Below are 70,821 nucleotides of genomic sequence, written 5' to 3' on the forward strand. Positions count from 1 at the left end.
CCCGCCCTGGCCTTTGGACGCAGCAGATGGGATCCTCTCTGCGGTCCATGCAGCCCAAATTGGATCTCAAGACAGGCTGGGAATGTGGGATAAGCAGCCCTCACAAAGGTTTCATCCTAACCCCGGGGCCAGGGGCTCGGAGGACTTGCCCCTTGCAAGCTTTCCGCTTCCAACTTGTCTCAACCTTTCTGCATTCAAACACGGGCCTGGTGAGCCAAAGCATCCTGCAGCGCAGGGTATGGAGATAAGTGAGTGGTCTCAGGGTTAGCCCCTTCCAGATAGCTTTGCAATAAGCCTGGGGCGTGAGGAAGCGGTCCCCTTGGGAGGTCTGATCCAAAACCCATCGATGCCAACAGGTCTTGCAGTGGTCTCTGGCTCGAACTGCTGGTTGGGGGTTAACCCTGTGTTCCTGTCCCCATCTGCTAGTTCGCCCCTTCGGGAGCTTTCCTTAGCTAGCAGAGCGAAGGAGTGGACAAAGATGCGGGGTGACGGCTCTTTGTTGCAGCTCACGATGCTGCCGCTGAAACCCATCTGTGCTGCAGGGCTGGGCATGCCTCAAAGCAACGCGTTTCTTGGCACAAACACAACAGGCCAGACCTGGGGTGAGCTCAGACCCCAGGACAGGCGCGGCTAGGAGGGGAGCACCAGATAGGATGGTGCTGGGAGGGGGTCTCTGTGTGGATCTGCAGACCAGGCCGTGATGCGGCTGCTACAAGGAAGGTGCCGGGTCTTAATAATGATCTTGGAAATGCTACAGAAGCCGACACGGCAGCCTGCGAGCGTGCACAGAGCAGGGCAGGGGCTGAGAAAGCTTCTCATTAAAATCCTACCAGCCCTTTTATGAGCTGCTAGGAATTTGGGCGAAGCCGTCGGCTCTGTGTCTGTAACGGGGAGGGCTGGGGGATGGGATCGGTGACTGGACACTGCAGCACCTTTCTAAACAAGCATCCTGAACCCAAACAGTGCTCCAACACAGGCACAAATCTACCCGCGTGCGTCTGCCTGCAGGATCGGGATCCGATATAGCATTCCCCTGAGGGTGTTATCCACGTCCCAGGAGAACCGCGCGGGGTGCAGAAGCCGTGGGGGATGCTGGCTGCAGCACTGGACGGACCCGTGCAAGTCCTGTGACCGTGGGCACGGCCCTTCTCTTCTTGGTTTCCCTCTCTTGGCTTTGGCTATAGAGACTGTGCTCTTCATGGGGAGGGGTCTCACTCTATGAGTGCAGCGCCTAGCGCGGTGAGGCCAGATCTTTGCAGTTTAAGGGCACGAATCGGCCCCAGTAGGTAAGGGGTTAAAACCTGCTCAGACTGCCACATCGATCCAGATATTTTAAGCCCCTTTGACAGGAACCCAGGTCCTCTGGGTAGCTGCCCTGTGCCTAGATACCTCAGTGATGGGCACATTAGAAACAGGAGAGCCTGGAGAGATGCTATTTATCCCGGTACCTCCGAGTGAGTTTTGGCTGAACTGTCACCCCTGCTTTCAAGACCAGGAGCCTCTGCTTCACCCCATGCTGTAATGGTGCAGGGGCTAACCCTGGCTTACGCTGGTATACACTAGGGCAGGAGCAGACCCTGAATGCCCTCTTCAAGGTGCAACAGCAAGACAGGGCAGAACAGGCCTCTTGCTACGGGAAGGTGCCCGAGGCTGCCATGAGCCAGGGTCTGTCCTTGAGGTGGGAGGTTTTGTGGCCTCGGGGTGGCAGGCAGCCCAGGCGAACCTGGTCCCAGACAGTGCTTGGAGCCATGACCTGCTACAAGGCAGAGCTTGGCCTGGCCGCATCTGAGCCCGGGGACGAAGGTGCATGGTGAGGGTGCAGAGGTCTAAGGCCAAACTTCAGGGCTGGCAGGAGGGGAGCTGAGCTGTCTCTTCTGCAAACAGGAGTTAGGGATGTGGGGCAGGAAGCAAGCCTCCAGTCCCCTGCATTTGTAAGCAACTACCCACCCAAAGGCTGCCCCAGCCACCACCGCACCCCTCTCCACACCACTGTGGTGGGGACCGAAATGCCACATGCCTGCTGCAGCACGCCAGCATGGTTGCAGGGGCGTGATGCTGATGCAATGGCAGGGATCTTACTAGTTAGTATAGGCTCGTCGGCTCCTAGTAGTGCTTCCCCCTGAAGCCCCTACTAGAGCCTCTGGATGGTCATGCTCACGTTATCTGTATTGGTCACTCCTGTTCAGGCAGACAAGACTCCCCCCAGCATTTCAAGACACAGCCTGTATAACGTCCAGACAGAACCCCTTCTTGGGACTTTGCAAAGCTGGCCTCACAGCACAAACCTCCTTCCCAGTCTGGCTCTTCCCTTGCCCTAGGCCGCCATAGCTTCAAACCCGAAGAGAAGCCCTGACTCCTTTCTGTCTTGGTTGGAGCAAATAAAATTCACCTACTGCTGCAATGCTGCACCCTTACGCAGACAAGCAGGGTACCCCCGAAAGGGCAGATAAGTATCCCGGTACCGTTAACGTGCTGGGGGTGATTCTCGTCTTCAGGGAAGGGAGTGACTGACAACGCAGACAATGCTGTACGAGTCTTGCTGTTTCCCTCTGGATGTTTCTTAGAAACCATTCAATGATCGTTAATTCTTTTCCTTTGTGCGGGGGCTTTGCTGTGCCTTCCAAGGCTGCAGGAGCTGAGAAGCACGAATTCACTATATCATACCCAGCAGGCTTCGGATGAATGATTGCCCCTAGCATACAGAGCTTTCGGGGGACATTTTCAAAGGTGCTGAGGCCTATCTCTTCTTGTGCTTAGCACCCTGATTTGAGAGAGCTCAGCACTGCATGGCACACTCTCTTCCCACAGCAAAAACCTAGAAAAAAGGTTTTCACCAGCATTTTTCTTCCCCAGTCCATACAGGAGTCGGGAGTCTTTGACTATTCTGTGGTCCCAAAGCATCATCATGGCACCAGGCCCCACTTCCCAGCCAAGCCCCAACTGTGATGATTGCTCTTCACTAGCTGGTGAGGGCATGCTATGCTCTAAGCAAGCGGTGTTGCTGTGTGCTGCTAAATGCCTGCGACGTTCCACCCCAGAAGGAACTGCAATTCAGTGGCAGACAAAACAATTCCTATAGTTTCACAAAGCGTTTTGCAGGGTGTTTGAAGCCGCCCCAAAGACACTAGGTGTTGGCTACAGCTAAGGCTAGGGACTTTGCTAGGTAGAATTTCAATTCTAGCTGTATGGGATGGTTTGGACAGGGCTGATCCTGCCTCAGGCAGGGGGGTTGGGCTAGGTGACCTCTGGAGGTCCCTTTCAGTCCCACGTCTCTATGTCCCTTTGTGAGTACTGTATGCAGACATTCAGCTCATCATTTATGCACCTGCATCATGCATATAAACTACTACATTAACCCACCCATGCACAACCGTATATTATTTTTTCAGTGCTCTCCTTAGCACCTTGGGACAGCCACAAAAGCAACTTCACTTGAGCAGCTCTAGAGCAGAAGGAAGAGATATGCAAATCTAATTCATCATCCAAAGCCCTTTTCATAATAATTAACATCGATTTCCTTGTCTTTGCATTCAGCGCAGATCTCCATCTTTCAGACCAAGAATAATTATTTCACAAGCCCTACTGCACTTTCCAGCACTGAAGACATCTTGTCAGGTAACTCAAGCCCTGTTAATGATGCTGCATCCGCATAGCAGCATCAAGAGCTGGGCAAACGTTTGGGGGAGCATGAATAAGTAAAGGAAAGAACAAAGGTCTCAAGATGGAGCCTTGAGCAAGAGACATCAAAACGCGAACGCAAGAGAGCAGCAGGTCTGGCATTTTGCAATTCAAGAGTTTGCCGGGATCAATTAGAGAGAAACAGGAATGGTTTTATCTGGGCTAGGGCTGACCTGGATTCAATGCATGAAAAGAAACCCCATTGTACCGGACAGGGATAAACTTGAGAGAGCTGAAGGAATGGGCTGAGGACTCCCCGTCACTGACTTCCAGGCAAGGATCTGGCTCATCATCATTTGGCTAGTGATGGAAAGGGGGTTTCTCTCCCCCACACCGCCGTCTCTGAACAGGTTCATGCCAGAGAGCCAGCGCCACGTTCCCATTTTGGCACCGACAGCACTTGCGAAGAAAGGAAAGGGAAATGTCGCATGGAGGAAGGAAGACCAGAGAGACACAAACAGATTAGAGACTGAACTCAAGTAGGCCCCCAGCTTCAGCATCACCTTAGAGCAGTGGTTTTCTTCATTTCCCTTTTGAAATCTCCAGTGGAGGTGTGGATCCCTTTGAACTGTAAGTGTGGGGGTTCACATCCTTTTGCTTGGTCATAGTCATTGTTTGCAGACCCCTTCGACATAGCCTGTGGACCCCCAGGGTTGAAAACCACTGCCCTAGAGCAAAGCAGACAGTGATAGTGGTTGGGGTTTTTATAGCAAATGGAGAATTCTCCCCAGACCTGACCAAGTCATGAAATTTGGTGAATAGTTCCAGCTGAAGGGGAATGGGAAAGAAACTGAAAAAAATACATCAAAATGGGTCATTCAGACCATTTTTAGCTTCAACTGTTTCACTTTTCTTTTCAAAGCAGTCTTTTCAAAGCAGATAACAATTTTTCATGTAAAAATAGGGCTCCATTTAAGAAAAAGCACCGGGGGGGCGGGATTTTAAAAGGGCAAAAGAACCCCAAAATGAAAAGAAAAATATCCAGATTCTTTTTGGTCCTGTGTTGTGTTTTGGGGGGGGGTTTTGCCTACCCCAAAAGGAAACATTTTTTTACCTTTGAAAACTTTCTCTTTTGGTTCAACCCCAGCAAAGAGACAGGGAAGGGTTAGCAGGTCAGAGGGGGAAACGGGCTCTGAGCGGCTTGTGCAGTTTGATCTTGGGCTGCAGGATGGCATGAGGGTTTGTGAAGCGCCCGGGGTGTGCAGAGCCAAGCGAACAGCTGTACAAGACCACTGAGGTGTTCCAGCTGTTTGCTGTGGGTTTCATTTCAAAGGGCATCCCCTCTCCCATCAGCTGGCTGGTACCGCCCATGATCGACTCCAACTGATCAGAGAAATGGTGCCTCGGGAAGGAAAACCCCCTGCTAAGGGACTCGTCCTTATTAATTAGGCAACCCACTGCGAAGGAAGCGGCTAGCAAAGATGATCCCGGTCCTTATTGCCTATGCAACACCCATGTGCTTGCATACACAGTGCAACCTGGATCCAGGAGGAGAGGGGCAAAGGGAGTGGGTCCAACCCCTGCTTCAAAGCACGGAGCTTGTGTGCGTGTGCACGCATCACCCACACATCCAAGCCAGCTGCACACAGGCAGAGAGGGGCCTTTACACACACCGCTTGGCCAGACCTCCTGGCCCGGCTGGGCCTGTTTTAACCGTGTACCCCAACCCCACGTGGGGATACAAGCACAGGGTCAGGTGTCCACGGGCTCAGCCCTCTCCACCGATGCTGGCGCAAGTACGAGGGTGCAACGCGAGTTAGAGATGGGTCAGCGAGAGGGGAAGGTGCATGGCACACGCTGGCAAGAGCGCAGTGCAGGAGAGATGCTTTTGGAGATTGCAGCTGGCACTGACACCTCTGCCGCGCTCCAAGCGCTTCGCACCCCCAAAGCGGGGATGGGACTTGCCCGGGGTCAGGCTGAGAGTCACGGGGAAGGCGAGTCAGCTCTCCCGACGCCATCCTCTCTCCACTGCTGCCAAATGCCTCGCCCGAAACCAGCGCACTTACACCTGGGATGAATGTGGTGTGGGCAGCGGGGAAGCTCGGGGAGCCCGCTGGCCTTCCCCGCGGCTCTTCTCTCTGTACGGCGCCTGTGCTACATCCCCGAGGCAGCAGCGTTCAGCCCTGCTTTCTAGTTTCAGATGTTTCATTTGCGAGATGACTCATCCTCCTGCTGCGGCCGGCCCAGCGCGCGCCAAAGCAGGCACGCAACCTCCGAGAAGGAGGCTGAGGCAAACGGGGCGCGGGGGACGGCTCGGCCTCTCTTTGTGCGAACGGCCCTGCCGCATGCAACCGAACAATTCCTGTCATCCGGGCCTGAGACGCGGGAGAGCGCTGCCAGCCTCCAATCAATGCCTCATTGTGCGAGAGAGAGAAGAAAGAGCTGAAATCAGCCAGCGGTGCTGGAAATAAATTAATAATTAAGCAACAATAAAGAGGGGGGAAATGAATCCCGAGGCAGTTTCCCATCTCCCAGGCTGAAGGCCGTATTTCAGCGACGTGTGTCCTCCAGGCACTGCAGCCGCTCCTGAGTTACGCCGCAGGCTTTGTTCTCCTGCAGTTAATGCTCCCCGGACCGCGGCTCGGGACCAGCTGGTTGTCTGTCATAGCAGACAGCCCCTGCTTTTCAGATGGCTCGGGGCTAGACCAGCCGCGGGGGGAGGCGAAGATGGAGGCGCGGGGGGAAAACGGCGCGAGAGCCCGGGTGGCCGCGTGGGATGAGCGAGGATTGAAGGATATCGAAAAAGCGGGGGTGGGGGATTGCAACGCCAGTATTTTCCTAGTGAATAGTAATAGGCTGGGAGGAGGGCGCGGCGCCCAGTGCAAGTCAGGAACCTCGCTCTCTTGGTCCCCTTTGAGACTACATAGCTCCTTTGACACTGCCCTCACGAAGCCTAGAGTCAGGCAGTTTCAGTCCTAGCTGTCGCAGACTCACGTTGGCCCGTTAAACACACGACTCTACTGCTCCCTGCCTCAGTTTCCCCACCGGTTTAATAGGAGGCATGATGCTAACCTGGAGGCCCCCGAGATATCCGTCCCCATGCAGAACACAAGGGAGCTACAGTTGAAAAGCTCCAGCCAGCCAAGGTAATGGTGACAGATAGACAACTTTATTCTCATTTTAACTCCCCTGTTGGAAAGGCGTCGTTCTTGCTTGGTAGATGCAGCGCGAGGTATGAAAACAGGAAGATCCACTGACATTTGGAAACAAAACAATAAGCCTATTTTCATCGAGTCCAATTTACAAGCAACGTATTCTTGTCAGTCGCGGGGCAAAGGATGGGAAGAGAACGACGATGTGCGATGGCTGAGCAGCGCTTCCCGTTCTTTTAATGCTCGCACCCTACGTCTGGGCCTGGGATGTCACTCCTGGTCCTGGCTTGACCCCCACATTTCATTTTTGGGTTCACTTCTTGTTAAGTGCATGAGCCCGTCTGGGGTTGTGACCCCCTCGTTTGAGGACGACTGACTTGAAGTGCTCTGAAAATGTGAGGGGTGGAGGTGGACGTAGCGAGGAAGGCTCCACAACTGCATCCTTCGCTCTTCCTCTAGCGACAGATTGCATACGTTCCCCCTGCAAGTCTCTAGACCAGTCGTTCTCACCCCTTGTCGGCCCAAAGCACTCCTCGCTAGACTCAAGGCACCGCTCGTTATACTCGAGACCCCTCCGTAACTGTGCATCCCCCCATTTCAAAACTTGCATATGTTTAGGGCTTGCAGCCAGGAAGGGAGAGCCTGCAGCCCCCCGTGGCTCCCCAGCCCCTGGTTGAGAGTCCCTCCTCTATAAGGCCAAATTCTGCTCTCAGTTACGTCAGTGCAAGTTCACGGGTGCCTGGGTCTGATCTCCCACTGGCGTGAATCAGGAATACTTCCACTGGACATGAGCAAAGCCATCTGACCCAAGGTTGGCCGATGCCGGGGGGGCTGCGCCACTGTAACCCCTGCCATGGTTATCTCTGTGCCAGGGTTGCAGTGACAGGGAGGGAAGGGATGGATCCCATCTCCAGTGGCAGGAACAGGGGACTGGAGGTAGGTGGATGCAAACTGGAATGACTCATGCTGGCAAACCCCTCCTCGCCCTGTGAAAAGCCCCAGGAGATGTATAATCACCCCTGAGGGCTAGTGTTCATCATCTTCTACCTCTTCTCTGACAAACGCAGCGTGCCCAGGGGTGCCAAGCAGGGTCACGAGCCTATGGACTCGACCACAACCGGATTGCCCCTGCCAAGGCCAGGCTGCGTGTTGCCTCTGCGATCGAGCAGGAACCGCAGCCAAATCCTCACTTCCCTTTTCAGTACGAGTCATCAGGCAGTAAATAAAGCAGCTCCCATCCTTCCCAAACCCAGAGCATCAGAAATCAGGCTTGGCACTCACCGTCGTGGACCTGCTGGCTTCTGAGCCGAAAAGTAGCCACGTAAGTCTCTAGTGCTGCCATGAGTGATAAGTAGGGCATGTTTGTCCCACTACTGGGGGTTTTGCTTGGGGAGGGAAGGGGGGTTGGCATAAAACAAATATGCAGCCCAATGGCAAGCTCTGGATGGGTAGGTCAGACAGGCTGGAGTCGAGGTCAGTTAGTCGATCGATGGATCAAGGGCGGTCATTTCTGATTTGTTCGTCGTCCCTCTTCGGAAGGGGCCAGGAACAGCAGCCGACTGCGCCTGATGATGAGGCAGCTTCAAATAAACTACCTCTTCTGCAGCTGCCATAAATCACCCATGACAGAGGAACTGCAAACACCCCGGTGGCCTGATTGCTAAGGGCTGAGCACCTGCTAATGAAGCCAGGAGAAACGATGAAGGATCCGCAGCAGCTCCACGGCTCTGGCAGGAAACGGAGGCGCTGTGATGTGCGAGACCCTCGGACCTCGACTGTGTCCTGGGCTCAGGGGAGCAGCTCTGCTCTGTGGGGCTTTGCCCCACTGCTCGAGCACCCGGCTCCTCTCTCCTCCACAGGAAGGTGCAGCCCCCCCAGCATGGTGCGGGTGGGCAAATCCTGCTCCCGCTTCCCTGAGCCTCCTGGCTGAAAACAAAGACAAATTGCCAGCTTTGCTAGAGGGCTCAGCCTGGGCTTCCTGCCTGTGCAAGGGAGTACGAGGCCCTCAGTGCTTCTCTTCGAGCTGCTGGGGGCCAGCGGGTAGGGATCATGGGAACTGTTCACCTAACAAATGGCCTTACGCGAGCTCCATCCCATGCACATCTTTGCGGCAGGGAACTGAATTCAGGTCTTCCAAGCTTTAGGCTTCGGCCCTGTAGCGGGTTGTCAGGTCATATAACGCTGTCTTCATTTCCCTGGGCAAACTTCCACATAGGACACAACATAAACCAGCAACCAAACGATTAAAGAGTGAACTTGCACCCTGCAGTTTTTTCCAGACCCTAAGAGAGAAAACCCTGGCTCAGCGCTGCTGCCTTTATCCTTGCAGCCTCCTCTCTTCCTCCGCTCTCTTCCCTGGGAGCTTTTAACGTCCTCTGGGTCTGCTGACTATCCTCTTTTCTTGGCCCATTCCTCCTATGCAGGCTTAAAACCCCTTTCTTACTGCACAGCCTCTGAGACATGCACAGGTCTTAACTGCGGGGATTGCTTCACTCTTCCCTGCTTGTTCTCTCCCTGAAGGAGGTAGTTGGAGCACAGGCAGCTTTAGCTCTGCCCCCCCCCTTCACCTTGCAATTACCTATCCTAGCAGCAGTCAGGTGGGAGGTTGGTTCTTTCTACTGGTCCAGGCCAGGCAGAAAAGCAAGGTTTCTGAGGCACAAGGAAGACGACACACTGGGTCCTCGGCTGTATGCATAGCTCCAAGACAGCTCATGGAAACAGACCCCCTTCCCCTACCCTTCAACAAGCAAAGAGTTTGCAAATACCACTGCCTCCCAATGCAACCTCCAAACCAGGCAATGGAGGAATCTCAGCCCCTTTCCACAAAGCCACTGTGCTGCCTACAGTGAAGCAGGGCAACCCCCACCCCACCCACCTTTCCTCCTCCCCCCGCAAGCCATCTTCGACTCTCTGCTGGGCTGGGTTGGGTCTAATTGTCTGCACAAATAAAGTCTGGTGCCAGGGAATGAAACAATCCAATTACACATCCCCTCTCCGGGATATTTCCACCCTGAGCCCAGCGTGGGACAGCTTCCACATTGACGGAGCTAGTAGATATGAAATTTTAATTGAGTCTGGAGTTAATATAGCACCTGACAGCTTTATACCTACCCAGGACAGTCAAAAGGGAAACAAGAAGAATTAAAACCTACAACTAAAGACATTTGAAAACTTTTAATTTGTCCCTGTGTTGTGGCCGTGCTGGTGTATTTTCCCCTTGTTTTCCGGGGTTTCAAAGGTTCCTGATGCCGAGTTGTTACTCTGCATGATGACAACGTGTCATTAGCACACTAGAATTGCCAGCTGGACCGGGCGATTAAAACAAGGCCATTGAGGATGTGTCAAGAAGGCAATATCCCATCTCCCCCCACCCAGAACCGCTGCCTGCCTTCTACCCCAAGGAAGGGAAGGTCCCAGGAGTAGGGCACACAACACAGCGACTTTGAAGGGATTTACCCTGGATTTTACTCCCAGATCAACCAACTATGTTGCAGTCCCTGCGCTGGCTGTTGGTGCAGGCACTGTCACCATCTCCGGGCGTGAGCCAGCAAAGTTTTGCATGGGGCGCCCAGCTACGGCAGGGTGAAATGGGCTCGGGAGCTTCATGGATGCCCAGGGGGACCCTAGAGCTATTTCCTGAGGGGTGAACTGACTTACACCAGCGTATAGCTGCGTCTCATAGGTCTAACTCCACCCATCACGTGTCTCCTGTGTCTACCCAAAGCAGATCCTCTGCTGATCCAGACCACGGGCTGTAAAGCCAGAACAGGCAACAAGAAAAGCCTCCACCCCCCAGGCAAGATAAATTGCAGTCCACATGCTCCTCCGAGCCGCGTCAGGGAGGCCCCGTCCTTCGCACTGCAGAAGGAAAGCCCGAAAGCACCACGTGAGGTCAAGCGAGCGGTGAGGTCTGCCCAAGTCTGCAGAGAGCCTCAACCCACGGCTCAGAGGGCTGGGAAGGCCACAGTCGCTCCTCCTGGGGCAGCTGCTGATGCCAGCCCTGGAGAAGATCCTGTTTGGGTTCCCCTGTGGCCAGCCCACCCCCACACCACTTTGCGGGGAGCATCCAGCCAAGGTCCCTCATGCAGACTTCATGCATGGTGTGTGCAAAGTGAGTCCTCCCTTCTCAGAGATGACCCCAGCCTCCTTGAGAGGGATGGTTCAGGTAAGGGGCTGTGCCAAGGCTCTCGGCTTGCTTGAATGCAGCCCGGGCACCACGGGCCAGAGGGCAGGGGGCTAGACGGTGCCTCCTTCCCTCCGCCACCAGAAGCCAAGCTTGCGAGGGTCTCCGCAGGCAGCCGAGCAGGAGCCGAGCACGCTAATGGCACCTGCGAGGCCTGTGCTGCCGCTTCTCCCCTCCGCTCGCAGATTTATAGCCCTGCCACCCGGCGCGTGTGGCGCTAAACCACGCTCCCGGGAGCCCCATTCATCACAGAGAATTAATTTGGCATTCGCCAGGGCCGGGGTTGACACAGCAACGCAGCTGCACCTCGGCGCCTGTTATTGGGTCATTATTTTTAAGTGCTGCAACCTGACCTCTTCCAGCTGCGAGGCACCACCGTCATTGGGGGGGGGCTGGCACTGGCCGCAGGCTCCTTCCCAGGTCTACCGCTGGACCAGCACACAAGCAGAGCAAGCGGCTCGCCTCCCGGTGCCCGTCTGCTCAGACTGCTTCTCACTCGATCCTGCCCAGCATTGGTTGCCAATTCTGGATGGGGCTGCCATGGTGCTCCTCCACGGTGGCCCGCTGAGCACAGAGCCCGGTGGGTGGCACAGGGCTTCCAGCTCAGCACCTTCCCAGCATGGAGACGAGCCCGGCAAAGCAATGCCCCCGGCTCTGTCCTGCACGGACAATGTCACGTCTTGGCCTCCAGCTGCCGTCACAGGACCGTAGAAAAGTCGAGTCCGGGAGACATGCCACGTGCGGGTCCAAGAGGGGTTTCTGCTGCCTGGGTACCCCACGGACTGGCAGAAGCCATTTGCTCACAGCCTCCAACCCCCGGCAGCAACATCAGCTGCGGGGGGGTGGATCTCTTCGCCCCGCAGGATGACAAAACTCTGCAGAGGCCTCTCTCCATCCTGCTGTACCTGTATCCCCAGCTCCGAGAACTGTCTGCACTCAGCTGATGAGAGCTGACATGTATACAGCCTGCGGTGGTATAGCCACAGGCAAGAGCAAGCTCTGCCTGGGGGGGCACAAGCAAAACAGCCTCCCAGAGAAGATCCCTGGCACGATTCTTTCTGAGCACGCCTGGCCCATCATCTCCCTGTGTTTCAATCTGCAGGGAGATTTTGTCTGGGTGTCAGGCATCTGGACATCCCCCCCACTAGGCAGGCTACAAGGATTAGAGGATGCTTGTGGGGTGAAGGAGGACTTTGGGACAGACACATGGGGAGGCAGCGGGTGCAAATCCACCCCAAGGGGAAGATGGGAAACAGTTCAAGTGCCCGTCTGCAGAGAGAGGTCCAGATCTCTGCTGCTGTCCATCCATCTTGGGGCGCAGCATGCGTCGTTTTGACCTCTCCTTTCTGGGGGCAAGTCTCAAGGCCACAAGAAGTGCTGATGCTTGTAGCCATGCAGCAAGGAGAAGGGAAGGAGGGAAGAAGCCCACCCGGATAGGACAGGGCATCCCATAACAGTGCACCTGCCTCCAAAGCATGTAGCACTGGCTGCTCTTGGAGACAGCACCCTGATCCATCTGTTCGCTTCTTGGCATCTTGTGGGCTAAGACTCAGTGTAGGAAACAGCTGAAATCCCAGACTTGAGATGCTGGGATGGAGGATGCTTTCCTGTACCTTCTGGGGACATCTGATTCCCAAGACCTCCGGCCTTCGGCTTGCATGGATGCCTACCAAGGGATTTGGGAGCATCTGAAGTGCCAGGTGAGAGCCTGGGGTGGAGGATGCTCACTGGTTGTAGCTCCGGACGTGATGTTTAGAGCAATTTGAGTCCTGGCTGCTCAGTCGAGATGGTTTTGGGAGCAATCGAGTTCTGCTCCATCAGCATGATTTGGAACTGATTTGACCTGCAACACAAGATATATTAATAAAAAAAACCCAAAATCTGATCCAACCTGGATAGTCTGAGAGGGCTGGTCCTGGGAGCAATGCCACCCTGGAAGGATGTGCTGCTAGGAAGAGGAGACTTGTGTGCCCTCTTCCATTTGGCACAGGTCAGCTGCCACGACTAACCTGTCTTCTTCTTTGACTAATCTCTCCAGTTTCTTTCACTGTCATGTTTTCTTATTGTTAAGCCTGCTTCTATATATAGCCCTTCCCTGCTGTACCTAATGCCAAGCTAAACAGCCCATGGACGGATGGATTCGTATGAGCTGAAGGGAAAAGAAAAGGGAGTTTGACACATGGTTTTTTTTTTAACAAGTGCCATAATTTTTCTCCTTCTCTGCAGGGGAAGCTGTATTTGCTGGAAAAAGGAAGTGTACCAAAATCCAGATCCTTTCCCAGCCGTGTGTGGGCTAAAGACTCTGCGCAAACTTTCCAAGTGGCATTTTATTTTTAAACTTCACTCCCCACTACAAGGAGCTGACTGCCCCCCCCCCACCCGATCGAATGCAACCGTGTTGCTGTGCTCCACGGTGCCAAATAAGACTATTGTTAAGAAACACAAAATGTTCTATTCACAGGCAAATTGAATAGCATGTGAAGAGCTGGAGACAAAAGCGGTGGCAGGATGTTTCATATACACATTGATGCACTAATGACGACGTGTTACCGATGGCGCAGAAGCCGCCACGCTACGATTTCGTTAAGGCTTTATGTAAGGGGAAGGGGGCTGGGTTTGCAGCTCGTGGCCAGGGTTTCAGCTCTCATTAGGGGACTGGGGTACAGTTGTGGCCCCAAAGATCCCAAATACCCGGTGCCTCTCAAAGGTTGAAAGCTGCCATCAGGTGAGCAGATTTCCTGGCTTTGCAATTGCAATTAGTCCCAGAGGCCAGAGATTCAAAAGCAAAGTGCAAGTGGATTAGACGCCGGTTCTCAACCTCCCACTCCACTTGAGGAAGGCCTTAAATAGCCCCTGTCCAACTGTTCCACCCTGAAAGTTTTTCCATCCACTTGACTTGTCCTGTCCCCCGAAGAAGCGGGTGAGACCAAGCCCCGGCTGGGCTGGCTCATGGACACCTTTCCAGGGCCCTGTGCTCTGTGCCCCCCAAGGAGCGACCCTGGGTGCTTCAAGCAGCAATTTGGATCCTGTTTTTCAACTCTCGGCAGCTTTGATCTCTGCTTCCGCTAAGCTGGAGGCTGACAGAGGTTGCATTGAGAAGCCAGGCACCAGGCAGACAAAATCTGCTTGCGCATCATAAAAGGCAGCAGTAATAATAGCACTTGTGTCTATTTAGACCCAGACAACCCCCAGTTAATTTCCACTAATGGTCTCGCTCGCTCTCTCCAACAGGCCTTAGGTCACTCTTTAAAAGAGTCAGCGCTATCAGGTATTTCTCAAAAGCCAGTAAGACGTAAAGCACATCAAATACCATTTGGGGAAAAAAAAATACCATACTGCAGCTTTGCCTGGTGTATAATATACTGTGCTGAATTGTCACAGCTGGGTACAAAGGAGGCTGTCTAATTGAGGGGCATTTTGGCAGGGTGTGATGTGACATATCCTGCAGCATGGGGGAGAGGCCGTTTGGAGCTCCTGAACGCAGCTGGATTGCAGACACTCGGGCCGGATGGAAACGGCAATTCAAAGGAAACTCCCCAGACCACAGCCCTCTAGACACCTCTCTCCTCTCCTAACCACAGCCCAGATTAGTAAATGTCCTGATGAGTAACCCAGGATATGCCTTGACAGAGAGAGCCAGGGCTCAGCTATATCAGCGGGGTGCAATGCATCACATAGGCTGGGGCCACCACTTGGAGAAGGCTGGCTCTGGGGTGGAAAGGCCTGGGGAAGACCCCTTGCCCCCGGCCATGCCCCCGAGCCAGCCACCCAGTGCCCAGGGACTGCCTTGTGGATGAGACAAATTCCCACCCCGCCATTCAGGCGAGCTGTATGGTCCTTTTGCACCAGTGAAGCAGAAACTGGGGCCCTTCACTTCAATGGGAGCTCACCTGGGACCTCAGCTGCAGCCCGTCATATGAACTCAGCAGTCAGTAACCTCTCCGTGCCTCAGTTTCTCCACCTGCTGAACGAGCAGAGTGTGTAACAAGCTCGTGTCCCAGCACGGGCAGGACTAAATGCATAGGAGTGTCCTTAGCCAACAGGTGCTTTAGAAACATGACTACTACTGCGATGATAAATGAGCAAAAGCAGAGGACATTATTGGAGAAAAAACAACCTCCATTCTGTTTCTTTCTTTATCAACATTTAGAGATTCCTCATTGAGCCTGCCTGGAACGCTTCCACGGTGTTTTAATTATTGCTGTATGTTATTTTTACAGGCACTGGAATTCAACCCAACCAATTCCTGAGAGGAAGGGGGTCGTCCCGGGGTGAAATATAGTGACTTTGTCAGCAGGGCCACTTCTAGCTTAATCAAAATGCCACTTTTAATGACCATGGACATAAATTCCTCCCAGCTTACTCAGGCAAAGGTTGATCCAGTGCAGCTCTTTGAAGGTACAAGCAACAGGACTTTGATCTCAGTGGGTGCATTTACACGTGCTCATTTACTGCACAGTCACCGAAATTACTGCTCAGCACAGGCACGTGTCTACGTGTGCACACCTGTACTGCGCGGTCAATACGGCGACTTACGCCAACTTGAGTGTAAATTTGATACTTGCATCATCCAGGTATCAAATTTATGCCCATTTAGTTACTGCACAGCAACACAGGTGTAGACACTTTACTGCACAGTAGCACTGTGTGTGTGGACTGATTGGGGTAAGCTTTAGTCCCAAGTGAATCCACACACAGCATTAATGCACTTCAATGTCTGTATGTATAGATACCAGCCTATTCCTGCTTACTGTGCAGTAAATTACTGAGCAGTAAAGTTAAGCCAGCACAAATGCACATGTAGACACAGCCAATGGCTCCAAGACAGAGAGTTAGGAATTAACTAGCAGTGACTAAAGCACCTTGTCTCTGCTGGGGTCAACTTCCCCTCCCTCCCCCAGGAAGGAGCCACCTCAGGGTGAGATGTACATTGGCCCCAAAAGAAGTATCCACCTTTCATACCTACAGCTGCTGAGGACCAGACAGAAACTTCTGTTGATCTGGTTCCTTAGTGAGCACAAAATTTGCTCCTTCCCTGTCTGATGGCAGGGTATTTAAATCTTAGGCTCATCATTACCCCTGCTCATTGCCCCAGCCAGAGCTGGCTTGGTCCGGAGCCAAAGTGGATCAGGGCTGTCATACTCTTTGGGCATGACAGGTATTATGTGAGCCTGGAAAGAGGAGAGGCTACACAGGGCTCGACAGAGCAGCAGCGAGGAAGGGAAGTGAAACCCCGCGCTGAGCTCCTGAAGAGGCATTGCCTGCTATGTGTATTTCAATCCCATATAAATATTATAATCTATATAAATGCTATATCCACTCCATATAGGAAATGCCTGATCCAGGGGGAAAATAATAGTGGAGGCAAAGGGAATGACTTATAATAACTGGCTGACCAGGTTTTTGTTCTCCATAACCCCGTCCTTGAAATGAATGGCTCTGCCGGAGGAGAGCAGATGGCACACAGGCAGGCCGGTGAAAACCCCTCTCATGTGAAATCCCTCAATCCGGTATGCTTCCAGCAGCCGAAGCAGTGTTGTACACAATGAGGCAGCAACTTTACCGCTGGACCACTTCACTGAGCAAATTGAAACCTCTCGCCCTGGCTGAATTAAAGTGTGGGGAGGGAAGGGAGGGAGAAGGCGATCTCTCTGCTTCCTTGCTTTATATAAAGAAGAGTTCATTAAAAAGCCATGGCCTGAGCTGCAGCAGGTATAAATCTGTGCAGCTCCAGTTATGTCAGTGATCATTTCTGCCAGCTGAGGCTCATCTCTTAGGAGGCACTGCACTGACTATCCTTAATTCTCACTGGGCGCGTCCACACGTTCATCAGTGCACTGCAGTTACTGCGCATTAAGTGTAGTACTTGCATAACCGAGTCCTAAATCGATGTGCAGTAAATGGCACCACTGTGCATGGGTTTTTAGTGATGCTTACTGCGCAGTAGCCTAATAACACTGCGCGGTAGCGTATTAGCACGGGTTTTGCCGTCCAAGGAGTATTATTAGTCTACTGCGCAGAAAGCATCTCCACTGAAGAGGGGCCCAATTCGACTCCGCTCCCTGCCTCTGTGAAGTGAAGATGATGGTACTTGTGCTCCCCGGCAAAGCACTGTGAGATCAACATGTCCCTGGACCGGCGTCCTGCTGGCCCCGGGAACTGTGATAGAGCGAAGCAGGAGGAACATGGCTTGGGGTTGAAGGCCCAGGACTACAAGTCAGAGACCCTGGCACTCTTGGCAACGCCATTCTCTTGCTCTGTCCCTCCGTTTCCTGGATTTTGAAAGGCGTCTCGGAGCCATTAGCGCGGGAGGGTTTTAAGCTGTGCATCTGGCTGGAACGGTTTAAGAACAGAACCGATGGAGGGCAGGGGATGGAGCAAATGACTTTCTGAGCTCCCTCCTGTCCCTGTTCCTTGGGCTTCTCCGCCCACTCAGGTGTTATGGGGCCAAATTCATGGTTGAGCCTGATGAGTCCTTGGAGATGCTGTCTCACTTGGCCCACCTGTTCCAGCCTCAGGGCATCACTGGACAAGTCCCTTCCCTTCTTGGGCTCTCAGCACCTTGGCAATGGGCGTCACCCTGACTACAGGTACACAAGCCCCCGTTATCTTGGAGGCGGTCACTCCATGCCACAGCAGAGCAAACAAACAATAACCCCTGTACTTAGGCGCGTTATTGCAAAACAACGGCATCAAAGATTTTCAATTTGTTTTATGTGTCCATTGGGCTTCTGCTTAACATGCAGGCTCCAGTAAAAGACGAAGCAGAACTGAGAATAAGTGCCTGCGGGAAGCAGCAGGAATTATTATTACTTGTATAAATAAGCATTTGGATTAAAGCAGTGCCCAACGGCCGCAGTCAGCATGGGGATGGCGTTGTGATAGGAGCTGCACACACGGGAAGAAGCAGTCTGGAAAGATGGTGATCTACTTCAGGGCAAACAAAAGAGGCCAAAGGTGTCTGTCTTCCACAGATCTGGTGGCTTCCTGGTCAGAGGGCCAGGGTAATGAGCCGGTCTGGGGGAGATTCAGCCCTGTCTGGGGGAGATTTAGCCGTAGTTCCTGGCTGGAAGCAGTCAGGGATCAGCATGAGTCATCCTTCAGGGCTACAGGAAGGCTGGAGCAGACAGCAGCACGCTGTCTGGAGAAGCAGCAGCTGTGCTGGCCTCTGGCCTATTGAAGGAGCTCCTTGCTTAGGCCTGACCTAGCTCCTGCTTCTGGTTCCCCAATCCTGACTGCAGCTCTGAAATCCCCAGCCTGCCTCCTGACTCCACATCGTGATCTCAACTTCTGACTTCATTCCCCCAACCCGAACTCCAGCCCCAAGCTGCTGGGGCCTGCCCTCCTCCCCCAGGTGCCCTACTCTGACGGCCCGTGCCTCCAGCCCTCACAGGCACATCTCTGACTGGAGTAAATCTGCATCCAAGCTGCAGCTGGTTGGGTGCATCTTTTCACCCTGTTACAAAGGAGAATCTCCACTGGTATGGCTCGGTGCTCATGGAAAGGTGTGTATGTGTGCGTGTGTTGTGGTTACAGGGTCGAGTGCACCAGCAGCGTGACCACGTAGGCGAGCTCCCCAGGGTAATTGTCTCTGATATGTCCTCCATAGGAGGTCTGTATTGAGCAGATTCTTTTTGGTATTGGGTGGTGGAACCGGAGCGTGCTCCATCCACTCCATGCATTGACCTGGTATTGCAGTGCTTCCAGGACCGGTGCAAAAAAACAGAAAAAAAAAAAAAAAAAACTCTCTGCCACCGGAGTACCCTCTTATGTGCCAGGTTTCTCCTTCTGGGGTGGAATGGCACGATTCTCCCACTCTTAGACTGGGCGTGGGTCTATAACACCCTATGCATCAACCGTGTGCCCCCAGTAAGGGCAGCCAGCAGAGCACCTGCGGAGAAAAGAGGGCCTGGATATCCTTCACAAGCTGAAGTACCATTTACTCTTAATGAAGCATTGTCTAATCTTAACAACCAATGCTCTCCTTGCACAGCTGGATCGCTTAGAGACGGATGGGGACCCGGCAGCTTCTGAATTCCCAAATACCCCAACCTCTGGAATCTGGTTTCTCAAATTGTGCCTCTCCTTGAGGCACCCCTTCAAGCTCCCTCGGGGTGACTGAGTCACCCCTGGGGAAAATACAATGGGCAGATCCATCAGGAGCACCCAAGGGAATGGCTCCTACCTTGTCCTTGCTTTGGAAGGGCATAGATAGGGTCCACTTCCCATTTTGGGGTGGATTTTCTAGAAATACAGCAACAGAGTGAATGCGACGCATGCAGAGAATAAACATCATAGAAACTGGGTCAAGATACAATATTCATAAATGATTACAGGCATTTCCAAATCCAGAACAGTGGGGTTCAGAAGGAGGCTAGGATTTCAGAGAGCGTGAGATTATCAGCACCCAACTCATTATGTTCCACAGAAAATCCCAGCGTAAAGTCCTCCTCTGCTGCGGGGATTGGGAGCTCTCCAGGCCATGCTCTCCATGGCTCTGAAATGAGGGCCTGAATCACAGTAAACCCATGATTCAGCTCCTCATTAAAGCATCACATGAGGCAGCATGCCCTGAAGAGAACAAGCTAAGGACTTGTCTAGGATCAGACTCCTTTGCTTACTTAAGGTAATGAGATGAAATGCTTGACTGGTTCCTTGGCCTTGGTCAAATCACTTAGCCTCCTTATTTATAAAATAGACAGGAGTTCCCAGCCTCAAGCTGCTATGTGCAGGCTTAGGTGATTTTAGGGTAAGCTCATGAATACACAGGAGTCAAGGACCCAGAGCTGGAGAATAGCAGAGCAAAGGCTGCCTGTGCAATCTTAATGCATTCCTCTTGTGTGCGCGTTACGGTGCAGTCTCCAATGACCTGACTTCTTATCATCATATGTTAACATGCAATGCAATTTCCCTCAAATAGTTTGCATTTCACAATGATGCAATGCAATACGTGGGCACTGCTCAACATAGTTTCATAGTTTGTAGGGTTGGAAGGGACCTGAGTAGATCATTGAGTCCAACCCCTTGCCATGGCGGGAAAGAGTACTGGGGTCAAACGACCCCAGCAAGATGTGCATCTAACCTCCTCTTAAAGCCCCCCAGGGTAGGAGCCAGCACCACTTCTCTTGGAAGTTGGTTCCAGACCCTAGCCGCCCTGACCGTGAAGTCGCACCTCCTGATATCTAACCTAAACCTGCCCTCTGCCAGCTTGTGACCGTTATTCCTGGTCACTCCTGGCAGTGCTCGGGGGAACAGGGACTCCCCCAATGCCTGCTGGTCCCCCCTGACTAGTTTATAACAGGCCTTGTCTTCATCAGTGACTTGGACAAGGGGGTAAAAAGCACCTGTTCAAATTTGCTGATGACACTAAGATGTGGGGGGATGTGGGCATGCTAGAAGGGAGGAATAGGCTGCAGTCAGACCTAGACAGGTCACAGGGGTGGGCAGATGAGAACAGGATGGGATTCAACACCGACAAGTGCAAGGAGCTGCACCTGGGGAGGAACAACCGGCACCATACTTGCAGGCTGGGGAACTCCGTTCTCATCAGTGCAGAGGTGGAAAAGGATCTTGGAGTCATCATTGATGCCAAGATGAACATGGGCAGCAGTGTGGGGACGCGGTCAGGAAGGCCAACCGCACCTTGTCGTGCATCCACAGATGCATCTCGAGCAGGTCCAGGGAGGTGATCCTCCCCCTCTGTGCGGCACTGGTCAGGCCGCAGCTGGAGGACTGCGTCCAGGTCTGGGCACCGCACTTCAAGAGGGATGTGGACAGCATGGAGAGGGTCCAGAGGAGGCCACTCGCATGGTCGGGGGCAGCAGGGCAGGCCCTATGAGGAGAGGCGATGGGACCTGAACCTGTTCAGCCTCCACAAGAGAAGGCCGAGGGGGATCTAGTGGCCTGTTACAAACTAGTCCAAGGGGACCAGCAGGCATTGGGGGAGTCCCTGTTCCCCTGAGCACAACCAGGAGTGACCAGGAATAACGGTCACAAGCTGGCAGAGGGGAGATTCAGATATCAGGAGGCACAACTTCACGGTCAGGGCGGCTAGGATCTGGGACCAACTTCCAAGAGAAGTGGTGCAGGCTCCTACCCAGGGGGGCTTTAAGAGACAATTACCCTGCTGGGGTCGTTTGACCCCAGTACTCTTTCCTGCCATGGCAGGGGGTTGGACTCGATGATCTGCCCAGGTCCCTTCCGACCCTAGAAACTATGAAACAGTACAGGCTTTGATTGCTGCCCCCAGCACACCTGGGCTGAATAGATTTCATAGACATTGGGGCTGGAAGGGACCTCAGAAGGTCCCTTCATTAAGCTTCATTAAGCTCCTTCTAGGCATTTCTATGATGCTCTCCCCACACTGCCTGAGTGCTTTTTAAACATCATTGGATTAATATTCACATGGCACTGCACAGGAACAGCAAGGATGAGGCAGGACTTCAATCAAGCTCTTGCATAGAACAAAAACGTGATTAAGATGCAGGGTACTGAGGCACCAAACTCCTACTGACTTCAGTGGGAGAGTTAGGATGTGGGTGCAGGCCAAAGTGATTTCAGTTTACCTCCATTTCTGAGTTTCAGTAAGAGGCACCTGAGGAGGGCAAGGATTTGGGAGGGATGGTACTTGGCACTGTCTGCAAATCTGGTACTGTGACTGCACTCTCGTCTTTGCTGCTTCATTGGGAAAGACTTCCGTTACTACTTGCAGTTTGGTCTCTGCTGCCATTAGACGGTACTTGGCCATGCAAACCACATAGGGGAAACGTGGCCAGGTCTGAGCTTCAGCATGCTGCATGAAAACCGTCTACTTTTCTGCAGGACCTGCCTCCTTCAGACGAGGTACGGTGAGCAGAGCTCGGGGAAGGACTCCGGGCGGGGTAGGGAAGGAAGAGGCCGCGGGTAGATCCTCTACCTCGAGGCCTGTTGTTGGCTTTGCACGCCACCCAGGTGATGCCGTAGGAGGCAAGCTGAAAAGCGATGCCGTCGGGCTGGCCCTGCGCGGAGCAGGGGTCGGGCTAGCCTCCCCCCTCGTTGCCTGTGGCGCTAAAGAAGCCATCAGCTTACCCTGCGTCCCCGCCAGGGGCCTTGGCCGCCATAACTCCAGCCTCCGGGGCACGCGAAGCGCGAGCGGCCCCCTGAAGGGAACCGGAGCTAACCCCGCAGAGCAGCGCGGCGGGCAGGGACCCCGGGCCGGAGCGCGGCCGCCCCCGCCCAGCGTCCGGCCTCCAGCAGCGCTGCGCAGTCGGCCCCGACGCCACGGCGTGCTGACGTCTTGGCGCCGTCCCGCGCCCGGGTGAGGGCCCGCGGCTGCACGGCGGGCGAGGCGAGGGCAGGAGGAGCGCGCCCCCTGCCGGCGGGGGGCGGGGCCGGGGGCGCGGGGGGCGGGGCCGCGGCGCTATAAGAGGCGCGGCGGCGCGGGGGCTGCCAGGAGCGGCGGCGGCGGCGGCGCCCATGGAGCTGTCCGCGGTGGCGGGTGCTGAGCGCCCCAACGGCACGGAGCAAGCCCCCTTGCCCTTGCCCTTCCCCAGCCCGGGCTCCAACGGCACCCAGGGGCTCCCGGGCAAGAACGCCACCTCCATCATCATGGCCATCGCCATCACCGCCCTCTACTCCGTGGTGTGCGTGGTGGGGCTGCTGGGCAACGTCCTGGTCATGTATGGCATCGTCAGGTACGCGCCGCGCCGCGCCGCGCCGCGCCGCGGGTCCCGCTCACGGCTCGGTCTTCGGCGCGGCCAGGGACCGAGAGCCCGCTGTCGCTGTCCGGCCCGACCCGCGCCCGCGTGCCCGGGGACGTGCCAGGGCGAGCAGCGCCCACGCGCGGGGGTGGAGAGCGCCAGGGTGGGCGAGAGTGAGGGAGCGGGGACTGCAGACGGGGCGTGAGCGGGACAGGGCTGCGAGAAGCGGGCTGGGGACAGGGCAGGCATTCGGGCGTTTGTGTGTGCGTGTGTGAAGTGTAGCGGATGGGAGAGAGACTGTGCGCGCTCGTGCCCACGGGAACAGTGCATGCACAGAGGAACGGGGTGTGTGTTGGTGTGAACAGTGCGCCGGGGCAGCAGGTGAGAGTGGGGGTGGGATAGCACTGGTGCAAGAGGGGAGCCAGCCTATGCCAACAGACGCGTGTGTGTGTGTGTGTGTGATCGTGAGAGAGAGATAGCAAGGCACAGAGCAGGAGGGAGGGAAAGAGCCTGTGTGTGTGCGCGCAGACTTGTGCATGCTGAAGAAGGGGAAGGAAAAAGCACCCCTAAAACCACGGACTCCAAATGCTGCACGTGCCTCCAAATCCCTGCTGTGGCTCCTAGAGCAGAGCAGGCAGTGTGCAAGCAGCGCAGTCCTAGCGAGCGCAGCGTGCAGCGCTGGGAGAGGCGAGAAGTGGGATCCGGGGGAAATGCAGCACGCTGAAAATGTCTGGCAGCAAAGCCACGGCCCATCCCCCTCAGTGCCAGCAAACGTCAAGGGGGTGAAGCCCGGCGCTGCCCACGTGCAGGCTGAGAGCACTTTGCTCACGTGTGGCATTTCTGTGCATCGCACAGCTGGGCTGCGGCTGGGCAGAGGGAAGGGGTCGCATCTCTCAGCAGGCATCGCTTCCCCCATCGAAGCCAACGGGCTAATCTAACTTACGCCCGTTGAGAAACCGAACCCCTGTGGAGAATGGTTTCCAAGCCACAAAGAGCTGACCGTGCAGCCCCGTCTCGGATGAGCTCCAGTGGAGACCCCCAAACACCCTTGCACAACCCAGAATAGAGATCCTCGTTCTTTTTGACACAGGCAGAAAAGATCCTGGGCTCCAACTCTCTTCTCCTGCAACACCTTTCAGAATCCTCGTTAGATAACAGCCGTTCTGACAGAGTCTCCCAGAGAGACACAAATGCCCTGGCATTATGTGACGGTTATTTAATAAAACACCCTGTAGATAAGCAAGTGAAGATTTTCCCTTAGCAGAGGACAGGGACACAGATAACAGCAGATCTCCCCCCGAGGACTGGCCTGAGGTGCAAGCTAACATTAGCCAGATAGAGAGCCATGATTTCTTGACAACGGAGAGGAACGGATGCAAGTTTCCCAGCTAGAAGCCTGATCCAAAGCCTATTGAAGTTAATGGGAATATTTCCACTGACTTCAGTGCCAAGCCCAGTGGAGTTGGGAGCAAACTAGGTGCTGGAAATGGAGAGCTAGATCCACAGCTGGCGTGAATTGGTGCAACTTTTTTTGACTGCAGTGCAATCGCTGCTGGCTGAGAATCCAGCCCTGAGTCTGCAGCGTCTCTCCCGTGACCACACTCTCCCTGGTCTCATTCATCCACCCAGGCACCCAGGGCTCTTTGCCTGATGTAGTCTTCTCTCCCCCCTCTGCTGTCCTCCTGGACACTCCTAGCTGACCGCAAGGAAAGGCCAGTGGTTGCTTCCTTACAGTCTGCATTGGCTTAAGAGCAGGTGAAGCTGTAGTTACCAGAGGCACTGGGCCAGTATCTCCCCCCTATTGCAAACCTCCCATCAGCTCACCGGACCTGCCCGTAACTTTGAAATCAACCATATGAAATCACAGTGCTAAGGGCCAGGGGATGATGCCCCGGCTCGCACCATGAGCAGGTCGATTGGCCTGACCAAGAACACGCAGGGAACAAATGCGCCAGCACGGCCCAGGCCCGCGGCTATAAAACCCTCGGTAAATTTTACTGCAGCTATTATTACCATTTGTGAGAGTATCCCTGTAAGGGCCAGGGGTCTTAATCCTGGAGCAGCATCCTCATGTGCAAGGTGCTGTACGAGGGGTTGCAAGAGGGCTTTTTCTGCCTTTGTGGGGCTTTATCGCCTCCTTTCAAGGCCAGGTTCGAACACCGAAAGCTGGGTGATGTAAGTTGTGTGCGCTACACCACCACTGCTCTGATATTTTAATACTCTTTGGCTCTTAAATGGGGTTTTTTATTTGTGCACCTCAAAGTGTTTCACCTGCGCACCTTAAGATTGATCCCCATTTTACAGGTAAGAAAACTGAGGCACAGACTAATGAAGCAGTTTGCTCAAGGTCACCCAGGGATTCAGTAGAAGAGCCCAGATCTCAGCTCTCCAGGCACAAAGCTGCCTTGGGAGCTATGATTTTTGGAGCAGGGATTTGAGCCTCCCTATCCCATGGCCCCGGGGGAGAGAGAGCCTTGACACCTGGCTACAGCACCTGTCTCTCTGGCCCAAGGAGGATTTCATTTACCATATTTATGTATATACTTCTCTCCCCTCCCCCACAACTGTGTTTTGGGAAGGAAGAAAGGGTTTTTTTCCCTTTTAACCAAACTGCTCAGAATCAGTTTCCCCATCGGAGACAGGCACCCCAATTTTCAATCTGATTTCCCGGGAAAGAATGAGTGTAGTAATGTGAAGAAATAAGGTACTTGGACAACTAAATACAGCTCCAACAAGGCAGGAGAACCAGCAGGTCAGAGTGCTCCCCCAGGCTGTGGGCTCAAGCCCCTGCTGTGATGCATGTGGGCTGCCAGGTAAAAACCACTAGGCCAGAAGTTATTCTGGGGTCTCTCTTATAGACCCAGAAACCAGACCTGGGCACTTGAATCCTGGCTGAGGACCCTCTGTAGAGGGAAGCATCTCTGGCTGGCACTGCCGCTTTTTGCACAGTGTTACAGCTGGTGAAACCTCTGCTTTTCTGCGAGGTTAAAAATCCAAAAGACAAAATTATAGCATTCCCCAAACAAGGTCTTAGCAGGGCAGTAGAGTCAGACTGAGAAGTCTGCCAGGTGCCCAGTACTAGCCCCATGAGCAAAAAAAAGATGCAGCTGGGCACGTACGGGGCTTTCCTACAGCAGGACGGGTTCAAGTTCATTGTCCGTTTGTAAAATGGAGTAATAATATCAACAGCACAGAGCATAACGAGGCTTCCTGAAGGTTTGTGCAATGCTTTGAGGCATTCACAAGAAGCTCGTTGCCTAAGTGTTATTATTAATGACATTATACTGTATGCAAAAGCCAACAGTGATGCAGAACAAGCAGCAGTAGGAACCAGAGGGTTTTTTAATAAGGCAAGCTGCTGTAAAAATCAGAGCCTCGTTCCACGTCGCTTTGATTTCATGATTTCCAACACAGCTGCAGACCTCAGCAGAGATGGGGCCAGAGCCATGCTTTCGAAAAGAAAGCGTCACACCCCCCAATCCCTCCCCACCGGTCTGAAGTGCTTGTCCTGCTGATGAATGGAAATGAGGGAAAGCTGTGAAGATCCAGGAGGCTAATGAACAGCATTGTTGCAGCCTCAGTGGCGACTATGAAACCTCTGCTTTTCTGCAAGGTTAAAAATCCCAGCGGCGAAATGATACCATTCCCCAAACAAGGTCCTGGCAGGGCAGCGGCACCACACTCTGCCTACAAAGCTGCAGCTGGCGAGCAGAGGCATTGAACGCAACAGGGCAGCATTTGCTCAAAATCCCGAGTTTTAGCTATTTTCAGCTTGCTCGATATTCTGCCAGCAGCCTCAGTACCAGTACGTAGCAACCATCACATAAGGTCACTCTGGCCTGGATCAAACTGCATAAGAAATAGATGGTATGATTCACACGGGGGAACTAAACCTACCCATTAAACATGGACTGCAAATGTGCTACATAAGATGTGCTTATCAGTCTCCTGACTGACTCTGCTCCGGTCGAACTCGATGCACCTCGGCTAGCAGGTCCGTTAGCTTATCTTTCAGTGGACAAATTCCTCCTGCTGCATCAGGTATAAAACAAAGCAGGAGTTTTTAGAGACTGATCCTGAACAACTGAAGCCAATGGCAAAACTTGGACAGACTTCAGTGAGAGCAGGATGGCTCTGATCTGGCTTGAGCTAAAGCTGTGTGCCAAGCTAACGTCTATTAGGTCCGGAGGATCGGTCTAGCTCCTGGTGCTTTCTGTGAAGCGCCATGAGTTAGACCCAGGAGCTGCACTTCTGTTTGCATCTGAAAACACGCCCACTGCTTTTGGCCAAGGGGGTCCTTTACCTGTTGATTTGAGGGGACTGGGGTTGGGGAACGTACAGCATTGGGAAGCCCTTGCTTGTGAAAGGAAGGGAAAATAGCACATGGTTAAGCTTGCTCACAGCCAAACTAATATGCAATTCAAATGCGTCTTAGGAAGTGAAATAAGACTGGGAGGCACGTCTGCATCTATGAGATCTTTAACCTGCTTTTGTCTGGTGTTTTTAACCTTTGCAACTGTGGCTCGGGTGCTTGCACATGCATGTGTGTGAAGGAAGAAACGGTGAGACTGGCAGGTCCAACGGGGCCCAATCCAAAGTCAATGGGAATTATCCTTTGACTTTGGGGCAGGTCAAGGGAAGCAAATAGAAGCATGAAAGCTAAGCTAGAGAAATCCACCCGAGTGTCAGCCTGACAGATGTGTGTTATTAGCTCTGTAAATACCCACCGCTGGTTGAGAACAGCTTGGTCAGGAAGGGCATGGTAGAAGCAGACTGTAGCATATGGGGAACATCCTTTCCAATTCTACTCGTTAGCTAGCCTGTAACCTTCAGTCCCTCCACCTTAAGTGCATTGTGGACAAAGTCCTGCACCAAGGTATCTGGCATCTCATTTACCAGGCCAACATCTGCTGCCAGGATGAGCTCAATCCACAAGAAAGGAAAAGGCACCCTCTCTCCTGCACCTTCATCCAGACATGCTGGAAGTGTTTTACAGAACTGAATTCGCTTTAGTTTGCTTCTGCAAACCTATTTACTGAGAGTTTCAGATATGCTTACTCCCAAACAGTTTCTTTCTTCCTCCCTCTGGGCAGTACTTATTGCTGAAACCAGCTGCCAAATCAAAGGCACCTGTGAGCCAAATTCTCGGATCATCTGCCTCGGCGTACCTCCAGCTTACCCCACGTGGGAATCCAGCCCAAAAGTTAAAAGTGTGGACTTGGTCCCTTCAGACCCTGGGCCACATCCTGCTTCAGCTGCAGTGGGGTAACAGAGAGAGAACTGCTTGGGTGAATGGGGTCGCTCCAGATGCACTTATGGTGCCCGTTGTATCAATGAGGTCTGTGCAATGGAGACGCAGCAAGTCTCCACGCAGGGCCAGGTGGGAGGCTGCAGGAGGAGGAGGGTAGGGAAGGGTCTTTCCCAGGGCGCACGACCTGGGAGAACTAGCACACCCAACACCCAAGGAAGCAGGGAGGAGCACCGTGGAGCCAGGATCCAGCCCCTCAGACTGGTGGCTGCAAGGAGGAGGCAGGGCAGGGGAGCTTGTGCCGCGGAGGAGAGCATAGCAGAGGTCTGGGGGGGCTTGTGTCTCCCCTGCCATCCACCTCATCCACCCCCCAGATTTTTTGAAGCCACGGGCTGGGATAGCGCTAGGCTCTGGTGCTTGGATGCATAGACTGGAGGAGGGCAGGGCAAGGGCATTTCCTATCCGCAAAGCCTGGCGGGCGATGGAGAGCGCCAGTCATGCGTGGCTGACGGTGGCAGGTTCCCAGGTTGGGCACTGGAGGGGGCGTCAGCAGGGCCAGAGCAGCCCCAACCCAGCCCAGTGTCATTGACAGAGCTTCAAGGGCAGAAAGGCACCTAGGCAGGCCTGGGGGTGCGATGCACTGGGGTCCATCGCTGCCAGGACCGAGCAGGCTGAAAAGAGCAGCACTGACTGCAGGAGCCCAGGAGCTGCCACACAGAGGAGGAGCCCGACAGGAACCAGGATAATGCAGGTGCAGAGAGAAAGAGAGGCCAGAGCTGTGCAACTTGAGCCCGGGGGCAGGTGGGGGCTTGAAGCCTCATCAAGAAATTCTCCTGCATGCACCATTCACGACGTGGCTTTGCTGCTTGCACTTATCACTGCCTTGATGCTACGCTGGCAAAATAGCCCTTGACACGCTTTGCAACTTCGTGATCTCACCTGAGCGCACCCGGAGCATAAGTGACACTGTCCGCTACCGTTACTCACCGCGTGGGCTCCTGGCGGAGATGCACGCTGCCTTGGTAGGTGCCCGATGCCCAATTTACAGAGGCAGGATTCACAGTGGGCTTGTTAGTGCTTTTCTTTCAACCCTGTGACTTCAAGGTGTTTGCTGCTGCTTGGATTAATGGATTTTAGCAGCTGGAGGCCTTAGCAACACGGTGCAGAGACCTATTCTGTTGTTAAGACCTGCTTTGGCCTTTTTGAAAGTCTTTGGAGGTGGCTGCAGCATCTCCCAAAGGGGGATGGTGCTTTAGGCAGCCAGAAGCTGCCATCCTGGCTTAGGGTTAGATCATATGGACATGGATCCAGACCGTCTGCCTCAGCTTCCCAGTGCACGGGAGAGACGCTTTAAACAGGAGACAGCGCCTTGCCCCTGTGCAGGGAGGCCCTGCTCGCTACCTCTGGGGTTGTGCCCATCGATTGTCTCTTTAGGGCTCTGGATCACTTCAGGAGCAGTCTCTGTGGTGAACTGAGTGCATTCAGGCACTGCTCACCTGGGCTGTACACAGGGCAAAGGCTCCTCGCTCCCTTACATAAGCATGCAAGTCTAGCCAGGACTGGTCCCTTAGCCCCACTCAGCCCATAATGCAGAGATTCCCAACCGGGGTGCCTCGTTATCCTCTCAAGGGTGCCGTGGTCTGCCACACGATATTAGCGTGGTTTACACTTGCAAACCTGATCCGCAGGATAAACCCAGAGATTTCAAAGTACAACGTTAAAACTGCCCAATTATTTTCCCAAAAAAGTCAAAAAAAGAGTGAAAACTAAGAGCTGGCATTTTCCAAGGGTGCCTTGAATCTCTCCAGGATGGCCTCAAGTCTAAACAGGTTGAGAACCATTGCTGTATTGGGCCCTTTATAGAGGAGGCTCCTAACAGCTTCCATAGAGATTTGTCTGAAGAAATCCTTGTCCAGATCCATCATGTTCACTTGCTAGCTATTTAAATACCCAGCGTCTTCCAGGGACGCTTTCCAGAGGAGTCCCTTCTGGATGTCACATACCTGCACACGCACACACATGTGCAGATATGCATACAAGGCGCCAGTACACATGCACACACCCGGGCACACTGACATGGATAGGCACGTGGTCAGCCATGCAGTAGTTTATTTGATCCGTGACTGTTGCATAAGAAAATCAGATTTGCACTCGCACAGCCAGGAAAGCTGGTGGGTGACGTTCTCAGAATACAACGAAAAACCCAGAATCCTGAGAGAAGCAACAGGGAAATGACAGTGAAAATACCAAGATTTGCCTAACTGAAGGCCTGGAAGTGCTGCTCCGGTTATAAACACATCGCCGGGCCCATGACGCACTGCACAATGCTCCCAGATGCCGGATTAACATAACAGCCCGTAATGGCTGTGAAGAGTCTTTTCCAGTCCATCAGTCAATTATCCATGTCGTAAGATGAAGTTACATGATATAATCTGATGGCTCAAGCAGACTGTGCTCCGTTAGCTCGCAAAGCATCTGCCCTTTAAAATGCTCCTAAGTATCGAGGTAAGGATTTTTGCAGGTGATGTCTTTTATTGGACCCAGCTGCATGGATGGGATAAAAGTTAGACAAGCTTTTCAATCTACAGAAACACAGAGAAGGGCATTGGCCTGGCTCCTGCGGAGTCAGTGTTAAAAACAAATGAAGCTCTTTGTCCTTACCCCGGGTTTAGCACAAGGGTTTAGCGAGGAGCCACTTTCACCCTGCAGATTGGCCAGACTTCAGCCAGGCTCCAAAGCACTGTAGGATTTCTGCAAACCAGCCTGCCTGCTGGAAGGGATTTCTCCCAGCCATGTGTCTGCATGCATGCCCTCTTAATGAGATGGCTAGTAATGCATGATACCGAGATGAGACCAGTGTTTGTTCCAAGGCTCACTGGATAAGCAAGTTTTTCCTCAATACCCACCACCACTGTCAGCTCCTACAGGTCTCAGCCAAGAGCCAGATCCTCTGTTGGTATTTACTGATGTAGCTCCGATGACTCAGTGAGGCCACGGGGATTGAAAAGCTTTATTGAGGAAATGCTAAAATTACAGTTTTTGGAAGTTGGAAGACAATACAGCACCCTGCACAGTGTAGCTACAGACACATAGCTGGGGTATGTTGATGCAATCTAGGACATGTAATTAGTCATGCAGCCTATTTTAGCCCAGGGTAAAGTAGTTAGAAAATTCAAGATCTAATCCTGACTGTCCAAAACACACAAGCAAGCAACACGCATGATCACTCAAGTACTTATCATGGGGACTGATTAGCTGTTGCTTCATCCTTTGCTTCACCATGGGTGCCTGTGGGACGTGAGAGCAAAGGGCTAACGTTGGAGTCAGGGCAGGACACTGGTGGGCCCAGGTAGGAGTGACCAAAGGAGGGGCGAGGCAGCAGATAACCACCCCTGATCCTCATCCTGTTTAACCACTGAAGGCAAGAGAGCTGCACTGATGCAAAGAGAAGGAGCCTCATCATTCTTCCCCAGGCTGCTTCTCCAGGAGGTGTTGGACCCATAAGGTGCATCTACATGTTCAGGTAATGCACTTCAAGTAATGTGCATTAAATTAAGTCTCTCCATTGTGAGGTACTAGAAAAATGTGCATTAGCTTATTTTAATGCACATTAGCTGAAGAGCACAGGGTTTTTGTGATGCTTTAATGTGCACTAAAATAGGCTAATGCGCATTAAAGTGCATGCACCCAGTGGCTAAGAGATGGGGCTGTCTCTCCTCCTGTCCAGCCCTGCTCAGGGTGCCCGACCACCCAGGGTTCAGTGGGTCCCACTTCCACAGACACTAGAGGCAGGACTTTGAGGCGGGTCTGATTTAAACTCCTATCTGCCAAGTGCTCTCTCCAATTCTTGCAGCAAGAAGTTTCCTTCCAGCCAAGAGCAAATGCCAGGGAGTTTTGGGTTAAGCCCTGCAATAAAGCCAGGCACATCCATCACACCCAGTCCCACCCGGGAGGGACAACAGAAACAATATCCAGGCTCCATTTGGAGCAGGCAACGACGCATTATTTTGTTCTCTTACTGTACGGTGCCCAGAGCTTTGCTTGGCAAAACGCGTGCTAGATGCAGGTGTGATATACATTCACAGCCAGTAACTTGCTCCTGGGGACCAGAGCAGAATCGGGCCCTGTTGCACCGGCACCGTCATTCTCTTCAAATGGCAAACAGCTCGGCGAGCAGCGTGGCACCCATCCGGGGAAATAGCTCCCTTTGCGTAGCACATCCCCTGGAGTCACAATGCCCTTCCTCGCGACAGCTGCTGTATCCGTTTGGGGGGATAAAAACCAAATGACAATTACAACTGTTTAATCAAGAGGACAGTATGAGGCAGAGACAGCCTGCTGGTAGCATCCGTCCCAAAGGTGACGTGGGGACTAATGAAGTGTCGCGCAGGTACAAATACTCCAGACTGCTCCTTTGTTGCAGAAGTTGCCAAAGGAGGATTAGAGATGGAAGATCTAAAAAAGCAGAAATCGTGGCATTTTGTCATCTCCCAGTTCATATTCAGCGCATCTTCTTTCAGCTTCAAGACTTTCCCCGGTGGTTTCGTACACACCTGAGCCATACAAGGCACGATAGCTGCACGGTGCCTGTTTAATCGCTATGAGCTCCTCTACCCGGGAGACTCGATCGGCCTCACTGCTGTGAAATAAGCCGTTCCACGGCAGCTGATCTGGGATAACTACCCATGTGGATGCTCTGTTCTGAAATAAATGTGACTTAATGCTGGAAGAATCACTCGGTTTCCAAGACAGAGAATTTCCGAAGGGGAGCAAATAGTCTGAAAAAAAATCAGGTCGTTTTTATCTAGATGCAGAGTAAGGGAAGCGTGGAGAGAGACAGCAGGCCTGGCCCTGCCAGGAGCCGAGCTCCTGTTGGAGGTAGATGGGGGAGCACCAGGTACCGTGAAGACCCGAGTCCCCCAGAAAGCACTGTGGAGGGGCGGGGAGAGGATACCGAGTACACGATGCCTTTCTCATCTTCGTGGGCTTGATTCAGATGGGTCTTGCCACTATTCCTCAGGTGTCCAAGCGAAGCGGTAAGCAAATAATACGGAGATGCTGAGGCAGAAAGCTCAGGAGCTGGCCCCTGCTCTGAGCTGGGCTTCAGGGTACAAGATGCACCAGCTGGCAGGGCGCAAGCAGGATGGGGAAGACATCGCACAAGCCAGAGGGCATGGGGCGAGCCAGCAGCCTGCTCCAGCCACGGCATAACCGATGGACCAGCAGTGCCGTCCTGGCATAGCAGGACTCTTCGGCCGATCACCGGCTGACGGAAACGGCAGTGCCGTTTCCCACCAGCTGCCCCTGCCCTGTGCCTGTGGGCGAGAGGAGGCAGAGGTAAGGAGGCCTCTGCCTCCGAGCCATGGGGGTGCAGTGAAACGTCCCGTCTGTCCCCAGATGCCCCTTCCCCAGGACATGGAGGGACAAGAGCTGTCAAGTGGAGGAACATGACGGGGCAAAGGACACAGGAGCTGCCCGCTAATGATGCCATGGTCATAGCTGCGTGTGCACCCCACGTCCCATAAAATCACAGACAATGAGGGTGGGGATGGTGCTCAGGAGGTCGCATCTAGTCCAACCCCTGCTCCGAGCAGGACCAGCCTCAGCTAAATCACCACAGCCTAGCCTCCAAGGATGAAGACCCCCCCGGGATAAGCAGGCCGGCTCGCTAAGGATCCAGGAAGCTGGCACAGTCAGCTCCCGCTGTACGTACAGCCCCTAGCACCCAGGGGCTCGGGCTTTGGGCTGCTCCTGTAATCCCACCCTCATCACTTCACACCGTTCTGCAGCCTAAGGATGCACGTCGGGTCCCGGCAGGAATCGTCTGTGTCCTTTGGCTGGAGAGCATCTCTGCAATGCCGCCCAGGGCCTCGCTCTCCATCTCAGCTGCCTGGCTAATCGTCGCGTCGTCTTCACTTCGTTAGGAAAGGGATGGGGGTTAAGTAGCCGAAGAATGGGAACACGGTCCATTAAACCTCTGAACTCTTTTGCGCAGCGTCGGAGGGTGGGAAGGGAAGAGATTCTTGCGGTGACAGGCCAGGGTCACTCACGACCTGCTTTTCCCATAGCGCTAGAGGGTTAGCATAAGCTAATTACAGGATGGCAACATGGGTTTTTAGCAGAGGGCAGAAAAGCAAGGCGGGGGGGGACTGGGAGATCTCACTGCGCCGGATCCCCAGCGTAGCTGTTTGGAAGTCAGTAAAAATGCCTGGATGGGAAAGACTCGGTGAGCTCCCTCCAAATGCATCCTCGGCAGCACTGTTAGGCCTGGTGATGGGGCATGAGGAGCTGGGGGCAGGTCCAGGACCCAGCCCCATGGAGCGAGGCATGAGGCCACTTCAGTCTCCGTCAAGCAACCCTCCCACCCCAAATCTTGCATGCTTGTGGTGCGCTGCCCCAGCTGCTAGCACGGTGCCACCAGACCACGGCTGGGTTTGAGAACGGCCTCTCTGATCATCACTCACCTCCTCACCACTGCACGGACCAGCACAGCCCTCCCAAAGCCCAGCCAAGCCATGTCCATGCTGCAGCAACAGCACCACAAACCCAATTCCCACCCAATTTGAACAAAGACCCACCCTAGTGACTCTAACTGTGATGTTAACGGAGCCCACAGACCTCATCCACCCCACCATCACCATCCTCTTTCTCCGTGCCACGAGGGCTGCACCGTATGGGGCTGGGGCTGACACCAGGGCACCAGCAGGCCCTGCCACTGGGAAGGAAGGCCTTTATGTCTGGCAGACCAAGAGCTTTAAAACCCCTGTGGCAAAGGCTGTGTCACTACAACGTGCGCATCGTGCTGTGATAAGAGCTGCTGCTGCTCGGGGAGAGATCTGGCCAAGCTGCCTAGGGAACAAGCTGTGGGTCTGGGCAAAAAGCTGCTTAATTCAGGGCCCCCATATGGTGGAGTAGGGATGGGGGATGAGCATGCATACAGGCTCTTGCAATAGGTTTGCCATAAGCTCCAGCAGACATCACCGAAGAGCAAGGCCGTTCCTACCCCCCGGCCCTTGCAGAGGGACTGGGAGCTGGGAAGGGGAATGGGAACAGCTCCAATGCAGCCGTAGGGTAGCCCGTGATCCTAACCCAGCCCTTCTGCGAGGCTGGGAGAGCCTCAAGCGATGGCAACTCCATTGGTGTCCCAACAACTGCAAGGTCCTGGTCCTTCCTGGAGCCCCACATCTCGTTTTCCCCCATCAGTGGAGGGGAACCCCCAAATGGAGACTAGGGTAGGGTTGGACAGGCTGGATTTGCTCCTAGATGATGTTTAAAAAGCCACATGCCCACCCACATATGACCTGTTTCCCATTTAACCTTTCCAAGCCCCACCGAAGCCATGGGGCAGGTTGCTTCAGTCGCACGTGGCCATGCACATACACACTGGTTTCTATGCTCCCACCCTGCAGTGGGGAACAAAAAAGCTGATGGGATGAATTAAGCTTTTCTGAAGTCAATAGAGTCAAGCACTTTCCACCACCAATGATTTTGGCCCATGGGGTTGTGCAGGTCATTCCCCCTCACTGAGATCTTTTTTTCCTACAGTAATGTCTGAGCAAAGTAATTTATGAGCAAAGTGAACATGGAATAATTGGTATTGCCCAGACGCATTGCATTAAGATGGGCGGTTATGAAACAATAAGGAGGCAAGCATTAATTACAAGGGTTTACCCGAATCTCTGAAAGAAATCGGGGATGTCGTGAACGCGTCTCTCAACGGGTTTGAATTCTGCATGCTTGTGTATGCGGCCGTAGCACTTTTGGCAACAAGGGATGTTTGCTCTGGCGTCTTGGAGCAGAATTTCTCCTGCTAGGGAGGAGGGGATGAGAAAAGAGGCATGCCCTGAAGGTACTGGGCTCAAGAAGCTTGGGGTTCAGGTCCCAGATCTCCACAGGACCTGGGGGACTGGCACCTGGGCCCCAATTTCCAAAGACATCACACACATCATCGGAGCCAGCTTCTGTAGACAGCTGCCCGCTCCGCACACAGCGTTTGTGTCATCTGGGCCTTCATCCATCTGCACTTCATGGATTTGTACGGGGTGGTTTGCATAGGACTGACCCTGCCTCGGGCAGGGGGTTGGACTAGACGACTTCTGGAGAGCCCTTCCAGCCTGACTTCACTAGGATTCGTTTCCCGTCTCTGAAACGGGGACCACCATCTTCTCTTCACGTCTGGTCGACTTAGATCACCGGGGCTTTGTAGTAATGTTGGTCGCTCCGGAGTGCGGGATACGGGTGGATCCTAATGGTTCCCAGTCTGGGGAGCAGACCAGCGGTGCTCCGTATTTTTGCCCTGTGAGCAAGATGGGCAGCACTTGGTCTGTCCCCACGCCCGGGCACGAGCACCCCGGAACAGACCCTGGGGGATATTACATCTAGCCCAAGGGCAGCCCTGAGGTTGACTCGAGAGAGCTGGCAAGGCTTCGGGAACTAGGAAAGGGATGGGGGTTAAAAAAAAAAGTCCTGAAGTCTCCCATATTCCCAGTTCCCTTCTTGGCACAGCTCTGGGCCTGCCTGGGCAAAGGACCCGAATCCTGCTCTTCCCAGCACCCGTCCCCTTGAATTCCCCAAGTCTCGCTCCGTCCCAACTCCAAAGCTGCAAAGTCATTTCTTTGGTACAATGCACAGCGAGTAAGGAGGAATGATTAATTAGTGCCGTGCCAGCCAAAGCCGTGACTCTGGTATCTTTATCGCTGTAATCCTTTGTCACAATATACGACTAATTATAGCTGGAGTTTAAATCCATTATGTGAAAGCTAACCCTAGTGCCAACCTCAAATAACCCTTACTTTGGAGGATTTATTAAGACAAATTGATGGGAAGAACGAAGATAATATTTCTAGTCTTCACAGGCTGCTGGTCGCGGGGAGCCAGGGGGGAATTTGTTAGTGGCATTCTGGATTTTAAATGAATGCCCGATCTGCCCAAAACCATCTCGTGCTGCCCTTCCTCACCTGTGTCATCTTTACCCATGAGAATGGCTTTGTCGAACAACCGGTTGAACAAATGAGGTTTACATGGGCGGGAAGGGCTTACGGAAATGTGGAGAGTCATAACAAGACTGCAGTGCAGTTCACCAATTTCTTCTCCCCAAAAAACGAAAGAAAAATGTTTCAGGATGATCTGAAACAAACAGTCTCGGAAAGTTTCAGCGAAGCGGAAAGGAGAACAAAATGGAGAGCCTGCATCAAGCGCAAACGCTTCGTTCAACACACAATCAAACTTTCTTCTGACTTCAGATGTTTTTTTCAAGCTCGTTTAATCAAAAATTGCAAGGCTCTTTCAGCCGGCGAGCTGTTGGGGACGGGAACATGCAGCGAGTTTCTGTAAACCGTGCTGAAGCGAAGCAGTCAGACCTTCGAGGATTGTTTTGCTTGCTTTAGCCAGGCAGCAAAACCCCAGCGAGCGAGTCTGCGGAGCTTGCTGGCGTTATTAAAATCTGCTTTTTTTCCCACCCCCAAAAACATCCTGGCCCATCCATTTCTCCTAGGGGTATTGGTCGAGTAAACCGGTGATGCTCAGCCTTTGCATACCGGCGAAGGGGGACAGTGCTGGAACTGGGCAGTCGACCACCGCTGCTGGCAAGTGTGAACCAGCCGAGCGTCTGGCTCTGTCGCAGATTAAAGCCAAGCAAAGCAAATGCAAAATGTGACCAAATCCATCCCCTCCTTCACGTCCCTACGTGCCGGGGTCTTACTGTCACCTCGCTTGGGAGTCCATGAGCACATGGCACGCAGAGCCGGGCCAGCGCGGTTGCAGGCACCTGCCTTTGAAGCCCAGCCTGGTTTTCATTGTTAAAATCATCCTTCCTTTCTGAATGGGCTGGAAGCCCTTTGCTCGCCAGCCCAGCACGCAGGGACCACAGGCGCCTGCCCTCACAACTCCCCCACCCGGGGCAAGCTCAGCTTTGTCTGCCCATGGGCCAGGCCAACGTACCCATCAGCTCTCCCCCCCCTCTGGGAAGCTCCAGTTCCCAGCTAGAAGCCAATGAAAGCGGGTGGGGTTTGTTTTGAAATCCAGCAACCGAAGTGTTAATTGTGTATCATGCACACAGGCTAATTAGAACAGGCAGGGCCCAAGTCACGCCTGGGGTAACGCCTGCGAAGTCAGCGGACGCTACGCCTGGGACTGAACGTCATGGCCCTAGGCGCCTTTCATAGGGTGACAAGAGCTGTGAATGTCCTCACTCGCGCTCCTCTTTAATTAATTAGGCTGGATTTGCATGAGCCCTGCAGACAGGCTGTGCTCTGGAGTGGGCTCGTGCATGCCATTTGCAAGACAGCGAAGCTGCTGCTCCGCTGGCTGCCTCGGATACTAGCGCTGACCCGCCTGGCGCCGTGGCATGGAGAGCAACGGCGTGGTTTTGTCCGGCCAACCCTAGCACAGCGGGTCCCAAGGATCTCGAGGCACCCCACAGTCCCCTGGGTCAAGAATCACTGCCTTAGATCACAAGGTGGCAGCTCCTCCCCTCCAATGATGCTTTTTGCCCCCTGGGAAACAGCAACCCGGGTGAGTTGCGCATAGCCCAGGAGTCTTTTGCTGCCCTGTGCAGATCCCTCTCCTGACCCCCATCTCTTATGGATGCAAAGGCAGTGTGCTGATCTGAGGCACAAGGGGCCAAAAGCAAAGCCCCGGGAAGAAATCACCCAGGGACGCCCCTCGCTGCCCTTGCGGTCTGCCCCATCCATGCTATGGGCTGGAAGTGCCTGTTGGAAAAGACACAGGAGGCTCCGTGCTCCTTCACCCGCTTCACTCTCAAGCGGCAGCATCCATGTCCATCGTTTCATAGTCGTTAGGGGCTGGAAGGGACCTTACAGATCATCGGGTCCAGCCCCCCTGCACTTTGGGCAGGAAAGACCATTGGAGTCAGATGACCCCAGCAAGGTGGGCATCAAGACGGGCATCCACATCCACACGGGGAAGCGGAGAGCTCCCAGGACCCAGCTGGCAGATGGGAAGAGAGGCAAGCCCGGGTTCTGCACTAGGCTTTCCCACCCAGACAAGTCATGGGACTTCTGCATGACACTAGAGCCATGTACATGAGACCATAGCATGATTTTGTAGGTACTGGTTAAGGTTGCTGCACAGGGGCTCAAAATCCATCCCCAGGCCAAAGTGCTTAGCCACTTCATGCTGCAACTCTCTCTGCACCGTGCAGACAGGAGGGCAATGACAAAAGGCATCTTTTTTGCATATTGTGATTCACCCATACATTCCCTGGACTCTCTTAGGACATATACACGTACCTACATACAGAAGCACTATGAGTGGCATACACCTGCCATCAATATGTGCACGCGCCGCATCCAGCTCCATATGCTAGGGCGGCGATTCTCAACCTTTTTAGGCTCGAGACACCCTCAATAGACTCACAGCCCCCCAGGAAAATGTCAGCTCTTCGCTTGCACGCATTTGTTTTTTTTACTACAGAAAAATAACAGCGAGTTTTTTGTTGCAAAGAACCCCAAAAGCCCACAAATAGTGCAGTGTGTTTTTAACATTGTGGATTCCTATTTGAAATCTCTGGGCTTATCTTATACAGAATCACTGGAGTCGTGTATTTAGGCACCTAAATATGACCCTATTCCATTAGGCTTAATTAGCACTGGAGGCTGGTGACCCTCCTTATGAAAGCAGATGGGTTAAAATAACTTTTCAGGGACTCGGGCAAGGTGCAGTGGGGTCGCACTGTGGCACTTAATTGCTGGAATAGGGCTAGCGGGTCTAACAAAATATGCCCTGATTTGGGCTGGTGCTTCTGCTGCCGTATACTTGGTAAATACTATCAATACAGTAATGCAATCTGCCCAGCAAGGGTGCTGTGAGGGGTCGCTGGTAAAGGATGCTAGGCTTTCAACTTTAAGGGACTGTTTTCTGAAGACTTGCCGACAAGGGGTGGAAGAGCACACTAGTAGCCCCTGCTTCCTATCCAGTGCTTTCCATCTAGGGAGATCAAGGTGCTTCACAAAATAGCAGTGCATCGTTAGCCCCATTGCACAGATGGGGAAACAGAGGCACAGGGAGGGGCAGGGACTCTCTCCTGGGCACCCGGCCGGCCAGGCAGTGCTGGGGATTCAGCCCGAGTCCCAGTGCAGTGCTGCTGGCGTTGCCTGCCTTCACAGGGCCCCAAAGTGCTCGAGTGGATGTTTGCCACGTAAACAAGGCAGACTCCCTAATATGCAAAATGCCAAGGGAAAAGAGCTGGAGAAAAGGAGACAGAAGGAAAAAATGCTGCACAGCCCATTTCACTCATTAGGGTTATTGATGCTTCCTGTCCTGAGAACAGCGTGTTTCTGGTACAAATTAACGGCGCTGTGCTCAGCATCACCTTGCAATAATAACATCTACATGACCAGCAGCCCATGGCTGAAATTAAGCCAAGGCAACGTTCCTCTCTGCACTCCCCCGCGCCGACCATGGATCAAACCCTAAACGACACATCGTCCCCGGAGGAAAAGCCTCGGCAGAGATCACTTGGTGTTTTTCTTCTGCCGCATGGCAAGTCACAGATCTTGAGAGCAGGTCGCAGGCAGCTTGAGAAACCCTCTTGGAGCCCGGGCCTGTGAGCTGAATCCCAACCAGTCAATCCTGGAGGAAATGGGAGTTTTTCCCCCGCGCGCTGCCAGCGCTGTGCGCTTGTGGCGTGGTTAACAAGGCCACTTAGCTCCTAATGAAGGGCTCAATTAGGGCTGGGGACCAGCTACGAGCATCAGGTCAGGAGTAGCAGAGGGGGCTCGGATAGGGACTAGGCAGGTCAACCCTTAGGGATGCTTTACGAAATAGCGGAGCATCGCTAGCTCCATTTCAAGGGATGGGACCGGTGGAAGAGCGGCAGCTCCAGGATGGTGCAGAGAAGGAAGCAGGAGCAATCCCACCCAACACATGGAGCACCCCCATGCCCTGCCGCATCACACCCTGGGCCACGTGTGCCAGCAGGTCCTCCTTTTCCTCCTTTTCCGACTCCTTCAAGACAACCTACCACTGCTGCCAGCTGGGAGAGTTATTCCTGGAGTTCAGCTGGGATGGGTGGAAGCCAGGAGGCACCGTTTTATAGCAGATGGTGCTGGGTTACAACACCCAAGTGCAGCGGGGCTGGACCCGATGATGTGTAAGGTCCCTTCCAGCCTATGACACTATGAAGGGCAAGGCCCCGAACTCTTGCTGGCCCGTGGGATAGGAGGAAGGCTCATTGACCCTGCCCTGTCTACCCATGCTAGGGCTAACTACTGTTTGACAGGGTCACTGGAGATGGGAAGCCACTTGCTGCCAGTGCGCCTTTGCAACTGGGTCCCCCAGATACCAAGGCTCACATCACAACCCCTCTAGGAAACAGTCCGTGTGCTATGATGCACATCGCTAGGCAGAAAGCAGAGAGGTCACACTGCTTCTTTTTAGTAGGAGACTAAACAGCCATCCCCCGCCACCCCACTCACTCCACCCTGAAGCATCTTAGCATCTGGTGGTAGGACGCATCAAGGAACAACCACAAAACACAATGTTTAGCATCATGCTGCTGGAGAACGGCTGTGACCACAGCCCTTCCCAGAGGTACAATCATCTTCAACCAGATGCTTGTAGGGGGCAACACCTGCCCAGGCAACGAGCTGTACTGACCACCCATCACTGCTGCTCAGCTTCACCCAAGTCAGGCCAATCTTGCCTGCAAACTGCACAGACCTGGGGACTTTCTAACCACCTGGAGAAATAAATTTCAGAGTCAGGAACAATTCATAAAATCATAGAAAACAAGGGCTGGAAGGGAGCTCAGGAGGTCACATCTAGTCCAACCCCTTTGTCTAAGCAGGACCCGCCCCAGCTGCACCATCCCTTTGTCTACCTCAGTCTTAAAAACCTCCAAGGATGGAGACTCCCCCACCCTGGATAACCTGTCCCAGTGCTTCACCACCCTCCTCGTGAGAAAGTTTTTCCTAATATCCAACCTCAACTTTTCTTGCTGCAACTTGAGCCCATTGCTCCTTGTCCTGCCGTCTGCCCCCACTGAGACCAGTCCAGCCCCATCCTCTTTGCAGCCCCCCTGCAGGGAGGTGACGGCTGCTGTCAAATCCCCCTCGGTCTTCCCTTCTGCAGACTAAATAAGAAAGTTGACCAAGAACATTTTGCCATTAAGATCTAGCTGACGAATATCTCAAATTGTGGAACATTTCACAACTCTTTGGACCCCTGCAGATCCCAGAGTTGAGCACCTTGACGAACTTGGAAGTGATCGGACTGGTCGGGTGCTAGATTTTGCAACCGCATGGGAACCCGGTGGCTCTGAAACGAAAGGTATTTGTGAACATTTCATGCTGGGATCCCATCCTTGGAGAATGACAGGAAAATGCAAGTCCTGAGAGATCCCCACAGTCTGCGAGGGGTCCTGGCAAGACCCCGTCCCTCTCACAGATATCAAAATGGCCAGGTAACTTGTTCTCTCCTCATTTCATAGATTCATAGAAGTTAGGGGCTGGAAGGGATCTCACGAGATCATCAGGTCCAGGCCCCCTGCTCTTAGGCAGGAAAAGTTTCTTGGGACCCGGTCTACTCATGGCCCAGACTTTCCAACGAGGGGAAGAGCTTATTTAAGGATTAGAGGAGCTGGGAATCAGGACTCCTTGGCCTCTATTCCAGGATCTAGGGGGTACATTTTCAAGAGGCACTAGCCCATCCAGGACATTTTGGGGGGCTGAACACATCTGAAAATCTGTCCACCAGTGTCTCAATGGATATTGCCAGGCACTGGGAAACTCCAGCTTCCAGTGGTCCAGGAAAGGTGTCCCTCTGTGCCTCCCTTTACCAAACTGGAAATCATTATTAACATCCAAATGCTGTGGGCTGTATTCAAGTGGGCAATATATCTGGGTGAAAGGAGCTACATAATTTCAAAGAATTATTGTTTAATCGAAGTATTTCTGCTCCGTCGGTTCCCTGCGTTAATGGACTGGATTTCTGTATGCAGCTTGGTAGAAAACAAAAGCAAAAGATAACAATGATTAAACCAGTAGAAAATTGGTGAGAGATAAGGGAAGGAAAGCAACCAGATGAAGCAGGTCGCACAGCTGCTTCTCATGGACCAGAGAGGAGAAAAAATGGATTTCATTTGAAAGGGAGCGTTTTCAGGAGATCTCCTCAACTTTCTTTTGAATCCTCAGAGCTAAAGCTTTTCTCTGCAGCTCGGCTACAGAAATGATGACTGCCTCTTTGTTCAGCTAACAGGTGATAGGAGGTGCTTCATTTTAAACCTGCATCTTGATAAATTGGAGAAACTACCTTAACTTAAAAACAAATGCAAAGTCAGGGGAAACGGTGCTCGTGCCGTCTCCAGCACTGGTGAAACCTCACCTGGTGTGCTGCGTCTAGCTGTGGGCCCTGTGCTTCAAGAAAGACGTGGACATAGCGGGAGGAGTCCAGTGGAGAGCAGACAAAAATGACGGGAGGTCTGGGGAACACGACTGAAGAAAAAAGGTTGAAAGAACAGGGATTATTTAGTTTGGAAAAGGAAATATTGGGGGTGGGGCGAGGATTTGGTACCTTTCTTCAAAAAGGGGTGGTCTTGCCTCGAGCAGGGCCTGGACTAGACGTGACCTCCTAGGGTCCCTTCCAGCCTGACTTTGCTGCGAGTCTACGGCTGAAGTCAATTCAGCTGGAACAGATGCTTAAAATTAGGCACACGCTTAAGTGCTTTCCCCAACTGACCCAGGATCTACTAGAGTTGAAGATCTGCTGCGATATCCGTGTGCAAGATGCTAAGTGCCCACTAGTCCTATGGCTTACAGAGCGCTCTGCCCTGCCCATGACAGGATGCGGCTCCTAGGACACGTTCAAGGTCCAGGGGACGTAAGCACGTGTGTAAATTTAAAGCAGATGCTTATGCATTTTGCTGAATCAAGGCCTGAATAGGGACACATGGTTTGTATGCATTTGCCTACTGATGTGTCACACCATCTCCATGGGAAAAAAGACCCTTGTATGGATGGGAAGGGGGCTTTTAAAATGGAAAGTTTTCATTCCGCTTCTAATAGTCACCTTGCAGAAAGGGCTCCTCGGTGTTGGCTCCGGCACACGCGGACTTGGCAGCAACTCAAGCCCGACTAACTGTCTAACCACTTCTGCTGTTGTTCCCCCAGATACACCAAGATGAAAACAGCCACCAACATTTACATCTTCAACCTGGCTCTAGCGGACGCGCTGGCCACCAGCACGCTGCCCTTCCAGAGCGCCAAGTACCTGATGGAGACCTGGCCTTTCGGGGAGCTGCTCTGCAAAGTCGTCCTCTCCATCGACTACTACAACATGTTCACCAGCATCTTCACCCTTACCATGATGAGCGTGGACCGCTACATCGCTGTCTGCCACCCAGTCAAGGCCCTGGACTTCCGTACCCCCACCAAGGCCAAGATTATCAACGTCTGCATCTGGGTCCTCTCCTCCGTGATTGGGGTGCCCATCATGATCATGGCCGTCACAAAGCCTAAAGGCAAGTGCATCCGTGCATGTCCCGCCAGCTGCCCAATGTGGTGCCTTGAGCTTACAGCAAGCCGACTCGCCTCTCCCATAGCAGAGCTAGCATTTAGATGCCATCCTACACCACATCCATGAAGGGTGGGCTTGGCATTAAAGCCATTGGGTGGGACATGGAAGATTTAGGTACAAGTTTTTGCTCTGCCATAGTCTCCCTATGACTCAGAGTCCCGCTGTGCCTCAATTCCTTGCCTGGGAATGGGAACACAGCTACGTGCTGCACTTGTCTGCCTGTTTAGCGTGAAGTCTTCAGAAGAGGGACCGTCTCACACTATGCATTTTAGCGTTGTCTGGTCTCTTTGATGGCTTTCGGGGCTGCCAGACTCTAAAGCGATGCAAATGGCTCTGGGGCTTCATGTTTGGCAGCCAAACCCAAAGCAGGCATTATACTGAGGATGGCAATTATCCCAGGCAGCCTCTCTGTCTCGGTAACACCTGGATACCAAAATCCATGCATACAACAAAACCATCCCACTGCTCCTTCATGATCCTTCCTGTGCTTTATCTGTTTCATTGCCTCCCCACTTGCCCTTTTCCCTTACATCTGTATGGGGCAGTTAATCCGGATTAACTAGTCCTGCAGAGTTTAGCTATTCGCTGCAATTCTCTTATCCTGGAATAATTGGGGCCTTTTCCCAAATTAGTTTAAATCTACCTCTGAACTGGAATAAGATCACTTAGAATCAAGTGCATATTTTCCGAAGCAAGGACAGATGCGGATGGAGTTGATTCGGAATAAGAGCACGTTTGGAAGGAAGATAGTGTACCCCATTTCCATAAAAATACCTGCCATAACTAGCCGTCTCAGAGACTGAATGAGGCACAGAGATCCTTCAGACTGGCTGGTTTTAACAGCTGGTCAGAAGAGTTTTATTGCTGCACGGCTATCCAGTGCAGCCATGAACCAAAAAGGTACTCACGTGCATGCATCACAGTAGCACCTGGAAGCCCAGATCAGAGCTCACGGCCCCACAGCAGTCGCACACAAAACAACACAGTGCCCCTGCCCCCCAGAAAGCGTACAACGGCAGCGTGCAATGCAAAGCCTTACAATAGATAGAGTGTGCAAGACTGATTTTACAGGTAGGGAAAAATCAGACGGTGAGAGGTGGCACGAGCTCCAAAACCTGCCCTGAGACCGTGCTGAAGTTTGGAGTGAGCATTTAGGCTTGGGGGTCTTTGATTCTGCACCCAAGACTAGCTTGGGTCCCCAAGGCTAGCTTTGATTCGGCACCCGAGGTTAGCTTAACATGTTGCCGAACTTTAAACGAGTCCATGGTAGCACCCACAACGGGACACAAAAGCCCTCTGTCCTTGCCCCTGGGCAACCTCGCATCTCCAAGGTGCTCCTTAACCTGACTCCAGTCAAACCAAGGGCACTGAGGAAATACAGAGGTGAGTGCTTTAGAAATGCTGGCCGGCACCAAAGAGGTCGGCAAACGCAGCTCTGAAAGCATTGGACTCTCCAGAGCTTTTAGGTATATTGATACCAGTGAGGGTTTCTAAGCTGCTTTCCTTAGCAGGAGGCACGGAGAGGCACGGGGCAGGGAGGTGGTGGCTGAGGAACAGGCAGGATTCAGGCTGGTACTACTCTTCTCTCTCCCCTACAGACGGGATGGTCTTGTGCATGCTCCAGTTCCCCGACCCTCCCATGTACTGGGACACGGTGACCAAGATCTGCGTGTTCATCTTTGCCTTCATGGTGCCCATCCTGGTCATCACCATCTGCTACGGGCTCATGATCCTGCGCCTGAAGAGCGTGCGTCTCCTCTCGGGCTCCAAGGAGAAGGACCGCAACCTGCGCCGCATCACCCGCATGGTGCTGGTGGTGGTGGCGGCCTTCATCATCTGCTGGACGCCCATCCACATCTTTGTCATGGTCTGGACCCTGGTGGACATCGACAAGAAGAACCCCTATGTGGTGGCCAGCTTGCACTTCTGCATCGCCCTGGGCTACACCAACAGCAGCCTCAACCCCGTCCTTTACGCCTTCCTGGACGAGAACTTCAAGAGATGCTTCCGGGAGTTCTGCCTGCCTTTCCGCTCCCGGATGGAGCAGAGCAGCTTTTCCCGGGCGAGGAACACCACCCGGGAGCGCGTGTCCACCTGCACGCCCTCCGAAGCCCTCCACAAGCCGGCATGACTAGACATGGACAGCCACCGCCGGGGCTCCCGCGGGCGCAGAGGAGAGGACCTGCACTCGGAGGTGACGCAGGTCACCACCACCGAGTTCTAGCGGAGGAGGCGGAAGGGGAGCACCGGTGTTGGAGGAAGGGCAGCCGGCGCAGGACTTGATTTCTTTCCTTCTTTTTTACAAAAAAAAAAAAGCAATTGCAACAGCTTAATCTGCTACGAAGCAGCCGGGCTGGATCAGGCATTCACAAAGCCACAGACCCTTGGGTGAGGATTTCTAAGGCTTGAGGACGGGGAATGGGAGGATCTAGAGGCTCTTCTCTCAAGCACCCCTGGGTCTGCACAACAGCTAGTCTGGAGGTGGAGGACCGTGCAACCCGGTAGCGCCAGCACCATCCCTCACCCCCGCCAAGCAGCCAGGTTGGATGGGGGAAACTTATACATTCATACACTGTAAGGCCGGACAAGACTTTGGAAGATCATCAGGTCCAGGCCCCTGCACCAACGTGCGTCACTCTTGGATGAAATACTGATCTCTGGGCGCCCTTTGTACCGTGGCTGGCCAGATATAAAATGCCAACCTGCCAATAGCAGCCAAGTCTCGAGCACTCGAACTTTAGGGTTTCTTCCTCCCACCACCAGCAGGCTACGATGGTGGAGAGACCCCTTCATGGAAGCCGCCGGGCCACAGCAGGTCCTGCTTCAGAGCCCCACAACAGCGTTTTGGATCGAACGACAGCACAAAGACGTCTCGGGCTGGGAGGTGCCCTTGTCTCTTTTCGCTCCCGTTCCAGCTTTATGTACGGTGGTCCCCAATGCATCCTGCTCCGGTCCTCCCCCAGCCCTGCAAGGAGAGCGGAGCACGCACGGGCCCCCATGCCTTGTACACAGCTCCCCTCGAGCAGCAGTCAGGAGGCAACGCCTGGCTGACACGGCTGCTCGCCTTGTGCCCCATCGCTCTTTTCTCTGCAGAGCCCCTTGCTGCCTTACCCGATGCCAAGCGGTGCACACAGGATCCAGCCAGCCCCCCTGCTGCAGCGGATCAGCTGAGCCAAGGGGTTTAATCTTGCAGGCAGATCATGCAAGGGGACGATCTGGGAGGACAGCCGCTCTGGGTGGGACGACGTGCTGCGAGTACAGCGTGGCCCCAGGAACTGGGCTTGTAGCTCTGCCGCAGCTTTGGGCAAAGGGCGAGCTCTTAAACAGCTCTCTCTTGCCCTTCCCAAAGGATGCTAAGCACAAAAGCTCTTTAAGGGACTTTTCCCAAAGGAGATCCAGCCTCCTGGCCCGACGTCCTCTTCCGTCAACGGGGGCTCTTGCAGGCCGGAGGGTCTGAGCCGCACCACCTGCTAGATAACGGTCCTTGTGTTTGCCTAGATCCACTCCTGAGGCTCAACCCTCCAATGCATGCCCCAAAGCTAGGGGCCCTGGTCACACCTTTCAGCATGGGAACTAGCACGCAGGTGCCCATTGCAGGCACCTAAATACTGATCTGGGGCTCAGAGGAGGCTTGAGCTACAGCAAGTGAAGGCCACTTTGTTCTCATATAAGGTCTCCCCCATGGAAGTGTCATGAGCTTTCACTTCTGTGCATTGACTTCACGCCCTGGTGCCCACGCTCCTGCTGACAAGTCCTTCGGGTCTTCAGATAGAGTTTGAAAATCAGATCTCTGGTACCACAGAAAAATCTTGCTGGAAGGGATCTCAAGGAGGTGACATCTAGGCCGAGCCGCTGCTCACGGCAGGACCAACCCTGGCCAAGCGCTCGGATAACCGTCACCTAAAAATATCCAGGGTGGAGAGTCTACAAGCTCTCCAGGTGACCTGTTGCTGTGCTTAGCCACCTGCCTCAGTAGCGAGAGCTTTGCTGCTCATCTCTGTGAAGCGCCAAAAGACCCCTTGAATAGCCAACCCACGCTCTGCATGTGCCTGTGCCACTTAATACCGGACACGAGCTCTGTAATTATTATTTGTGTTTTGCTAGCATCTGGACACTTCATTCAGGTCCCGGCCCCATGGTGTTAGATGCTGTACGCCGTGCTCGAACCACTGCATCCAGATCCCGACCTGAATCTCAAATACAGGATATAGGTTAAATGTGCACCAGCCCAAGCCAGGAGCCTGTCTGTGTTGTGCACATCTGGACAGGATATTAGGGTGCAGGTTTTCAAGGCTGGGCTTATTTTTGGTTAGTACGTGAGACTAGAGCTGGCCAACTTCGCAGGGCTTTTGCCAGTTCCCTCAACCGCTATGCAAGAAGGAAGAGCATATTTGGGCATCACTACACAGAGTTGATCCAGGTTGGAGACAACCAAAGGAAAGCAAACCCTGGAGGCCTGATTCTCCACTGCCCTGCACCCTTTGCACTGTGTAAAACGCTCTCAGGCTAGAGCGGTCACATTTTATATCCACATGCCAAGGTCCGGGGCAATGGAAACTCAGGCTTCTATGTCCACCTCCACAGATATGAAGTGCAGAGAGATCTCATTACAGCGGAAGTGAATGAGGCCTTCAGGTTCCTCTGTAAGCATTAGATTAATTATGGACTGGTATTACCACCCTGTGCTGCAGGTGAGAAGCTCCTCAGCTGACAGAAGCAATAGGGCTCTAAGCAGCTGATCCCACTGGCTTCCTCAGTCCCAAGGGAAGGAAGAGTTTGCAAATGAAGGAAGAGTTTGCAAATGTGAGGGGAAAAAAGTGACACAGAAGGTGAAGAAGTCACTGCTCTTGCTTCCCCTGCTGCTCTCTTTCCAAAAAGAAAAAAAAAAAAAAATCAGAGTTGTGAACAAAAGGTGCACACGTAATGTCTGAGAACTGGAGAGCATCTTTTTAAGTCTATGAGCCTTTCAGGTATTGCATATTGCTGTCTGTCCCACACCCTGCAGTTCAGCAGTAGATTTGTACTGAACCCTTGCATCCAGCTATCAAAAAAAAAAAAAAGTGCTATTTAGGCTTCAGGGTTCCTTTGAGGTTACTTCAGTTTGATCTTTGGTCCATGCAATGCAAAGGACACAGCAGCAGGAGCGTCAGGAGGGGACCTGCTGTCTCTAGATCGAGACCTTCCAGAAAGAAGAGCCAAGAGAATCAGGGATTTTTGCAAGAGTGAAGTGACCAGCGATGTTCCCGAAACCCGTGCTTGTTCCAAAACCGCTCCTTTGCAGAGACCCCGAATTGCTCAGAGAAACTCTACCCTTGGACAGACCGAGGCATGTGAGGGTTCAGGGCATTTGCCTTCTGCGCGCAAACAGGAAGATGCTGCCACCAGCCGGTGCAGGAGCCGCCCCGCTCGCTCAGGGGTAGAAGCGAGTGTTTTGAGGCTGACGTGCTATTTGATGGGGATTGCTAAGCATGCGGAGGTGATGGAGCCTAGGAACCAAGCAAAACTGACTCATTTGCCAGCTCAGCTTGAATTTTGGCACGGCATCATGATAAGCACATGCTTGCTGAATAAAAGCCCAAGTCAGGCTGAGCACATGCATACCACTGCAGTCAATAGGGAATGACCCTACCAGGCAGCTTCCTAAATAATCTCCTGAGCTTTATGTGAGGTACAGCAGGCCAAAGGCCTCAAAAAAGCTCAGACTCCTTAAAAGTCTCCAAATGCTACATCCAACACCAAACGTAGTAGGTAAAGCTCATATTTGGAGCAGCCTCCACCACAACAGAGTTTTAGGGCTGCAGCTGCCGCGCCAGCTCTCATCGTGAAGCCGGGACTGGGCAAGCTTATAAAATCCATTTTTTTTTTTTTAAAAGGACAAATCGAGGGAAATGAAAGAAACAACAATAAAAAGCGTGAACAAACTACCCCGCTGCTTTCGATAACGGTCTCGACTCCTTGTGGCGACGTCAATTCAACATGCCATCGACCGCAGCAGGGAGGGAGCCCTGTTCAGCTCTTCTCGACAGCAGCCAAGCGACCCGGAAAGCACATGAGCAGCTACCGTCTCCCACGCGAGCGCAGCAGACGAGGCTTGGACGGACACTTCATCCACGGCCATGAGAACGGCACCAGAGCACTGCTGAGACAGGTTGGCACAGCTCTTCGTCACTGCAGAACAGCGCCCGCGTGCCTGGCACAAACCCCTGCCCGCTCTGAGCTAGAGCTGCTCACTTTTACTGACAGCGCAAAGGTGGGGTTCCCCCCCGCCCCCCTCCAGGGAGCCGGGTGGAAACCACACAGCTCGTAGGGAATCAACCGCAGGCAGAAAAGAGACGGTGCCTGCTCCCGCTCTGCACATCACCCACACGCGCGCCCGGTCCCCGCTGCACGAGCCCCAGGGCTGGCGAGTTTGTTCAGTGACGGGAAGGACCCAAAGCTGGGGGTTTAAGAGCCCAAATGGGGTCTGCATGACAGAAGGAAGCTGGCAGGTGCCCAGTGGGGTTAGTTTGAACTGGATGCCGCTAGAAGACCTAGGTGCCCAATAGACAGTGGGGCACCTCCCCACTCAAAGCAGGCAACTAGTATTAGACGTGCAAATATTTCTCTCTCTCTTCTCCAAGCCACCTCAGCGAGACTTCACTTTGCAAGCTCTAGCCCACCTATGTGATGAGTGTGTGTTGCCCAGAGGCTGGATCAGGATCCAGGATGCCCGAGTTCAATGCCAGGCTCCTCCGCTGATGGATATGCTACCCATAGCTCTATCTTGAGCCGGACAATAAAAGTTAGGTTATCCCACATGGCAGCCCAGCCTTGAACATTTTGGCTTTAGCCTTGCCGTGCCTCAGTTTCCCCAAGTGGCACTTGCCAGGGGTTACGGCAACAAAACTCCCCTGTATTACTGCAGCTTCTCCAGGCCGAAAGCTTCAACCCACTGTTCTCTGGACTGGCCTCAATCTGCATCTCATCGGGGGAGCTTCAACAGTTTGCATCTGCTGAGATCAGCCTTATTCAATCAGCTACATATACAGAGTCCATATTAAAGCATCTCACCCTGATGCAAGACAGGTTAGAAAGCAGCCATTTCACGGGGCTGGGAGGTTTCAGCTCAGCTTAGTGAGCAAGATCTGGCATGGGAGAGCTCTAAAGCAGACCCCTCAAAGCCCAGGAGAGCAGGGAAGAGAGACCTGGATTAGCACTTGGTCCTTTTGAGACCTGGACTCAAATCCTTCATAGGAGACGGCGTGTTCAGTCAGTCCCCTCTCTGCACGCATCTCCCACCAGGAAACATGGCCCAGTTCACTCCCAGTATCACAAGACCAGCGTGGGGATGACATGGGGTGCTAGACCCCTTAACTGGGGTGTACGCTACAAAAGCGATGGGTGTGCACTCATTTTCACAGCATCTACCCAAGCCGTGCTCCCTTCGAGGGGCTCAGCCCCTTAAACCCCAGATCTTCAGTCTGGTTATTTATAGGCATCTTTATCATAGGGGAAATCTCTATTGGCTTTGTCCAGATTGTGGGCAAATCAGACCCCTGAAGCTTCATTTGCTGCTGGTGAATTTATATGGTTAACACACCAGGCATGGGCACGACACATTTTCGGACCTCTGATCAGTGGGCAACTGAAAGCCAGGCAAGCTTTTGCTTGGATTTCAATGAGCTTTGCAGCAGGTCTTACCTTCATGAGATGTCTTGCAGCCCCTAAGGCCTGATTCTGATCCTAGCTGATGCTGGGCAATCAAGAGGGGGAACTGCTGAAGTCAGTAGGGTTGCAATGACACGCAAGCAGACACAGGCCCTACGTCCATTCATCCAGCTGCAAACACACATGCAATGAAGGTGAAACCAGGACAAGCTGGAGGGTTTTACACCTCCAGCTGGAGAGACTCTTGGCTCCCAGCACAACCTGCTTTGTGTCTATTTGCAAAGAGAAACTAGAGTATTTACAGCTGTATAAAAGTGTACATAGCTCTCTCCGCACGTAAGGAAGCAACTTGATACTAAACTCGGCCGTGTCCCGGCTCCACTACCAGCCCGTCATGGATGGTGGTGCTGGAGCGAGGTGTGCAGGGCAAGTCCGTGAGCGCTGAACCAGTGAAGGTGCAACAAGCAACCCGTGACCTTGTCCAAGCACACGAGCTAATCGTTGTGGGCCTGACCCTCGTGACAGCCTCTCTGTACTGGACACCTGCCATACTTTGCTTTTGTCTTCTTTTTTCTTTTTTTAAAATAAAGTGAGTGCAAGTTCCCAAACTTCCCGATTCTTGGCCCGATTGTCTCCTCTTAGTGGGGGTGGTTGGGGGGAATGTGAACGGGAGGTTGGCCACCGCGCAGGAGGCAAGAACAGGGAGCAAAATCAGCAGGGCTGAAGCAGCAAAGCCTCAGACTGCCCCAGTCTGCGGGCAGGGGTATGATGTGGCTCCTAATGCACCTGGCAGCTGCCCCGTTTGGGGCTTTGTCTGCAATATAGCCCCTGGAGGTTGTTGCAGCAGCTGGGGGCCACCAGCAGCCACCCACCCAGCCAGGGACCTTAGCCACACACCCAGGCTCTCCTCTAGGAAGAGATGAGATGCAGCAAAACTCATTCCCCAAAAGTCCTAGAGGGAAGTCAAGCCGAGGCCTAGGGAGAATGACTCCCACCAGCATCCTGCACAGCCTTGAAAGATACCTTTGAGTATCCAGGAAAACTGGTTTCAGGCCCGTTCACACGGGGAGCCTTCGAGACCGAGGCCACCGTTCCCAAGCAATCCTTCCTCCCTGCAGCAGACCCCGAGGTGCGCTGGAAGGGAGGACGGGCCCAGCCACCCAGGGATAGCAGCCGGTGCACTGCAGATGAATTCAGCATTATCTCTGTAAATAATCGGACGGCTTTCAGCGGCGCGCCCTGCGTGCGCGGCTCTAAGATGGGTCTGGTTCGTGGAGCAGCTGGCGCAGGGTGTTGGGACCCCTGCCCTCGGCGGGACCGAGCCCCGCTTCGCAGGAGCAGGTCCCTTCTTCCCGCAGGTCTGGAGAGCGCACCGCCGCCCGCGGAGAGCGAGCAAGTCAAGCCCCCGACCCCGCACAAGCGCGCGGGTCCCGGACGCAGCTCGTCTCCCTCGGGTTGCGCGCCCCCCCGAACGCTGCGGCCCTGCCCTCCTCGAGGAGCACGAGCGTGACTGACTCGCCACCTTCCAATTAAGGAAACGAAGGCGTAACCATGGTTTCGGTCCAAAGATGCGCCCCCCTTCTCCAAGGACGTGACTTCAAACCCATCGGAGGTCCGGCCTCGGACTCGGCCTCGCTCTCCCGGCCCGAAGCTGCTGCCCGGCTCAGCAGGAGGAAGGCAGGGCTGGGGGACGACCGTGCTCGGCAAACCGAGCCACCAGCTTTCCCAGACAGTCTGCGTGCACGAGGCCCAGCTCCATGGCAAACCTGGCGCTAAGCATCGCTGTGTGAAGGGTCACGGGCTGGCCTTGGCAGATCTTCATTAGATCTGCCGAGGTTAAACCCGAACCTGCCTCCGTCTGTTTGCAAAGGGGATCGGGGTGCCGTGGAGCTGCAACGACTCGGAAGGGGTGTTTGTCCCCACTGGCTAATCTGAACATGACCCGGCCCAAAGCCCCCTGGACACCCCGTGATTGCAGCCAGAACCGTTCTCCCCTTGTCCTTCAAATATCTACTTAACGATGCCCCGCGGCCCACGGCCCCTCGCCGCACCACACGCCAACGTCCACTGCAAGTCTGACTTTGCTGGATAACGGGAAAGCGATAAGAGCCACGGGCTGATCCCTTGCAGCCTCTCAGCTGGAGCAGCACGTGCCTGACAGGCTTCTCTTAAATTGCTTTAGCCTCAGTTGCAAGCGTTACAGAGACATTTGCTGCCCGTGCAACATGCATGTTCTGCGTGATTGTCACATGCGTGCAGGCTTACGTGTGCAAGGGGGGCAAGAAGAGGGCTGAAAGGAGGAGCTGGGATGGCTTTTGCTCATGCCCCCCAAGGGCACAAGTGGGGTGCAGCACTCCTGAGCTCAGTCTCCCGCCACGTCTGCACCAGCTCTGGGGCCACAGGAGAGAAGGTGGAGGTGGGAAGGGCTGTGGAGATCCCGTGGCAGCGTGGACACTGTGACATGCACTTGAAGCGGGGGAAGACTTTAAAAATAGCTCATTCCAGGGGGGAAAAACCCTTCTGATCGAGGCAAGGTTGGAGGCATTTTCAAAGGAGCCTGAAGGACTCAAAATCCCAGAGTCTGGCTAAATTGCAACTCCAGGACTACAGGTTACCCTCCCGTTTACCCAGGGGAAGCTTGAGAGGCTTTAGCAGAGTCACTGCGGATGATCTGGGGCAGCAAAGGAGCTTGGGGCACCTCCACGGCATCCCCATGCCCGTCCTTTCTGGAGCTGATGCACATGGCCTACACCTAGGTGCTCAGGGCTTATTGTCCCAGGAGCAAGCCAGAGGTCTCTGCTACCCAGCGAGAGCTACTGGCCCCGGAGCATGTTTGCAGCCACGGCCCTCAGTTCAGAAAACAAAATTCATCCCTAGCTCTGGGTGCTGAGCACTGGAAAGCCAGGCCCTGAGCTCTTCGAAAAACCCCAATCCATGTCTCAATCACCTACCTACGTCGTTGCAAGAATAGACCCCAGCAGCGCCGACCCCCTCACTTCAGTCCTGCCCCTTCACGTCCAGCCAATGGAGCTTATCAGGGAATTGCCCGAGTGCCGAGAAACCTGTTACTGCAGGCCATTGCGATATGGTTTTATTTCAAATAGCCCAGCAGCCCCACTACAGCCCAAATTAGGTTTGTAATTTAAATGTAAATGAGGATTTAGAGGGGAAAAAATGCAGCAGAACATAGTCTAGAGCTGCCTGCCGCTGGTTAATAAGTCTCTGGAATTTAAGCGTTTATTACTTCTGTCATCTCAACTTACAAAACGCGGTTCTTCATCTCTTAAACAATGCAAATAGTGCTGGAGGGATGAGATGAGACAGGGGTAGGGCTTAGATCTCCACGCGTTTCTGTCCCGCTGAATGATCGGCTTACTCGGGGAGTAACACGACGAGATTACATCCCCAAACGACAGCTGCAAGAGGCTTGCAGCGGCAAACGAACCAGGGGAGAAGGGATTGTGGCGCAGCGCTGAACAGCTGGGGGCTGAGGCCTGTATCAGACATTTAACTGCGGGCTCCCTAAACTGGGAGGCATGAATGAGTCAACCCAAGGCAGCGACAGCTTCTCTTACAAGTACCGGGACGCTCCTCCATCGATTTTGGGCAGGTATCCGGCACCACTCGTGGGGGGGGGGAAACGCTAGGGGAGAAACTTCACCCGTCCTTGGATCCTAGCCTGCAGAGATGAAGATCCTGATTACGGTGCAGAGACCTGCCGGGGGTGGAGGAGAGGCTAGCAAACATCTGAACCACGTGGCATCAGTAATTCATAGAGGCTTTGGGTCTGCTGTTTCTGTCAGTGGCAAGTAAGAGGAGGCTTCTCTAACTGCCTGGTTGGCCAAGGGCCTAACGCCATCCCGGCAGCTCGGTGCGACGAGCATCGCGCAGGCAGCTGGCAGGACACTTGCACTGCTGCTCCGCTTGCGTGCGCGAGGGACAGGACACAGCCGGGCAGGACTGACGGCGTGCGGAGACGGCTTTGCACATCGGCAACGTAGATGCGGCCACACAAGCCGCCAGAGCTGAGGTTTGTCCCATCTCCAGCAGCAGCCATTTCCAGCGAAGGTGCGAGACCCTGCAGTGGGAAGACCTCCTTCCTCCAAGCTGCAGGGAAGCAGAGACTGCTCTAAGCCCCAAATCACAAAAGGTCGATATCAGCGCTAAATTCAACCAGCTCTGCCGAGTCCTGCCAGTGCCTCGTCGCTCTTGAACGCTGCCCATTCCCAGCCTGGGACCAGACCTCGCATGCCATCCCCAAGGCTGCTTTCCCCTTTTCAAGCAAGGGGGAAAAAGGAGGGCATCAGGCACGTGAGCCTGCCCCATCAAGACAGCAGCAGACATCTGAAACCTGAGCAGAGTTTTCCATCGATGGCAGCACAAAGGAATCGTTTCAGGCGGGTTTGACAGCAGAGAGACTGTTTTCTCCAACGTCCCCATCCATCAAGAGAGAGCAGAAGGCAGGATACACAAATTGATTGGCTCTTGATTGAAATGTGCTCATTACCAGCCAGTTACTCCTTCCACTGAGACTTTCACTCACTCAAATCAGACCTCAAGTGAGATTCCATAGGCGACGCACGCAGCAGTGAATCGCTGAGCTCGGAGACCGTGGCTTAACCAAAATAGAGCCAGATGACCGGCGGGGTAAGCTGAAGGAGTCCCAGAGCTGCTCACATGGATCTGTGGTCAGAGCGTAAATTAAGCAGCCAGACCCGATTCCCCCATAGCTTTCCCCACTCCTCTCCCTGCCCAGCCCCTCAAGCCTCCCAACAGGCAGAGCTCAGCTGCCGGAGACAACTGAGCCCCTCGATGTCGGCTGCTGTGGAGGGTTCGATTCCCAGCTCACTTCAGCGAGTGTCAGTCGGGCTCCCTTCGGGGCTTTGCAGGGGAGTTGCACTGGATTTGCCCCGGTGAAACAGAGCAGGGTTTGTTTCGAGGACACCCTGCCTAAAGCCATTGTCCCCGCGGTCTAGGAGGACACGTGTGCGGGGAGGCCCGAGTGCACAGAGGAGGGCTCGTTTCCTGCAGCGGGGCAAGAAGATCCCAGTCCAGCCTGCTGGGAAACGGGTCCCCAGTTAAGAACAGCATCATCTTTGGTCAGCGTGGACCGCAGCGAGTCAACTCTGAGCTACAAAACACGGGTTTTGCATGCTGCTGTCTCAAGACAACCAGTGCTTAAACTTACTAATAAGCCCCTACCATCCGCCTACTGCCACCCATAGACAAATTTAGTCACACGAAATGAAACAGTGCCCATTAATCCATCGTTCAGGCATGAATTTTCAAAGACCAACGCCTAGCGAGATCAGCCCCTTCAACGCATCACCGTCTACATTCAACTTCCAAGCATTCGGAAGAGATCTTTTTTTGGCCGATGAAGGCGTCCACATCTTAAGATTGGATTCACGATGGACATTTAACAAATACTCCAGCAGCTTAGCTTTCTTCTATCTCCTCAACAGCCCAATTGCAACCATATATTTACTGCAAATAGGTGGTTTCTAGGCAAATTTTGAATGGCAGGTTTGGAGCTAGTGTTTCGGCAGGAGGACATCCATCTACCCTTAGGAAAGATGCTATCAACAACCAGAATGTGTGCACCTCGTCTGACTTCTCTTCAAGGAAGAGCTCTCAAATCACCCCACCAAACAGTGGACAACGCAGGTCTATAGGTGGCCTTAGTGGCTGGCAGGTTGGAGGGAGGAGAACAGGGCTTTCCACTAGATATTTGCTTTTAAATTATGCCTAATCTGCTACTGTCAGAGGGAAAATGCGAGCACTGAATTAAATGCCTTATTGTTAAAAGTCAGCTTCCACTAAGATAACCTTTCAGGCTCTGTTGAATACATCTGCTGATTGAATAGGGAGGCGAGAAAGAGGAGCTGACATGGCACCGAAAGAAGAAAGACTCAATTTAGAGAAGTGATGCAGGAAAGCCCACAGGCGGGCCAAGCCACGTTAACACCAGCAAGAGCGAAACCCAAGTGGCTCACTGAAGATCAAACCATGGGCCATGCCCATCTGTGTCCCCCATTCTCCTAGCACCTGGGGCTCCTGAATTTCCACATATCTACTCTCCTGCCAGGCAGCCTGTCCGATGTCGTCTCCATCGGGGCTCTCCAAACATCTGGGAAACAGCTGTGAATCTTCCCACTCGCAGCCTTGTGGCCCTAGCCACAGCATCATGCACAACGAGGGTGGGAAGGGGCCTGAGGAGTCGCACCTACTCCAACCCCTGCTCCAAGCAGGACCAGCCCCAACGACATCACCCCAGCCAAGGCCTTGTCTGGCCAGGTCTTAAATACCTCCAAGGATGGAGACTGCACCACATCTCCGGGTAACCCGTTCCAGCGCTTCACCACCCTCCTCGTGAGAACGTTTTTCCTAATATCCAACCTCCACTTCCCTTGCTGCAGCCTGAGCCCGTTGCTCCTTGTCCTGCCATCTGCCCCCACTGAGACCAGCCCAGCTCCAGCCTCTTTGCAGCCCCCCTGCAGGGAGGTGACGGCTGCTCGGTCTTCCCTTCTGCAGGCTAAATCAGCCCATTTCCCTCAGCCTCTCCTCACCAGCCCTGTGCCATAAGAAGAGTCCTAATCTGTGCCTTCATTTTGCCAATGCCAATGCAGACACACGGGGGCTTGAATTAGCTTTGCACCGGGACCCTCAGTTACAGCTTTCTAACACCCTGAACAACTTTCCAAGTTTCAGAACGATCACTGAAAGCAGAGGCAGGGAGCAAAGATGTGTGCGTGCTATTTACATGGAGCAGGTGTCAAAGGCAAGCCACTTTTGGTTCCCTACCAACTCACGATTCATGTCTGAATATATCAGAGCCACTGATGTATAAATAGCGAGAGATATTTATATACTGTACATTTAAAAACAAACCGGCAGGCAATAATATTGTTCATGCTTGAAGACCAGGTTTGCCTCCGGGGATAGCTGGTTAGGCACACAATGTATGCCTTGTAAGGGATGAGCATATCAAAAAAAAAAATCACATGCACACACATGTGCACCACACGTGCACAAGTCCTCCATGTTTTCCCTGAGCTTAACCTGCAAAAGGAGCAAATTCAATTTCTTTCTGGGACACCCACAAGGAAATTTCTAATTAATTAGTTGGTGGCATAAGCCAGAGACAGATTCACGTTAGAAACAGGGAAGGCATTTTTAGCATTTCTAGCTTCCAGGGGAAGTGGTGGATTACTCAAGAAATTCAATACATGACTGAACACCTTTCTGGGAGATTTGCCTTCAGCTAACTCGAGTTACTGGTCTTCATACAGGGACAAACTGGCCTGTCATATGTAGAGGAGGTCAGACTAAATGATTGGGCAGTATTTTCTTGGCCCTGAAGTTTATAAGTCTATGGCATCTCATTTAACAGTGAATCTGAGGAGTGTAGAAGACAAAAACATAAAAAGTGCCTCTAGATATTAGATTAAATCGGGAAAGATCACATTGACAGGAGTACAATACACATTTCAGTAACTTTTGCAGACAATATCCTTTTTAATTAAGCAGCCTCATAACTAACCTTAATGTAACACGCTTTATTCTTACACAGCCAATTAGTTGTTAAACTCCTGGTTTCTTTGTCTGCATCTCAAGTCTAGACTGACTTCAGCATTGCGTTATACAAAAAGGTAAAACGGTGAGATCTGGTTTTCTGGCAATGGATCAAGAAACACGCGCTCTCCCCCCTCTCCAGGGGAGCCTAAAACACGTCATCTTTCTCAAAGCCTGAAGAGACTCTTCTCGACTCAAGATGCATCATTCAAAGAAAGAAAAAAAAAAAAAATTCACAGTGAATAATGACTGCATCTTCGTTCACAGATATGAGCTCCGCTTCACTTGATATTATTTTTTCTTGGAGCTAAAAAGGAACTGTTTAACGATCAGTACAATGAGGGGTATATCACCCCAAGCCAAGGCAATGTTCCTCATTGTGCTGATATATATCAGCATGCATATATATATATATAGCTTCAAAAAACAAACAAAAAAACCCAAAAAACACCACACTGAAATTAAATAGCAGAATTATGGCTATAATTGTACTGCAACTCCATGTTGATACTACTACAGAATAAAATTTATTTTATTCCAATATAATGAGTCCATACCACGATACTAATGTAAACAGGTCACTCTCCCAGCCGACATCCCCTCAGGTTGCCGGCTGAACGAGAGATACCTCTCAAGAGAGTCGACTATCGTTCCAAGGGATTACAAACACTCACATAGATGGTTTATACAATCCAAATAAATCTACTTGTTACTCAAAGAAAGGAGTCCTTAACAAGGAAGGTTGCAGTTGGTTGCCAGCAACCATTTAACTTTAGCTGTGTAAAGGATGGGTTGGTCGTTAAACAGAGCACAGCGGGGCATCGTTATTACATTTCAAGGTGACAAATCTTGGGGAATTATGGCATATGATGAGTAAAGCACAAGAGGAAAAGGTATTCAAAGAGAAGGCTGGAGCATCTCAGAAAGACAACCAAGGAAATAAGACAGAAGCTAAAAGTCAGAGATGTTTCCATGCTGGAGCAATCATTGACACCTGCAAACTGGTGAAGGAAAAAAAGCCACCAAAAACATTCCCAGTTGACAAGGGAACCTTCTTGATATCCTGGAGATGGGCTATTCCTAGGATCATGCCAATGACAGCCTAAAACAGTCTCCCAGGAAACCCCCGTCACACCTACACCTGCATAAAGCACCCGAGAGCGATAGGCCCAGGTGGCTTCAAATCAATCAGTGTTGTGCTGACTTGCACAACAGGACACGTGGACTAGAACCACCTTGCGTAGGCAAGGGGACAGAAAAGGACCCAACAGGTCTTTTTCCATCTCTGAGCACACCTTTCATTTGCAAAAGCAACGCTTCCCTTTGGGGGCGGGCAGGAAAATCAGGGCCGTGCCCCATTGCTGCTGGCTCCTTTGGGGGTGGCAGAAGCAAAGTTGCACGATGCAGCACGTAACAGAGAGCAGCTTGCACGGGCTCTGCTGGTTTGGATGAGCCGAAATCTGGTGGTAATGTCAAGAGACAGAGCATTCCTCACGGATCAGCGCGCCGCCACCAGTGCTCACGTCGATGCAGCGAATCTTAAACATTCAGCCTGAAGCAAACAGAACAGCAAATGCCGCCTTCGGATAGCAGCAAAGCCAGGTACGGGCTTCACAGGTACGGGCTTTTCGAAGAGCAGCTACAGCCACTGGTACAGGCCTTGGTCCAAGCGTCTCCTAGATGCAGCTCTCCACGTCCTGCCTGGTGCCTGCCTGTCAGCGCAGTACGCAGAAGTACAGGGATAACATGGCCCCGTTATGCTAGCCGCTGTGTATATAGGTCGTTAAGACAACCACTAAATCTAAGTAGACACGACAGAGAAAAGCTAAAGTGGGAAAAGAGGGTGATACCAAGGGGAAAACGGAGGCACAGAAAAGGCAAAAGCCTGACTTGTAACCGTGCCTCCTCATAACCCGCTAGAGCTGGGGGGAAAACTCAGTTGTGCCAAGTCTGTTCACTGCCCGGTCACAGACCCGTAGCAAGTGAGGGTTGGGAGGGACCTCAGGGGTCACATCCAGTCCATCCCCCTGCTCAGAGCAGGACCAGCCCCAACTACATCATCCCAGCCAGGGCTTTGTCTACCTGGGTCTTCAAAACCTCCAAGGATGGAGACTCCACTGCCTCCCTAATTTTTCTTGCATGCTTTAGACAAACAGGTGACTAGGATGGCTTAGACAGGAATGACCCTGCCTCGAGAAGGGGGTTGGACTTTGTGGGACCTGCTGAGGTCCCTTCCAACTCTCCTCATCTATGAAGGATGCTCGGTGGGAGCAGGAGGGGAGGAGGGGAACCCCCGGGCAAAAACACCACCAGCCAGCTCCCGTTCCAAGGGGTTAAATCAACGCACAAGCATCGTGCTGGAATCTGAATTTCACCTTGTAACAACACATCGCTGACCCACAGCTCTTTCCCAAGTGTACGAGGCAAGAAATGTATTCTTTACCACTGCAGCCTGACACTTCAGGACATTGAAATTAAATCATTTATTTCCAGAGTCTGGGGATTTCTCTCAAAGCAGGCAAGATGCATATTGCTGCTGACAGGAAGCTGTAAAAAGCATAAAAGATGTCCTTGTTTCATGCAAGACGAGCAGGAATAGAAATCAAACCAGTGTCACCCCTTCCAAAAAAAAAAAAAAAGAGAGACACCTTACTGCTTTGCTGGGCAGATGTATTTTTTTTTCTCCCTTTCAAGTTCCTTGAAGACAAAAAAGAATACACAACCCAAAATAGACCATTAAAGTGTGTCATTCAAACCCTACTTGCGGCGCCTTGGGTTCAGAGAGAAGAGACTCGCGGCACGATACAATTCATGCTCCCGTGGCTGTGAAAAGCTGCGACTCGCACGTCCCGAGTGTCTTTCGTCTCCAGAGCAGAAGTCTGTTGTGTTATACGAATCCTAGCAGAGGGGGGCTCAGAAACGCAGGGGCGTCCCGGCCGCGGAGGTGGACACCGGGGCGCTTGCAGGCGTGACGGGCGGCCGCTCGGTTGCGACTGAGCCAGCAGTACAGCTGGAAGGGGCAGCACGTGCGGAAAAGGGCACGGGCAAGCATAATGCCATGCGATCCAGCTGGCATCTGGGAGCACGCTGTTGGCTTCACGGGTCACCTCGCCCGCGACTTGGCAACCCCGCTACACGCGAGGATGCATTTGAGGAGATCCAGCGGGTCAGATGAAAGGATGCCTTCTGGACTTCTCTGCGCTCCAGGAATCACGGCGTTCATCGGGCCTGGAGCCAGGCCTCCCGCCTCCCCTGCTTGAGAGGGAGGGATGGACAGAAACACAGACGCGCTCGTCAGCATCTTCTAGCAGCCGCCTTGCCTTCATCAGCACTTGGACCAGCCCGAGTCTCTTCCACGCGCCGCGGCTCCCTCCTCCTGCGCTGCTCGCCGACCCACCTGCCCTGGCCCTCATCCAGCCGCGCGCCGAAGCTTTTCTAGAAGCGGCGCCTGCCGTTTGGAGAGGTCCCGAGCGAAGCGTCGCCCAGCCGGAGCGCTGCGCTGGGTCGAGCCGGCAGTTTCCCTGTCCCCGCGGCGGCCGGCACGGGGCTGCGCCAGTCTGCACCATTTGGTCCGGCGAGCAGAAGAGGGTGGCTGCGTCGGGGAGCGCTGGGGAGAGGAGAGCCCGTCCCAGAGCGGTTGCAAGACCGACATCAGTATGCTCCAGACAACTCCATTAGAAAGAAGGAAAAAAAACAAATACAGTCACTATCCAACAAGGCTGTGTTAGAGACAGACTGCCTAAAAAGGACTTGGCAGGGGTCTCCAGAAGTGGTCTACCGGGTCCGGGTTAGTCTGGGTAGGGGGCACAGAATAGCAGCTGCAACAGGGCTTGAACATGGGGGGAGCTGGGGAGTCTCTACCCTGGCAATACCAGCTGGATGGGGCTCATCAGGGCAGCACCCGGGGCAGGCAGACTTCCTACCCCACCCACCACTTTCTACCCACTCACCCAGGACACAAAACTTGTTAGCTTCACCTCTGGATACAGCCTATGAAAGACTCATCACCTGCTGATACTGTGCCCTGGGTACTTGGGACCCAATGTGAAATCCTGGCCAGGAAATATTGCCCGTTGTGGGATTGGTGATAACTCCCTACTGAACCCCATTACAGCAGAGGGAAGAAAAAGAAAAGGTTTCAACATCTTTGGGTTGCATTTTGACCTCACATCAGGGAGGCAAAGACTGTAATGATCCATAAAGAACCCATTTAGTGTTCCTGGCAATTATTTAGAAACGCATCAAGGGATTAAGTAGCTATATACATTTTTTTTTTAAATGAACTTTTGTTCTCTCTCAAGACAAGCAGTAACGGTGGAGAGAGGCACCCACACAGATAGCTGTCATCAGCTGTGACAAGGGTGCATGCCAAGGACAAAGTAATGAAGAGCAGAAAGGAACCAGGATGTGCCACCTCTCTCAGGCAGAAAGAGCTGGGAGATGGAAATTTGGTTTTTTGCTGCATGGTTTAACCTGCACTGCATTGCTGCAGGAGAGTCTACAGGGCGGCTGTCCAGTCTGAGGAAGAATCCCCCCGGACGGGTTGTGCGTGCACACGGGGCTCGGCTATTGTGGTCCCCACCCACGTGCTAAGGGCAAATGGGCTCTTGCCATCACATCTTCTCCCCCCACCTAGGGACAAGACGCAGTAATGGCTGCCTACCCCATGCAGCGTCCCGATAGCCGCACACCTGCTTCCGATGCCCATCACACCGACACACGAGCCTGACATCGCTTCACCCCAGGCTGGTGTCCATGTGGCCGTGCCCGGAGCGACTCATTTGCCTGGAGCTGCACAGCAGGGCACACGGCTGGCTCTGCAGGGTGCTATACAGGGTGCGCGGAGGTGCCGGGAGCAGTAGCACAGCCCCGCATCGTGGCACGCGTGCCCTGCACTTGCAATGGTCGCTGGGCTGTTTGCATGTGTGGGACTTTAAACAGCCTGGAAGAACAAAGACCGAGAGATGGGGAGAAAGACGCTTCCTTGTTCAGACAGGGGTGAACCTTGGCCCTTGATGAGAAGCTTTTCCCCTCTTCCTAGTCTCTGCCCCCGAGCAGGCACCGGCCCCAGCACAGCCTGCATGAACGCAGGGAGCAGAGGGATGGCTGGAGGCTGTTGCAGGCCTCCTCTTACCTCCCTCACATCCACAGGGCTGCGGGCGCAGCGCGATGGCACACCCCAGCCACCGCCCCCCAGAAAGCGATCCGCGTCTCTGCTGCAGGGAAGAGGCGTAGGAGAAAAGCAGATTCCCTTTCCTTCTGGTGCACCTGGCCCTTGGCACGAACATCTGCAGCGCAGCACCCCGAGATGGGTTGGATTCTCCATCCAGAAGCCAAATGTAGCCTGGGGAAACCCTCCATGTCTCCTTCCTAATCCCCATCTTCTCTCCTTGGACTGCAAGCTCTTTGGGGCAGGAACCATCCCTTCCCTATATGCACGATGCCTCTCGAGACCTTAAAGCACCAGCTTAAGATGAAGTCACTCAAAGCCCCCAACCTTCAGATTTCGCGGAGGTCTTTGGCCACGGCTGGGAGGGCAGCTGCAGAGGCAGGCAGCTGGGCTGGGTCAAGCCCAAGCTGGTTTCCTTCCAAGAGACGCCAAATTTCTGCTCTTTCTGCACCCGGGGAGGGAGAGCCCCAGAGAGCACCAGGGAAGCATGCGTGACATGGCAGGTCTTACTGCAGTGCTACAGTCCATAGGATAGACTCAGAGACAACGAGGGTGTGAAGGGACCTGAGGAGGTCACATCCAGTCCAACCCCTGCTCCAAGCAGGACCAGCCCCAGCCCCATCATCCCAGCCATGGCTTTGTCGAGCCAGGTCTTGAAAACCTCCACAGATGGAGATGCCACCACCTTCCTGGGTAAGCTGTGCTAGTGCTTCACCACCCTCCTAGTAAGAAAGTTTTTCCTAATATCCAACCTAAACCTCCCCTGCTGCAGCTGGAGACCATTGCTCCTCAGTGGTAGCAGATGACTGAACAACAGGATGTGCTCCCCCGAATCCTTAGCACCACTCAAATTCCTGGGGCACTGGCCTGGGTTTGCAAGCAACTAGCTTGCTGGGCACAGGTGGGCTCCCTCCTGACGTGCTAACATGAGGAATGAGACCCCCTAAGGCCTTGTCCTCGGGTCACTTCCCTGGGATGGTGCCCAACATCAAGACTAGGCGGGTTTACCAGGAAGTCCCCAGGCCACCCCATAGCAGGGTGACGCAGCCTCTCCCCCACGGCCAACACCCACGAAAGCTGCACAGAGCCCCAGGAACCCACTCAGGTTACCCCACGTCCACCCCGCTCCTTTTCAACCCCTGAATGAAGGCTATTCCCAGTGGGAGAAGCAGGCCCAACCCATACACATTTGCTTGAAATGGCCTCAATCTGGAAATGAAAATGAGCTAATTTTGTTGTGTGCCATCCTACCCAGGGTAATTACCCTCCTTTAATGATATGCTGCTCCCGTCATTGACAGCTGCCACTAACAACCGGCCTGCTCCCTCTGCCACCCATCCTCCATTAGGGAGTGATGTCATTTGCCGTGACTATTTAATTGCTCCGGCACTTAATGGGTTTGACAGAAAACTCCTTCCAGCAAAGTTAATTAACGCTGTGGGGGTGAGGCGCAGTTTGCAGTGGGCTGGCCGGCCTCTTGGAAGGGGGGAGAAACTGTGCAGCCCCGATACCAAGCGCTCGGATCTCTCCGCCATGCAGGGGCTGTATGGGAAAGTGAAATGCAGTCAGCATTTTGGATCCTGCTCCACTCTGAAGTCTGGGAGTGGCAGGAATCTGGCCTTTATATTATATCACACAAAGCTAAAGCTAAAGCTGCAGATGCACTGCCTCTCTCCAGGCTCATACAAAAGAAAAAAGAAAATCAGACTGAAGTCCTTCATGCTAAAATGCACCAGCCGTGGAACTGCACTGCAAATAAAGGGTCCAAATCCCCAGCAAGGTGGGGGTCACAGCCCTGCCAGCACATCCAACACGCATAAGGAAACAGGCACAATCTCCCAGTCGGTCCATCCTCGCTCTGGAAGCTGCCCTCGGGCAGCGGGTTGAACGTGCCGTGGCCTAGCTCCCACAAGGATTAAGGGCCACAAGCCCGAACGCTTCGCACTCGCGTCGGAGTTGTGTTTGACCACGAGCCGCAGCAGTAAAAAAACCTGCCAAGACCACAGTTCTTCGCGCACGCTGGAAATCGGAGGCAGGTAGTGCTGCGCTGGGCGTCCCCAGCTGTGGGCGATCCAGATGTCCCCACACCCTCCTGACGCATTAAGTGCCAGGTGCTAAATACAGGTCAGAAATCCGGGGGTGGCGGGAACTCAGTCCTTGACTTGCTGCAAGCAATATGAACACAGGCAGATTTGCACTCCCTAACCCCGGAGCAGACCCAAGCTGCAGCCGCCGCAAGGCTGAGCAGCGACGTATCGGCCCTCCAATGCCGCGCTCGTCTCCGGCCAGCCGAGCCGGGCTACGGGACATCTCGCGCTCGCTGCTGAACCCCAGCCGTTTTACACTGGACTTACGCCGCAGCCAGCTACGGTTGAATGCCATCCTTTGGCTGCTCTTCCCACTCCCCCTCCTTCGCCTCCTCTCCCCACGTGTTCAACTGACGGCACAGAGCTGTTTTAATGAGACACTTCCCTTTCCTCAAAATCGAGCCGCTCGATTTCTCCCACCCCCTGCATCGACTCCCCCTCCGCCATCCCGGAGCAGCGTCGCAAGACAATGGGAGCTGATTCACCAGCAACTGTTAATTTTAACCTCTCCATTGTTCCTCCCATTCTTATTTTCCTCTCCCTTAAAAAGCCCCCTGGCCCCGCAACGTGCTTTTTTAATACCAATTAGGTCTTTATGGCGCGCGGGCTGGTGACTTCCCAGTTGCGTTTTGTTTTTGTAAAACGTAGGTACAAGTTTGATGCTTGCGAAACAAGAGACATTTGAACCACCTCCCACTGCACAGCTCAGGGATTTTGTTCAAGCCAGATGGTACCATCAGATCATCTGGGCTCTTCTTTATGTAACAGAAGAGACGACTGCACCTAGTTACTCTTGGATCTTTGCTGTCGACTAAAGCCGCAGCTGTAGGATGGGTTATAGGTAGCGCTGGCGCTCAACCTTTGAGACGCGAGGCACCCCTCAGCCAACACCAGCTGTTTTCACACGGGTTTTGGCTACAGGAAGATAGAGCCAATCTTGTATCGAACTCGGAAAGACGGCAGCAAGTCAGCCCTCCGGACTGCTCTTTGAAATAGGGGCTTGTCTGGTGAATCGTGTCTGGACCCCTCAGGGCAGCCCCGCGGAGCCAGGACTGTTCCTGCATCTTATACAAAGCTGAGCAAAGGATCAGGGCTTGGCAACAGCGGTAAAAACCCATCGGTGTGAAGAGGAAGGATGACAAATGGCTAACTGACAGCAGACCGGCAGCAATGGCAGGATCGACACTGGGAATTAACTGGAAAACCCACCCAGCAGAAGAGGAGCATGACAAACCGTGGCTCCATAGGGAGACCGTTGCCCTCTCTGCCCGTGCAGCTGCAAGCCAGATGTTCGCCGATACCCGTCCCCTCCCTCCTGCCCCGGACACCAGAGCCATTAAACCCTGCTCGCAGGAGAAGGAAGGGAGAGGGCAGCTGGACGCTGCGAGCTTTCAGGGTTGAAGTCACAGCAGCCGACAGCACAGCCATGCTGGTGGGGGGCCGCATCCTGCCGGAGACGGCCCAGGCCCTCCTTGGAAGGACCCGCCTCAAACACCCAACAGCTACAACTCCAGGCTCCGGCACAGCTCCAGCCCCGGCTCGGTCTCCCTCGTTTACCAGGGATGCAGCCTGCCGGGGACGCCTAGGAGCTGAACAGACAGCCACGACAAACTGCCCCGAGCGATGGGCACGTCCAGTGCCCTCCGTAGGGGTCAGACCCCCGAACAAGCGGAGCAGCCCGATGGGTCCTTCGCGGGTGCCGACGGGCGCTGGCCTTGGCCAGGGCAGTCTAGCTGCTGCGCGGCGCCAGCTCTGCCGCTAGCAGGAGGAAGAAAGGATGGCAAGATGTCCTCTGTGCTCCTGTCGCCCCTTGCCAGGATGCGTGGGCAGCACCTGCACCCGCCACGGCCCCCCGCAACACAGACTCGCTGCACGCGTCGGCTCACCCGGCCTGGGGCGAGGAGCTTCCCCGTGCAGACGAACCCCTTGCCCGGACCCCGACCTGCCAGGAGCGAGGGCAGAGCAGGCTTTGAGCTGCCGGGAAGAGGCACGTCAGGAAGATGAGTTACAAGCCGCCAGAGCCCCAGGGAAGTGTTTGCAGGCCTGTCAGCTACTGTCTCCCCGGCTCAGCCTCCCGGGGGCGAGCGAAGCTGCTGGAGCAGCACTCCCTGCCCTTGCCAGGATCCACCTGCCAGGCAAGCTAAATGCAGGTGTCCCAAATACGCACTGATGGGCACTGCAAGGGGACAGCGTGACGCTTCCCTCTGCACCAGCATCCGCACAAGCACGCTCAGCCGGCAAGGAGAGACGCGCCGTCTGCAGGGCTCTCGGCACTTCGATGCTATGGGCAGGACAAGACGCAACGTCACAAGTCCTTGCTGCAGGCTCAGCTCAAGTCTCATCTGCTTTGCAGCTTTTTGGGGGAACGTAAAGGCAGAAGGAAAGGGAGATGATAGAGGGAGACAATCCCTGCCGCAGCCGTTCCCTTTGGCTTCTTAAAGCTAGTTGCCTGGACTCGGGGGCAGCTCAATAACCCTGGAGCAAAGATTAAGCCTCCTATTTATTGCTAGATCAGATGCAACTTTGGCAGACAGACAGGGGGGAAAGAGATGGTCTTAAAAACTACGGGCAACTCCCTCATGGGCACATTGCACGAAAGCACCAGGAACATCCTTCAGCTCGCCCCAGAAAGCAGGGGGACGAGGGCCCTGCCAACATCCTGTCATTGCAAGGACGGGAGGGAGTTTCTTCAAATGCACTCGAGGAAGAGTGACGCCCCTGCTACAGGGCGAGACAAATCCCAAAAAGCAGTGATCAGTCCGATCTCGAGTGGAGGACCAAGACCCCCTAGCCAGGACCCCTTGGGGTTTGGTCTCAGCAGCAGCACTGGCACGGCCCGTCACAATCCCTGACACTGTCGACTGCCTGGAAGAAGGCGAGAAAAAGCCCTGACCCTTGTAGCAAGGGGGGTGGGAAAAAAAAGAGAGAGGAAGGGGCAAACCCCTCCCCCCCAAACCACCCCCACCCCCTTCCCAGCCCCCTGTGACAACCAGCAAAGCCCAGAAAAGAGTCAGACATGCTCCAGTCTGAACTGCAACCTGGTTTAAATCCCTGTTTAAGTCCAAAGTGATGCTGGTAACCTCAGAGCTACTCCAGATTTACACTGGCACAAGAAAGGTCAGAATCTCTCAGCAGAAGCAGAATGAGGCCCTCGGCAGAAGAGGCGGGATGCGGTCATCTCAAAGCCCGGCAGCTACTCGGAGCGACCCGCGCCGCCACGGGGGTCACCTCCCAGCCCGCGCAGGGGTCCAGCACCTGTCGCTGGGTGCCACGGGGACAGGGCAGACGATCAAGAGGTGTGTGGCGACGGGAGAATCCCACCTGGACAAACAGGGTCGGCATGGTCCACCCCCAGGGTCGAGGAGGGACCCCGGCACGACCGCAATTAGCATCGCCAAGAGACAAGCGGGGTCATCACACGTTTCGATGGCATCTCCCCCTCCAAGGACGTCAAGCTCCACGCACCCCAAGTCACCCCACCTAGAGCCGGAAAGCAGCCAGCTCCGGTTCTCATCACCAGACGCGCTCGGGGATTCGCCCACGCTGGGTGAGGAAGGCAAATCGCTCTGCCGGCAAAAAGAACAGCAGAGATGCAAGGAAGCAAAAGTGCTCTCCGGTGATTTCCCTTCTGCCTCCATTGCCAGGAGCTCATTTTAAAGCTCTGTCCCAGGCCGTCCTGCAAAGGCCCCTCCACGTCGGCAATGGAGCAGGAGCCCTGAATACGTCGGAGCTCCCCGCTCCCCCTTCTCCAGTGGCTTGGAGCAGCAGAGCTGCATTTACAGCCACGCCGTGCCCCAGGTTGGAGTCTGGGAGGCGAGTCTTCCAGCCTCAGCAACCCACCGGTGTCATTAAACACTGATGTTACTGGCAAGAGCAAGTCTTTAGGAAAGAGCTCCCCTGTGGAGTGAGCTCAATTAGTTTGATTAAGAT

The 70,821-nt window shown here is 53.6% G+C and overlaps 1 protein-coding gene and 1 pseudogene across 1 annotated transcript; both read left to right on the plus strand.

Annotated features, from left to right (window-relative positions):
- Positions 1–18,521: 18,521 nt before the first annotated feature.
- Positions 18,522–18,676, plus strand: LOC149859249 (U2 spliceosomal RNA; annotated as a pseudogene).
- A 3,721-nt stretch (positions 18,677–22,397) lies between these two features.
- OPRD1 (opioid receptor delta 1) lies at positions 22,398–52,682 on the plus strand. Its single transcript, XM_090057777.1, has 3 exons — positions 22,398–22,625; positions 44,007–44,356; positions 46,011–52,682. The coding sequence occupies exons 1-3, from the start codon at positions 22,408–22,410 to the stop codon at positions 46,541–46,543; spliced, it is 1,101 nt and encodes a 366-aa protein (XP_089913903.1). The 5' UTR covers positions 22,398–22,407; the 3' UTR covers positions 46,544–52,682.
- The last annotated feature ends 18,139 nt before the right edge of the window (positions 52,683–70,821 follow it).

Source organism: Crocodylus siamensis, chromosome 7, assembly GCF_052110815.1.
Source record: "Crocodylus siamensis isolate JL-2025a chromosome 7, ASM5211081v1, whole genome shotgun sequence".
Taxonomy (NCBI): Eukaryota; Metazoa; Chordata; order Crocodylia; family Crocodylidae; genus Crocodylus; species Crocodylus siamensis.

Excerpts from the sequence above, each read along its gene's own strand:
- OPRD1 (XM_090057777.1), top strand. The coding sequence starts at position 22,408 with ATGGAGCTGTCCGCGGTGGCGGGTGCTGAGCGCCCCAACGGCACGGAG. Across the intron at positions 22,626-44,006 it reads GTCATGTATGGCATCGTCAG|ATACACCAAGATGAAAACAG; the intron begins GTACGCGCCGCG and ends TTGTTCCCCCAG. Across the intron at positions 44,357-46,010 it reads GGCCGTCACAAAGCCTAAAG|ACGGGATGGTCTTGTGCATG; the intron begins GCAAGTGCATCC and ends TCTCCCCTACAG.